At 42.0% G+C, this 72,089-nt stretch overlaps 8 non-coding genes and 1 pseudogene across 8 annotated transcripts; 3 read left to right on the top strand and 6 right to left on the bottom strand.

Moving 5' to 3' along the window:
* Nucleotides 1–13,383: 13,383 nt before the first annotated feature.
* Nucleotides 13,384–13,503, bottom strand: LOC140285295 (U5 spliceosomal RNA). Its single transcript, XR_011910390.1, has one exon. It is a non-coding gene; the product is annotated as a U5 spliceosomal RNA (small nuclear RNA).
* Nucleotides 13,504–17,449: 3,946 nt separating this feature from the next.
* On the bottom strand, nucleotides 17,450–17,569 carry LOC140285293 (U5 spliceosomal RNA). The gene has a single exon (XR_011910387.1). It is a non-coding gene; the product is annotated as a U5 spliceosomal RNA (small nuclear RNA).
* A 3,937-nt stretch (nucleotides 17,570–21,506) lies between these two features.
* LOC140285292 (U5 spliceosomal RNA) lies at nucleotides 21,507–21,626 on the bottom strand. Its single transcript, XR_011910386.1, has one exon. It is a non-coding gene; the product is annotated as a U5 spliceosomal RNA (small nuclear RNA).
* Nucleotides 21,627–38,739: 17,113 nt separating this feature from the next.
* Nucleotides 38,740–38,927, bottom strand: LOC140285327 (U2 spliceosomal RNA). Its single transcript, XR_011910419.1, has one exon. It is a non-coding gene; the product is annotated as a U2 spliceosomal RNA (small nuclear RNA).
* Nucleotides 38,928–39,225: 298 nt separating this feature from the next.
* On the bottom strand, nucleotides 39,226–39,339 carry LOC140285280 (U5 spliceosomal RNA). The gene has a single exon (XR_011910375.1). It is a non-coding gene; the product is annotated as a U5 spliceosomal RNA (small nuclear RNA).
* Nucleotides 39,340–49,664: 10,325 nt separating this feature from the next.
* On the top strand, nucleotides 49,665–49,854 carry LOC140285314 (U2 spliceosomal RNA). The gene has a single exon (XR_011910407.1). It is a non-coding gene; the product is annotated as a U2 spliceosomal RNA (small nuclear RNA).
* Nucleotides 49,855–50,251: 397 nt separating this feature from the next.
* On the top strand, nucleotides 50,252–50,365 carry LOC140285286 (U5 spliceosomal RNA). The gene has a single exon (XR_011910381.1). It is a non-coding gene; the product is annotated as a U5 spliceosomal RNA (small nuclear RNA).
* Nucleotides 50,366–50,640: 275 nt separating this feature from the next.
* LOC140285214 (U2 spliceosomal RNA) lies at nucleotides 50,641–50,808 on the top strand (annotated as a pseudogene).
* A 1,978-nt stretch (nucleotides 50,809–52,786) lies between these two features.
* Nucleotides 52,787–52,977, bottom strand: LOC140285203 (U2 spliceosomal RNA). The gene has a single exon (XR_011910340.1). It is a non-coding gene; the product is annotated as a U2 spliceosomal RNA (small nuclear RNA).
* Between the last annotated feature and the right edge of the window lie 19,112 nt (nucleotides 52,978–72,089).

Here is a 72,089-nt window from a genome sequence, read left to right as displayed (position 1 = left end):
ACAAGAAGGTTTTAATGTCCGACCATAGTTTGTAAAAAGCGGGTAAGAAAAGGTTCGAGTGCCCGAATATACACCATCAAAAGAGGGAGCGGAGGTGTTCCGCTGTAAGACGGTGTGAATGTCCAACAATAGTTGGTAAAAAGCGGGTAAGAAAAGGTTAAAATACCCGACTGTACACAATCAATAGCGGGAGCGGAGTTGTTCGGCTACAAGAAGGTGTGAAAGTCCGACCATGGTTTGTAAAAAGCGGGTAAGAAAAGGTGCGAATGCCCGACAATGTATGATCAAAAGAGGGAGTGGAGGTTTTCGGCTGCAAGAAGGTCTGAATGTCCAACCATAATTTGTAAAAACCGGGGAAGAAAAGGCTCGAAAGCCCGACTATACACCATCAAAAGTGGGAGCGGAGGTGTTCAGCTTCAAGACGGTCTGAATGTCCATCAATAATTGCTAGAAAACATGAAAGAAAATTTTCGAATATCAAACCACACATCATCATAAGCGGGAGAGGAGGTGTTCAGCTGCAAGAAGGTGTGAATGTCTACCCATAATTACTGAAAAATGGGTAAGAAAAGGTGCGAATGCCTAACCATACATCATCAAAAGAGGGAGCGGAGGTGTTCCGCTGTAAGACGGTGTGAATGTCCGAACATAGATCGTAAAAAGCGGGTAAGAAAAGGTTAAATTACCCGACTGTACACAATCAAAAGAGGGAGCGGAGTTGTTCAGCTAAGAGAAGGTGTGAAAGTCCGACCTTGGTTTGTAAAAAGCGGGTAAGAAAAGGTTCGTATGCCCGAATATACACCATCAAAAGCGGAAGCGGAGGTGTTCGGCTGCAAGATATTGTGAACGTCCGACCAAAGTTTGTAAAAAGCAGTTAAGAAAAGGTTCGAATATCTAACCAAACATAAGAATGAGTCTTTTCCGCTGTAGAATGCCCGACTATAGACCATCAAATGCGGGAGCGGAGGTGTTCGGCTCTGAGTAGGTGTGAATGTCCGACCATAATTGCTGAAGAATGTGTTAGAAAAGGTAAGAATGCTGGACCATACATCATCAAAAGCGGTAGAGGTGGTGTTCGGCTTCAAAAAGGTGTGACTGTTCGACTAAAGTTTGTAAAAAGTGGGTAAGACAAGGTTGCTAATGCCTGACAATGTATGATCAAAAGCGGGAGCGGAGGTGTTCAGCTGCAAGAAGGTCTACATGTCCATCAATAATTGCTAGAAAACATGAAAATCATGAACATCGAAAATCATACCGCACATGATCATAAGTGGGATAGGAGGTGTTCAGCTGCAAGGTGTGAATGTCCACCCATAATTCCTGAAAAATGGGCAAAAAAAAGGTGTGAATGCCCAACCATACATCATCAAAAGCAGGAGTGGAAGTGTTCAGCTACAAGAAGGTGTGAACGTCCAACCAAAATATGTAAAAAGAAGTTAAGAAAAGGTTCGAATATCCAACCAAACATAATCAAAAGCGGGAGCAGAGCTGTTCGACTGCAAGTAGGTGTGAATGTCAGAACATAATTTGCAAAAAGCTGATGAGAAAGGGTGAGAATGCCCGACTATACATCATCAAATGCGGGAGCGGAGTTGTTCGGCTGTGAGTAGGTGTGAATCTCCGACCATAATTGCTGAAAAATGTGTTAGAAAAGGTAAAAATGCCGGTCCATACATCATCAAAAGCGAGAGAGGTTGTGTTCGGCTGCAAGTAGGTGTGAATGTCCAGCCATAATTACTCACAAACGGGTAAGAAAAGGTAGTATTGCCAGACCATATATGATCAAAACAGGGAGCGGAGGTGGTTCAGCTGCAAGAAGGTTTGAATGTCAAACTAAAGTTAAAATATATTAACAAAAGCGGGAGGAGAGGTCTTCGGATGAAAGTGGTTGAAAATTTCCAACCATAATGTATAAAATGCGGTGAAAAAAAAGGTGTGATAGAACACTAAAAGGTGGAGCGGAAGTGTTCGGCTGCAAGAAGGTGTGAATGTCCGACTATATTTGGTGAAAAGCAGGTGAAGCAAGGTCTGAATGCCCAACCTTACATCATCAAAAGCGAGATCAGAGTTGTTTGGCTGCAAGAAGGCCATAGTTTGCCAAAAGCGGGTAAGGTGCGAATGTCCGACCAAATATCAACAAAATTTGGGGCGGAGGTTTTCGGATGCAAGTGGGTGTGAATATCCCACCATACAAGTATGGTGGAGAGGAAGCTGTGAATAGCCGACCATAGTTTGGAAAAAGCGGGTAAGAAAAGGTTTGAATGCCCGAACATACACCATCAAAAGAGGGAGCGGAGGTGTTCCGCTGTACGAAAGTGTGAATGTCCGACCATACTTGGTAAAAAGCGGGTAAGAAAAGGTTAAAATACCCGACTGTACACAATCAATAGCGGGAGCGGATGTGTTCGACTACAAGAAGGTGTGACAGTCTGAAAATGGTTTGTAAAAAGCGGGTAAGAAAAGGTGCGAATGTCCGACAATGTATGATCAAAAGAGAGAGCGGAGGTTTTCGGATACACGAAGGTTTGAATGTCCTACCATAGTTTGTAAATAGCGGGTAAGAAAAGGTTTGAATGCCCGACTATACACCATCAAAAGAGGGAACGGAGGTGTTCCGCTGTACGAAGGTGTGAATGTCCGATCATACTTGGTAAAAAGCGGGTAAGAAAAGGTTAAAATACCCGACTGTACACAATCAATAGCGGGAGCGGAGTTGTTCGGCTACAAGAAGGTGTGAAAGTCCGACCATGGTTTGTAAAAAGCAGTTAAGAAAAGGTTCGAATATCCAACCAAACATAATCAAAAGCGGGAGCAGAGCTGTTCGACTGCAAGTAGGTGTGAATGTCCAGCCATAATTACTCACAAACGGGGGAAGAAAAGGTAGTATTGCCAGACCATACATGATCAAAACAGGGAGCGGAGGTTCAGCTGCAAGGTGTGAATGTCTGACTATAGTTTGTAAAAAGCGGGTAAGACAAGGTGCGAATGCCCAACAATGTATGATCAAAAGAGAGAGCGGAGGTGTTCGGCTGCAAGGTCTGAATGTCCAACCATAATTTGTAAAAACCGGGTAAGAAAAGGCTCGAAAGCCCGACTATACATCATCAAAAGCGGGAGCGGAGGTCTTCAGCTGCAAGAAGGTGTGAATGTTCGACTAAAATTTGTAAAAAGCTGGTAAGACAAGGAGCGATGTCCTGACATTGTATGATCAAAAGCGGGAGCGGAGGTGTCCAGCTGTGAGTAGGTGTGAATGTCCGACCATAATTGCTGAAAAATGTGTTAGAAAAGGTAAGAATACTGGACCATACATCATCAAAATTGGGAGAGGTGGTGTTCGGCTGCAAGAAGGTGTGAAAGTCTGACAATGGTTTGTAAAAAGCGGGTAAAAAAAGGTTCAAATGCCCGAATATACATCATCAAAAGCGGAAGCGGAGGTGTTCGGATGCAAGAAGGTGTGAACGTCCGACCAAAGTTTGTAAAAAGCAGTGAAAAGCGAGAAAAAGCATTTCGTGAGTTCTGCATGATTTGGGATTTTGCTTATAAAATGCATTACTTCACTCAAACTATGTTAAAACTGATTTGTCCTTCATATTTACCATGTCTAGAAATATTTAAACAAAGCACAGACAGAAAGGGCTTCATTCGCAAAGGTAAAGCCTGCAAAAAATAGAAACAACTCATTAGTGCTGCTCAACGTTGTACTTTGCAGTAAAAGAAAGAGCAAATCTAAAGTTTCAGGAATCCGAGAATAAGCTTGCTTTCATGAGTTCTGCACGATTTCGAATTTTGCTATAAAATGAATTGCTTTGCTCAAACCAAGTTAAAACTGCTTTGTCCTTCCATATTCATCAATGTCTAGATCGACTTCAACAAAGAAAAACATTGGACTTTGCAGTAGAAGAAGTTTACACATTGATAAATATGAAGGACAAAGCAGTTCCCACTTGCCCATAAGAAAATAAGCTTATTCTCGGATTCCTGATCCTTCAGTGTTGCTCTTTCTTCTACTGCAAAATACAATGTTGTTCTTTGTTGAAGTCGATCTAGACATTGATAAATATGAAGGAAAAAGCAGTTTTAACTTGGTTTGAGTGAATGAATTCATTTTATACATAAAATCCGAAATCGTGCAGAACTCATGAAAATAAGCTTATTCTCGGATTCCTAAAACTTTTGATTGGCTCTTTCTTTTACTGCAAAGTACAACGTTGTTTTTTTGTTTAAATCTATCGAGACATTGATAAATATGAAGGTAAAAGCCGTTTTAACATAGTTTGAGTGAAGGAATTGATTTTATAGATAAAATCCCAAATCATGCAGAACTCCTCAAAAGGGGCGTATGGCTTAATCACAAGTGTGGTTCTTTCTCATTCAGGGTAGTATGAGGAAGTTTATGCTTGAAATATATGTAGAAATGGGTACATATGAAGGACAAAGCAGTGTTAACTTAGTTTGAGTGAAGGAATTCATTTTATACATAAAATCCCAAATCATGCAGAACGTATGAAAAGAAGCTTATTCTCGGATTCCTGATCCTTCAGTTTTGCTCTTTCTTCTACTGCAAAATACAATGTTGTTCTTTGTTGAAGTCGATCTAGACATTGATAAATATGAAGGAAAAAGCAGTTTTAACTTGGTTTGAGTGAATGAATTCATTTTATACATAAAATCCGAAATCGTGCAGAACTCATGAAAATAAGCTTATTCTCGGATTCCTAAAACGTTTGATTTGCTCTTTCTTTTATTGCAAAGTACAACGTTGTTTTTTTGTTTAAATCTATCGAGACATTGATAAATATGAAGGTAAAAGCCGTTTTAACATAGTTTGAGTGAAGGAATTAATTTTATAGATAAAATCCCAAATCATGCAGAACTCCTCAAAAGGGAGGTATGGCTTAATCACAAGTGTGGCTCTTTCTCATTCAGGGTAATATGAGGAAGTTTATGCTTGAAATATATGTAGAAATGGGTACATATGAAGGACAAAGCAATGTTAACTTAGTTTGCGTGAAGAAATTCATTTTATACATAAAATCCGAAATCGTGCAGAACTCATGAAAATAAGCTTATTCTCGGATTCCTAAAACTTTTGACTTGCACTTTCTTTTACTGCAAAGTACAACGTTGTTTTTTGTTGAAATCTATCTAGACATTGATAAATACCAGCCGAAACTCTGCTGCCGCTTATGATAATTTATGGTTGGGCATTCTTACCTTTTCTTACCCGCTTTTTACAAATTATGATCTTACATTCACACCTACTTGCAGTCGAACACCTTCTCATCCACTTATGATCATGTGCGGTTGGGCTTTCGCACCTTTTCTTACCCATTTTTCAGTAATTATGGGTGGACATTCAGACCTTCTTGCAGCCGAAAACCTCCGCTCCTCTTTTGATCATACATTGTCGGGCATTCACACCTTGTCTTACCCGCTTTTTACAAACTTTAGTCGGACTTTCAAACCTTCTTGCAGCTGAACCACCTCCGCTCCCTGTTTTGATCATATATGGTCTGGCAATAGTACCTTTTCTTACCCGTTTGTGAGTAATTATGGCTGGACATTCACACCTTCTTGCAGCCGAACACAACCTCTCCCGCTTTTGATGAGATATGGTCCGGCATTCTTACCTTTTCTAACACATTTTTCAGCAATTATGGTCGGACATTCACACCTACTCACAGACGGACACCTCCGCTCCTACATTTGATAGTGTATAGTCGGGCATTCTCACCCTTTCTCATCAGCTTTTTGCAAATTATGATCTGATATTCACACCTACTTGCAGTCGAAAAGCTCTGCTCCCGCTTTTGATTATGTTTGGTTGGATATTCGAACCTTTTCTTAACTGCTTTTTACATATTTTGGTTGGACGTTCACACCTTCTTGTAGCCGAACACTTCCACTCCTGCTTTTGATGATGTATGGTTGGGCATTCACACCTTTTTTTTGCCCATTTTTCAGGAATTATGGGTGGACATTCACACCTTGCAGCTGAACACCTCCTATCCCACTTATGATCATGTGCGGTTTGATTTTCGAAAAGTTTCTTTCATGTTTTCTAGCAATTATTGATGGACATTTAGACCTTCTTGCAGCTGAACACCACCTCTCCCGATTTTGATGGTGTATAGTCGGGCTTTCGAGCCTTTTCTTTCCCGGTTTTTACAAATTATGGTTGGACATTCAGACCTTCTTGCAGCCGAAAACCTCCACTCCCTCTTTTGATCATACATTGTCGGACATTCGCACCTTTTCTTACCCGCTTTTTACAAACCATGGTCGGACTTTCACACCTTCTTGTAGCCGAACACATCCGCTCCCGCTATTGATTGTGTACAGTCGGGTATTTTAACCTTTTCTTACCCGCTTTTTACCAACTATGGTCGGACATTCACACCTTCGTACAGCGGAACACCTCTGCTCCCTCTTTTGATGGTGTATGTTCGGGTATTCAAACCTTTTCTTACCCGCTTTTTCCAAACTATGGTCGGCTATTCACAGCTTCCTCTCCACCATACTTGTATGGTTGGATATTCACACCCACTTGCATCCGAAGACCTCTGCCCCAAATTTTGTTGATATTTAGTCGGACATTCGCACCTTACCCGCTTTTGGCAAACTATGGCCTTCTTGCAGCCAAACACCTCTGATCTCGCTTTTGATGATGTAAGGTTGGGCATTCAGACCTTGCTTCACCTGCTTTTCACCAAATATAGTCGGACATTCACACCTTCTTGCAGCCGAACACTTCCGCTCCACCTTTTAGTGTTCTATCACACCTTTTTTTCACCGCATTTTATACATTATGGTCGGAAATTTTCAACCACTCTCATCCGAAGACCTCTCCTCCCGCTTTCTTTAATATATTTGAACTTTAGTCGGACATTCAAACCTTCTTGCAGCTGAACCACCTCCGCTCCCTGTTTTGATCATATATGGTCTGGCAATACTACCTTTTCTTACCCGTTTGTGAGTAATTATGGCTGGACATTCACACCTACTTGCAGCCGAACACAACCTCTCTCGCTTTTGATGATGTATGGACCGGCATTTTTACCTTTTCTAACACATTTTTCAGCAATTATGGTCGGAGATTCACACCTACTCACAGCCGAACAACTCCGCTCCCGCATTTGATGATGTATAGTCGGGCATTCTCACCCTTTCTCATCAGCTTTTTGCAAATTATGATCTGACATTCACACCTACTTGCAGTCGAAAAGCTCTGCTCCCGCTTTTGATTATGTTTGGTTGGATATTCGAACCTTTTCTTAACTGCTTTTTACATATTTTGGTTGGACGTTCACACCTTCTTGTAGCCGAACACTTCCACTCCTGCTTTTGATGATGTATGGTTGGGCATTCACACCTTTTTTTTGCCCATTTTTCAGGAATTATGGGTGGACATTCACACCTTGCAGCTGAACACCTCCTATCCCACTTATGATCATGTGCGGTTTGATTTTCGAAAAGTTTCTTTCATGTTTTCTAGCAATTATTGATGGACATTTAGACCTTCTTGCAGCTGAACACCACCTCTCCCGATTTTGATTATGTATGGACCGGCATTTTTACCTTTTCTAACACATTTTTCAGCAATTATGGTTGGAGATTCACACCTACTCACAGCCGAACAACTCCGCTCCCGCATTTGATGGTGTATAGTCGGGCATTCTCACCCTTTCTCATCAGCTTTTTGCAAATTATGATCTGACATTCACACCTACTTGCAGTCGAACAGCTCTGCTCCCGCTTTTGATTATGTTTAGTTAGATATTCGAACCTTTTCTTAACTGCTTTTTACAAACTTTGGTCGGACGTTCACAATATCTTGCAGCCGAACACCTCCGCTTCCGCTTTTGATGGTGTATATTCGGGCATACGAACCTTTTCTTACCCGCTTTTTACAAACCAAGGTCGGACTTTCACACCTTCTCTTCGCTGAACAACTCCGCTCCCTCTTTTGATTGTGTACAGTCGTGTAATTTAACCTTTTCTTACCCGCTTTTTACCATCTATGTTCGGACATTCACACCGTCTTACAGCGGAACACCTCCGCTCCCTCTTTTGATGATGTATGGTTAGGCATTCGCACCTTTTCTTACCCATTTTTCAGTAATTATGGGTAGACATTCACACCTTCTTGCAGCTGAACACCTCCTCTCCCGCTTATGATCATGTGCAGTTTGATATTCGAAAATTTTCTTTCATGTTTTCTAGCAATTATTGATGGACATTCAGACCGTCTTGCAGCTGAACACCTCCGCTCCCACTTTTGATGGTGTATAGTCGGGCTTTCGAGCCTTTTCTTCCCCGGTTTTTACAAATTATGGTTGGACATTCAGACCTTCTTGCAGCCGAAAACCTCCACTCCCTCTTTTGATCATACATTGTCGGGCATTCGCACCTTTTCTTACCCGCTTTTTACAAACCATGGTCGGACTTTCACACCTTTTAGTAGCCGAACAACTCCGCTCCCGCTATTGATTGTGTACAGTCGGGTATTTTAACCTTTTCTTACCCGCTTTTTACCAACTATGGTTGGAAATTCACACCTTCTTACAGCAGAACACCTCCGCTCCCTGTTTTGATTATGTATGGTTTGACATTCGCACCTTCTCTCACCCGCCTTTTACTATGGTCGGCCATTCACAGCTTCCTCTCCACCATACTTGTATGGTGGGATATTCACACCCACCTGCATCCGAAGACCTCCGCCCCCACTTTTGTTGATATTTAGTCGGTCATTCGCACCTTACCCGCTTTTGGCAAACTATGGCCTTCTTGCAGCCCAACACCTCTGATCTCGCTTTTGATGATGTAAGGTTGGGCATTCAGACCTTGCTTCACCTGCTTTTCACCAAATATAGTCGGACATTCACACCCACTTGCATCCGAAGACCTCCGCCCCAAATTTTGTTGATATTTAGTCGGACATTCGCACCTTACCCGCTTTTGGCAAACTATGGCCTTCTTGCAGCCAAACACCTCTGATCTCGCTTTTGATGATGTAAGGTTGGGCATTCAGACCTTGCTTCACCTGCTTTTCACCAAATATAGTCGGACATTCACACCTTCTTGCAGCCGAACACTTCCGCTCCACCTTTTAGTGTTCTATCACACCTTTTTTTCACCGCATTTTATACATTATGGTTGGAAATTTTCAACCACTCTCATCCGAAGACCTCTCCTCCCGCTTTTGTTAATATATTTGAACTTTAGTCGGACATTCAAACCTTCTTGCAGCTGAACCACCTCCGCTCCCTGTTTTGATCATATATGGTCTGGCAATACTACCTTTTCTTACCCGTTTGTGAGTAATTATGGCTGGACATTCACACCTACTTGCAGCCGAACACAACCTCTCTCGCTTTTGATGATGTATGGACCGGCATTCTTACCTTTTCTAACACATTTTTCAGCAATTATGGTCGGAGATTCACACCTACTCACAGCCGAACAACTCCGCTCCCGCATTTGATGGTGTATAGTCGGGCATTCTCACCCTTTCTCATCAGCTTTTTGCAAATTATGATCTGACATTCACACCTACTTGCAGTCGAACAGCTCTGCTCCCGCTTTTGATTATGTATGGTTGGATATTCGAACCTTTTCTTAACTGCTTTTTACAAACTTTGGTTGGACGTTCACACCTTCTTGTAGCCGAACACATGCACTCCTGCTTTTGATGATGTATGGTTGGGCATTCGCACCTTTTTTTTACCCATTTTTCAGGTATTATGGGTGGACATTCACACCTTCTTGCAGCTGAACACCTCCTCTCCCACTTATGATCTTGTGTGGTTTGATTTTCGAAAATTTTCTTTCATGTTTTCTAGCAATTATTGATGGACATTTAGACCTTCTTGCAGCTGAACACCACCTCTCCCGATTTTGATTATGTATGGACCGGCATTTTTACCTTTTCTAACACATTTTTCAGCAATTATGGTTGGAGATTCACACCTACTAACAGCCGAACAACTCCGCTACCGCATTTGATGGTGTATAGTCGGGCATTCTCACCCTTTCTCATCAGCTTTTTGCAAATTATGATCTGACATTCACACCTACTTGCAGTCGAACAGCTCTGCTCCCGCTTTTGATTATGTATGGTTGGATATTCGAACCTTTTCTTAACTGCTTTTTACAAACTTTGGTCGGACGTTCACACCTTCTTGTAGCCGCACACATGCACTCCTGCTTTTGATGATGTATGGTTGGGCATTCGCACCTTTTTTTTACCCATTTGTCAGGTATTATGGGTGGACATTCACACCTTCTTGCAGCTGAACACCTCCTCTCCCACTTATGATCATGTGTGGTTTGATTTTCGAAAATTTTCTTTCATGTTTTCTAGCAATTATTGATGGACATTTAGACCTTCTTGCAGCTGAACACCACCTCTCCCGATTTTGATTATGTATGGACCGGCATTTTTACCTTTTCTAACACATTTTTCAGCAATTATGGTTGGAGATTCACACCTACTCACAGCCGAACAACTCCGCTACCGCATTTGATGGTGTATAGTCGGGCATTCTCACCCTTTCTCATCAGCTTTTTGCAAATTATGATCTGACATTCACACCTACTTCCAGTCGAACAGCTCTGCTCCCGCTTTTGATTATGTTTAGTTAGATATTCGAACCTTTTCTTAACTGCTTTTTACAAACTTTGGTCGGACGTTCACAATATCTTGCAGCCGAACACCTCCGCTTCCGCTTTTGATGGTGTATATTCGGGCATACGAACCTTTTCTTACCCGCTTTTTACAAACCAAGGTCGGACTTTCACACCTTCTCTTAGCTGAACAACTCCGCTCCCTCTTTTGATTGTGTACAGTCGTGTAATTTAACCTTTTCTTACCCGCTTTTTACCATCTATGTTCGGACATTCACACCGTCTTACAGCGGAACACCTCCGCTCCCTCTTTTGATGATGTATGGTTAGGCATTCGCACCTTTTCTTACCCATTTTTCAGTAATTATGGGTAGACATTCACACCTTCTTGCAGCTGAACACCTCCTCTCCCGCTTATGATCATGTGCAGTTTGATATTCGAAAATTTTCTTTAATGTTTTCTAGCAATTATTGATGGACATTCAGACCATCTTGCAGCTGAACACCTCCGCTCCCACTTTTGATGGTGTATAGTCGGGCTTTCGAGCCTTTTCTTCCCCGGTTTTTACAAATTATAGTTGGACATTCAGACCTTCTTGCAGCCGAAAACCTCCACTCCCTCTTTTGATCATACATTGTCGGGCATTCGCACCTTTTCTTACCCGCTTTTACAAACCATGGTCGGAATTTCACACCTTTTAGTAGCCGAACAACTCCGCTCCCGCTATTGATTGTGTACAGTCGGGTATTTTAACCTTTTCTTACCCGCTTTTTACCAACTATGGTTGGACATTCACACCTTCTTACAGCAGAACACCTCCGCTCCCTGTTTTGATTATGTATGGTTTGACTTTCGCACCTTCTCTCACCCGCCTTTTACTATGGTCGGCCATTCACAGCTTCCTCTCCACCATACTTGTATGGTGGGATATTCACACCCACCTGCATCCGAAGACCTCCGCCCCCACTTTTGTTGATATTTAGTCGGTCATTCACACCTTACCCGCTTTTGGCAAACTATGGCCTTCTTGCAGCCCAACACCTCTGATCTCGCTTTTGATGATGTAAGGTTGGGCATTCAGACCTTGCTTCACCTGCTTTTCACCAAATATAGTCGGACATTCACACCCACTTGCATCCGAAGACCTCCGCCCCAAATTTTGTTGATATTTAGTCGGACATTCGCACCTTACCCGCTTTTGGCAAACTATGGCCTTCTTGCAGCCAAACACCTCTGATCTCGCTTTTGATGATGTAAGGTTGGGCATTCAGACCTTGCTTCACCTGCTTTTCACCAAATATAGTCGGACATTCACACCTTCTTGCAGCCGAACACTTCCGCTTTTAGTGTTCTATGAGGCATTCACATATTTTCTTTCACCGTATTTTATAGATTATGGTTGGAAATTCTCACCCACTCTCATCCGAAGACCTCTCCTCCCGCTTTTGTTAATATATAGTCGGGCATTCGAACCTTTTCTTACCCGCTTTTTACAAATTATGGTCGAACATTCACACCTACTTGCAGCTGAATACTTCCGCTCCACCTTTTAGGTATGTATGGTTGGCATTTGCACCTCTTTTTATACTGATTGCTGAAGATTAAGTTGTTCTTTCTCAAACTACAAATTTTTTTTAATTGTTGAAACTTGATTTGAAGTGGATAAATAAGGAGGACAAACAGTTTTAAGTCAGGCTGATAGAAGGAATTAATTTTATAGCAAAATCTGTACTTCGTCATATGTCGAGAGATGCTTATTGCTGAAGAAGTTCTTTCTCATTCTACAAAGTACAACGTTGTTTATCGTTGAAACTTGATTAGACATGAATAAATATGAAGGACAAAGCAGTCTTAACTTGGTTTGAGTTAAGGAATTCGTTTTATAGGAGAATCCGAATTCGTGCATAACTCATAAAATAGAGCTTATTTTCGGATTCCTGTAGAATGATTCTGGTTCTTTCTCATAATACAAAGTTTGTTGTTTATTGTTGAAACTTCATCAGAAGTGAAGAAATAAATGAATGCCTATCAACAAATTGACCTTCTGTTGACCTTCGGGGAGGTGAGTATCTTCACTAGACTCACCTGTCTGCTCTTCCTCCTCATTTAGCGTAGCTCCACCCTCTGCCTTTGAATTCTCACAGACTTCAACACTGAGTGGTGAGGCCTCTACAGGCCCCTCCCCTTTTTGCTCCTCACTTCCAATCCAAGCTTTTGGCGGGAAGTTTGAATTTATTGGGTCAACCTCTTCACTTTGTTCACCAACTGCCACCTTTGGTCCTTCTCTTTGTTGGCTTGACTGTGGCTTTACCATCTTTAATTTGTTGGCAAAAGATTTAGGGCAATCTCTGAAGAGGTGATTTAATTCTCCACAGAGATTACATTTCCTGCCATTTGGACACTCTCCAAAAGTTTGCCCAATTTCTCTGCTCTTCCCACATAACACCTTGGTACAAGCCTCAACCAGGTGTCCATGCTCACCACACTTGCGGCAGAACTTGGGCTGACCCTGGTAGTGGATGTAACCTCGGTTTTCAAGGTGGCCAAAGTGTCGCCCACCCGCTGCACTGAGCACTCTTCAGCCCTTTTAAATGGTATAACTTTGCACTCCCGCACGCTCCAGCAAGCACCATTCAAGCAACAACTTTGCACTCCAGCTTCAAACATCGGCACAGTCGCAACAAGTAAGGCGACTCTACTCAGAGAAGTCACTCTGCACAGTAAGAAGATTTCTTTTGCACAGACAGAAAGGGCTTCACCCGCAAAGGTAAAGCCTGCCAAAAATAGAAACAACTCATTAGTGCTGCTCTCCACAGAAATCTTTAGTAAAAGGCGAAAGACTTATGAGAAAGAGTTATGAAGAGAAACCAGAGTACGATTATCCGTCACTGCGGGAGCAGGGCATCAGGCTAGTTGGCATAGCCACCTTCCCCATGGTGAGCTTTGCTTGGTTGAGACGCTTGCCCCCCCCCCCCCCCCCCCCCCCCCCCCTTGCTCCTCGGCTGACCAAGTAGGAACAATCGGGCCCTATTCGATGGCTGCCTTGTCTTTTACTCTGTGCAAAAGACAAGGCAGCAACAAAAACACCACGAAAATCCCGTATTGAGGCTTTGTTCTGATCGCTCATTCGGTGTCGCGTTTCTTTCAAGCAATTCTCCCGGTTAGCCCACACTCGGCTCGCTCCCATAGCCGTGTTAAAGTCTACTTCGCATTCACTCTCTTTTCTCAGCAGACTCTTGGGATTTTATCTATAAAATTAATTCCTTCACTCAAACTATGTGAAAACTGCTTTGTCCTTAATATTTACCATGTCTAGAAAGATTTAAACAAAAAAAACAACGTTGTACTTTGCAGTAAAAGAAAGAGCAAATCTAAAGTTTCAGGAATCCGAGAATAAGCTTACTTTCATGAGTTCTTCACGATTTCGGATTTTGCTATAAAATGAATTCCTTCACTCAAACTAAATTAAAACTGCTAAACCGCTAATCTGTTATATGTAAGGCAGATGTCAAATTCACCGAAATAGGATCAAAGGGTATTCGGCCAATCGAGCTGTAGCAGCTTCGGTAAAAGAGTATAAGTTGAAGAGTTTGTGAATAAAGGTGTGCGCACACATAGTGTGCTGTACGAAAATAGGCAGGGAGCAATGCCGGCTGGGGTATATGTTCTTGTATGTTGTCTGACTGTTTGATTTGAATGTGTTGTGTAAGTGTCCTGTTGAATGTTACATGTTTGGGCTTTGACACGCTTCACTGTGGTTGTTAACTGTGTGGTGTGTCCTGAAATGTTATATGTTTGGGCTGTGTGACATGCTTAATGCTTGTCAGTAGCTACCCACTTATTCATATATAGCAACTGACAACATAAGAAGTCCGGACATACTTTGATAGTAGTTGTAGAAGTATCCTTATTGATAATAGATCACTAATTCATAGTGATAGAACAGTAGATGAACAGGTGCTTGCACATGTCTCACGAAAATAAAATGGGTGTATGATTGCTGACGGCAGAGCAATACTGCCAAACTTATGAGTTCTTGTGGCAAACTTGATTCAGTGTCTTGACGTGTATACGCTGTTTCGCTGACTTGATTGTCACAAGAAACAAAGTGTGTTTGATAAGATCCGACCATTTTATTACGGGAGGATCAGTATGTATGGATTCTGATGTGACTGATAAACCCATTCGTATCTTAAGCATAATCTAATACGTGAGACAACGCCCTGGCACACGATAAAAAAAAAAAAGAGAGAGAGCGGTTTTGTGTCCCACTCTAAAACTATCAGGCAGTCGGTCGAGTTTTTCAAAATCTTTAAAAACATCTAAAATGTCTGATGATAAAAGGTCCCAATAGGTCAGATAGAATTCTGCAGGAAGCCCGTCTAAACCCGGAGCTCGACTTCTCTTAAAACCTGTTAGGCATTTTTTTTACTCTAAAGCAGTAAAATTCTGTTTCAAGTGTGCATTCTCTTTTACGGTTTTGTCAACGAATTTTAAGATTTCTGCCGATGTTTCCAAGTGCACTGGTTTCTCTTTGTACATGTTACTATAAAAGGTATGTACAGTTTCAATCATCTCTTGTGTGGATTTTGTTAAAAACCCATCTTCTCTTTTTAGATTTTGAATACACTCCTTTTTATTTATAACTTTCTTTCTTTTTCACCTTCCTCAATTTCCTGCTCCCTGCTTCTTACAAAAATTCCTTTACTCTTTATTTCTGCTAAAACTGACATTTCCTTTTTGACATCTTTGATTTCTTCTTTAAAGTCTATGCCACACTGATTTAGTTTAAAGTAGCGCTGTAAGCGTTTATGTAGTCCCATCATATATCTATTCTCTTTCCTTTTTTTACGTTTACCTTGCTGTTTAAAAAAAGTCTGGGTCGTTTCCTTCACCATTTCCCACCATTGTGCATGTGTTTCGTAGAGGTCTTGAAGGGTCTGCCACTCTTTATAACATTCCCTGTACTGACTGACTATGATTTCATCCTCCAACAGGGAACAGTTGAGTTTCCACAGACCACTTCCTACCGTCACACCAGAAGGGGGTGAAAGGGTGCAGGAGAGCATAAGGTGGTCTGAAAAGAAAACAGGGGTTAATCTAACATCAGTGGGTGGGCAATCTCTAGTAAAGAAATAATCAATGCGAGAGGCTCTGGTGCCATCATGACTAAACCAGGTGAAGCCCTCCTCTCTGGGATGCATGGTTTTAAAACAGTCAGTAAGCTTAAAATCCCTGCATATGCCCTGAAATAAAATCGAAGTCTTATCCACTTTAAAATCTACCCCTGCTCTTTTTCTATCTTTCCTGCTCAAGATACAGTTAAAATCCCCTCCTACAACTAAAGGTACTTGCCCTAGCATGTAAAGCTGTATATCTTCTATAAGGTCATACCTTTCATTTTTTCCATTGAAACCATAAATATTTAAGAGGTTAAAGTCTTGCCCCATAAAATTCAAGTGTGCTAAAAGTGCCCGTCCGTCTCTCACCACTGTGCTACCTTTCACCAGAACATGCGGATTTTTAATTAGAATGGCCACACCATCATTTTTATTTTGATTTGAGCCACTCCATATCGATAAATGGGGCCACATTTCCTCCCATTGTCTATGGTTTTTTAAAAAAGGTAGTCCACATTCTTGTATTAAAAACACATCTGATTTTATGGAGTCTAAGAAGGATAAAATACTCTGGGCTCTTGTCTTTGATTTCACACTTCTCACATTTAGTGTTGAGAAGGTGAGAACCATTAAAAGCATAAAGGAAAGTAGGTATGTCATTTTCGTTTTTCTAAGTTATCAAAACAAATTACACACAGGTTATTTCTTGGGAAACTAGCTCTTCCTTCATTTCTTTAGGTGAAAAGTGAGTAGGGTGATCTATATTTCCTTTTCGGACTCTCGGTGTTGGCCTCTGACGCAATGTTGCATTTAACTTTGAGTCCCTGGGGGTTGATTGCAGAGCTGAAGTTAAAAAGGAGACCTCATTTGGTGAGTCGGAGGGGAAGACTCTAGGTTCTTCCACTGAAGAACTGTCTGAAAGGGACCTAACCCTTCCCCTCTTCTCTGATACCACTGGGGAATCAGAGGCTCAGATGCCGTCCTCTTCGGCTGTTGACCTTCGGGGAGGTGAGTATCTTCACTAGACTCACCTGTCTGCTCTTCCTCCTCATTTAGCGTAGCTCCACCCTCTGCCTGTGAATTCTCACAGACTTCAACACTGAGTGGTGAGGCCTCTACAGGCCCCTCCCCTTTTTGCTCCTCACTTCCAATCCAAGCTTTTGGCGGGAAGTTTGAATTTATTGGGTCAACCTCTTCACTTTGTTCACCAACTGCCACCTTTGGTCCTTCTCTTTGTTGGCTTGACTGTGGCTTTACCGTCTTTAATTTGTTGGCAAAAGATTTAGGGCAATCTCTGAAGAGGTGATTTAATTCTCCACAGAGATTACATTTCCTGCCATTTGGACACTCTCCAAAAGTTTGCCCAATTTCTCTGCTCTTCCCACATAACACCTTGGTACAAGCCTCAACCAGGTGTCCATGCTCACCACACTTGCGGCAGAACTTGGGCTGCCCCTGGTAGTGGATGTAACCTCGGTTTTCAAGGTGGCCAAAGTGTCGCCCACCCGCTGCACTGAGCACTCTTCAGCCCTTTTAAATGGTATAACTTTGCACTCCCGCACGCTCCAGCAAGCACCATTCAAGCAACAACTTTGCACTCCAGCTTCGAACATCGGCACAGTCGCAACAAGTAAGGCGACTCTACTCAGAGAAGTCACTCTGCACAGTAAGAAGATTTCTTTTGCACAGACAGAAAGGGCTTCACCCGCAAAGGTAAAGCCTGCCAAAAATAGAAACAACTCATTAGTGCTGCTCTCCACAGAAATCTTTAGTAAAAGGCGAAAGACTTATGAGAAAGAGTTATGAAGAGAAACCAGAGTACGATTATCCGTCACTGCGGGAGCAGGGCATCAGGCTAGTTGGCATAGCCACCTTCCCCATGGTGAGCTTTGCTTGGTGGAGACGCTTGCCCCCCCCCCCCCCCCCCTTGCTCCTCGGCTGACCAAGTAGGAACAATCGGGCCCTATTCGATGGCTGCCTTGTCTTTTACTCTGTGCAAAAGACAAGGCAGCAACAAAAACACCACGAGAATCCCGTATTGAGGCTTTGTTCTGATCGCTCATTCGGTGTCGCGTTTCTTTCAAGCAATTCTCCCGGTTAGCCCACACTCGGCTCGCTCCCATAGCCGTGTTAAAGTCTACTTCGCATTCACTCTCTTTTCTCAGCAGACTCTTGGGATTTTATCTATAAAATTAATTCCTTCACTCAAACTATGTGAAAACTGCTTTGTCCTTAATATTTACCATGTCTAGAAAGATTTAAACAAAAAAAACAACGTTGTACTTTGCAGTAAAAGAAAGAGCAAATCTAAAGTTTCAGGAATCCGAGAATAAGCTTACTTTCATGAGTTCTTCACGATTTCGGATTTTGCTATAAAATGAATTCCTTCACTCAAACTAAATTAAAACTGCTAAACCGCTAATCTGTTATATGTAAGGCAGATGTCAAATTCACCGAAATAGGATCAAAGGGTATTCGGCCAATCGAGCTGTAGCAGCTTCGGTAAAAGAGTATAAGTTGAAGAGTTTGTGAATAAAGGTGTGCGCACACATAGTGTGCTGTACGAAAATAGGCAGGGAGCAATGCCGGCTGGGGTATATGTTCTTGTATGTTGTCTGACTGTTTGATTTGAATGTGTTGTGTAAGTGTCCTGTTGAATGTTACATGTTTGGGCTTTGACACGCTTCACTGTGGTTGTTAACTGTGTGGTGTGTCCTGAAATGTTATATGTTTGGGCTGTGTGACATGCTTAATGCTTGTCAGTAGCTACCCACTTATTCATATATAGCAACTGACAACATAAGAAGTCCGGACATACTTTGATAGTAGTTGTAGAAGTATCCTTATTGATAATAGATCACTAATTCATAGTGATAGAACAGTAGATGAACAGGTGCTTGCACATGTCTCACGAAAATAAAATGGGTGTATGATTGCTGACGGCAGAGCAATACTGCCAAACTTATGAGTTCTTGTGGCAAACTTGATTCAGTGTCTTGACGTGTATACGCTGTTTCGCTGACTTGATTGTCACAAGAAACAAAGTGTGTTTGATAAGATCCGACCATTTTATTACGGGAGGATCAGTATGTATGGATTCTGATGTGACTGATAAACCCATTCGTATCTTAAGCATAATCTAATACGTGAGACAACGCCCTGGCACACGATAAAAAAAAAAAAGAGAGAGAGCGGTTTTGTGTCCCACTCTAAAACTATCAGGCAGTCGGTCGAGTTTTTCAAAATCTTTAAAAACATCTAAAATGTCTGATGATAAAAGGTCCCAATAGGTCAGATAGAATTCTGCAGGAAGCCCGTCTAAACCCGGAGCTCGACTTCTCTTAAAACCTGTTAGGCATTTTTTTTACTCTAAAGCAGTAAAATTCTGTTTCAAGTGTGCATTCTCTTTTACGGTTTTGTCAACGAATTTTAAGATTTCTGCCGATGTTTCCAAGTGCACTGGTTTCTCTTTGTACATGTTACTATAAAAGGTATGTACAGTTTCAATCATCTCTTGTGTGGATTTTGTTAAAAACCCATCTTCTCTTTTTAGATTTTGAATACACTCCTTTTTATTTATAACTTTCTTTCTTTTTCACCTTCCTCAATTTCCTGCTCCCTGCTTCTTACAAAAATTCCTTTACTCTTTATTTCTGCTAAAACTGACATTTCCTTTTTGACATCTTTGATTTCTTCTTTAAAGTCTATGCCACACTGATTTAGTTTAAAGTAGCGCTGTAAGCGTTTATGTAGTCCCATCATACATCTATTCTCTTTCCTTTTTTTACGTTTACCTTGCTGTTTAAAAAAAGTCTGGGTCGTTTCCTTCACCATTTCCCACCATTGTGCATGTGTTTCGTAGAGGTCTTGAAGGGTCTGCCACTCTTTATAACATTCCCTGTACTGACTGACTATGATTTCATCCTCCAACAGGGAACAGTTGAGTTTCCACAGACCACTTCCTACCGTCACACCAGAAGGGGGTGAAAGGGTGCAGGAGAGCATAAGGTGGTCTGAAAAGAAAACAGGGGTTAATCTAACATCAGTGGGTGGGCAATCTCTAGTAAAGAAATAATCAATGCGAGAGGCTCTGGTGCCATCATGACTAAACCAGGTGAAGCCCTCCTCTCTGGGATGCATGGTTTTAAAACAGTCAGTAAGCTTAAAATCCCTGCATATGCCCTGAAATAAAATCGAAGTCTTATCCACTTTAAAATCTACCCCTGCTCTTTTTCTATCTTTCCTGCTCAAGATACAGTTAAAATCCCCTCCTACAACTAAAGGTACTTGCCCTAGCATGTAAAGCTGTATATCTTCTAAAAGGTCATACCTTTCATTTTTTCCATTGAAACCATAAATATTTAAGAGGTTAAAGTCTTGCCCCATAAAATTCAAGTGTGCTAAAAGTGCCCGTCCGTCTCTCACCACTGTGCTACCTTTCACCAGAACATGCGGATTTTTAATTAGAATGGCCACACCATCATTTTTATTTTGATTTGAGCCACTCCATATCGATAAATGGGGCCACATTTCCTCCCATTGTCTATGGTTTTTTAAAAAAGGTAGTCCACATTCTTGTATTAAAAACACATCTGATTTTATGGAGTCTAAGAAGGATAAAATACTCTGGGCTCTTGTCTTTGATTTCACACTTCTCACATTTAGTGTTGAGAAGGTGAGAACCATTAAAAGCATAAAGGAAAGTAGGTATGTCATTTTCGTTTTTCTAAGTTATCAAAACAAATTACACACAGGTTATTTCTTGGGAAACTAGCTCTTCCTTCATTTCTTTAGGTGAAAAGTGAGTAGGGTGATCTATATTTCCTTTTCGGACTCTCGGTGTTGGCCTCTGACGCAATGTTGCATTTAACTTTGAGTCCCTGGGGGTTGATTGCAGAGCTGAAGTTAAAAAAGGAGACCTCATTTGGTGAGTCGGAGGGGAAGACTCTAGGTTCTTCCACTGAAGAACTGTCTGAAAGGGACCTAACCCTTCCCCTCTTCTCTGATACCACTGGGGAATCAGAGGCTCAGATGCCGTCCTCTTCGGCTGTTGACCTTCGGGGAGGTGAGTATCTTCACTAGACTCACCTGTCTGCTCTTCCTCCTCATTTAGCGTAGCTCCACCCTCTGCCTGTGAATTCTCACAGACTTCAACACTGAGTGGTGAGGCCTCTACAGGCCCCTCCCCTTTTTGCTCCTCACTTCCAATCCAAGCTTTTGGCGGGAAGTTTGAATTTATTGGGTCAACCTCTTCACTTTGTTCACCAACTGCCACCTTTGGTCCTTCTCTTTGTTGGCTTGACTGTGGCTTTACCGTCTTTAATTTGTTGGCAAAAGATTTAGGGCAATCTCTGAAGAGGTGATTTAATTCTCCACAGAGATTACATTTCCTGCCATTTGGACACTCTCCAAAAGTTTGCCCAATTTCTCTTCTCTTCCCACATAACACCTTGGTACAAGCCTCAACCAGGTGTCCATGCTCACCACACTTGCGGCAGAACTTGGGCTGCCCCTGGTAGTGGATGTAACCTCGGTTTTCAAGGTGGCCAAAGTGTCGCCCACCCGCTGCACTGAGCACTCTTCAGCCCTTTTAAATGGTATAACTTTGCACTCCCGCACGCTCCAGCAAGCACCATTCAAGCAACAACTTTGCACTCCAGCTTCGAACATCGGCACAGTCGCAACAAGTAAGGCGACTCTACTCAGAGAAGTCACTCTGCACAGTAAGAAGATTTCTTTTGCACAGACAGAAAGGGCTTCACCCGCAAAGGTAAAGCCTGCCAAAAATAGAAACAACTCATTAGTGCTGCTCTCCACAGAAATCTTTAGTAAAAGGCGAAAGACTTATGAGAAAGAGTTATGAAGAGAAACCAGAGTACGATTATCCGTCACTGCGGGAGCAGGGCATCAGGCTAGTTGGCATAGCCACCTTCCCCATGGTGAGCTTTGCTTGGTTGAGACGCTTGCCCCCCCCCCCCCCCCCCCCCCCCCTTGCTCCTCGGCTGACCAAGTAGGAACAATCGGGCCCTATTCGATGGCTGCCTTGTCTTTTACTCTGTGCAAAAGACAAGGCAGCAACAAAAACACCACGAGAATCCCGTATTGAGGCTTTGTTCTGATCGCTCATTCGGTGTCGCGTTTCTTTCAAGCAATTCTCCCGGTTAGCCCACACTCGGCTCGCTCCCATAGCCGTGTTAAAGTCTACTTCGCATTCACTCTCTTTTCTCAGCAGACTCTTGGGATTTTATCTATAAAATTAATTCCTTCACTCAAACTATGTGAAAACTGCTTTGTCCTTAATATTTACCATGTCTAGAAAGATTTAAACAAAAAAAACAACGTTGTACTTTGCAGTAAAAGAAAGAGCAAATCTAAAGTTTCAGGAATCCGAGAATAAGCTTACTTTCATGAGTTCTTCACGATTTCGGATTTTGCTATAAAATGAATTCCTTCACTCAAACTAAATTAAAACTGCTAAACCGCTAATCTGTTATATGTAAGGCAGATGTCAAATTCACCGAAATAGGATCAAAGGGTATTCGGCCAATCGAGCTGTGGCAGCTTCGGTAAAAGAGTATAAGTTGAAGAGTTTGTGAATAAAGGTGTGCGCACACATAGTGTGCTGTACGAAAATAGGCAGGGAGCAATGCCGGCTGGGGTATATGTTCTTGTATGTTGTCTGACTGTTTGATTTGAATGTGTTGTGTAAGTGTCCTGTTGAATGTTACATGTTTGGGCTTTGACACGCTTCACTGTGGTTGTTAACTGTGTGGTGTGTCCTGAAATGTTATATGTTTGGGCTGTGTGACATGCTTAATGCTTGTCAGTAGCTACCCACTTATTCATATATAGCAACTGACAACATAAGAAGTCCGGACATACTTTGATAGTAGTTGTAGAAGTATCCTTATTGATAATAGATCACTAATTCATAGTGATAGAACAGTAGATGAACAGGTGCTTGCACATGTCTCACGAAAATAAAATGGGTGTATGATTGCTGACGGCAGAGCAATACTGCCAAACTTATGAGTTCTTGTGGCAAACTTGATTCAGTGTCTTGACGTGTATACGCTGTTTCGCTGACTTGATTGTCACAAGAAACAAAGTGTGTTTGATAAGATCCGACCATTTTATTACGGGAGGATCAGTATGTATGGATTCTGATGTGACTGAGAAACCCATTCGTATCTTAAGCATAATCTAATACGTGAGACAACGCCCTGGCACACGATAAAAAAAAAAAAAGAGAGAGAGCGGTTTTGTGTCCCCACAGTCCATAATGTAGAAAAGAGAGAAAAAAGCCTTTCTGATTTGGTGTGTGTGCTCATAGTGCAGAGTGTAGAGAAAAGAAAGCCGTTTTGGTGTCACGGGTGTTGTGACTTACACACACACATTTCTAAATTGAGAAAGGAAATTATTTTAGAGGAAGCAGTAGAGTTTAGATCCCACATTTGTTGATAGGCATTCATTTATTTCTTCACTTCTGATGAAGTTTCAACAATAAACAACAAACTTTGTATTATGAGAAAGAACCAGACTCATTCTTCAGGAATCCGAAAATAAGCTCTATTTTATGAGTTATGCACGAATTCGGATTCTCCTATAAAACGAATTCATTAACTCAAACCAAGTTAAGACTGCTTTGTCCTTCATATTTATTCATGTCTAATCAAGTTTCAACGATAAACAACGTTGTACTTTGTAGAATGAGAAAGAACTTCTTCAGCAATAAGCATCTCTCGACATATGACGAAATACAGATTTTGCTATAAAATTAATTCCTTCTATCAGCCTGACTTAAAACTGTTTGTCCTCCTTATCTATCCACTTCAAATCAAGTTTCAACAATTAAAAAAAAATTGTAGTTTGAGAAAGAACAACTTAATCTTCAGCAATCAGTATAAAAAGAAGTGCAAATGCCAACCATACATACCTAAAAGGTGGAGCGGAAGTATTCAGCTGCAAGTAGGTGTGAATGTTCGACCATAATTTGTAAAAAGCGGGTAAGAAAAGGTTCGAATGCCCGACTATATATTAACAAAAGCGGGAGGAGAGGTCTTCGGATGAGAGTGGGTGAGAATTTCCAACCATAATCTATAAAATACGGTGAAAGAAAATATGTGAATGCCTCATAGAACACTAAAAGCGGAAGTGTTCGGCTGCAAGAAGGTGTGAATGTCCGACTATATTTGGTGAAAAGCAGGTGAAGCAAGGTCTGAATGCCCAACCTTACATCATCAAAAGCGAGATCAGAGGTGTTTGGCTGCAAGAAGGCCATAGTTTGCCAAAAGCGGGTAAGGTGCGAATGTCCGACTAAATATCAACAAAATTTGGGGCGGAGGTCTTCGGATGCAAGTGGGTGTGACTGTCCGACTATATTTGGTGAAAAGCAGGTGAAGCAAGGTCTGAATGCCCAACCTTACATCATCAAAAGCGAGATCAGAGGTGTTTGGCTGCAAGAAGGCCATAGTTTGCCAAAAGCGGGTAAGGTGCGAATGACCGACTAAATATCAACAAAAGTGGGGGCGGAGGTCTTCGGATGCAGGTGGGTGTGAATATCCCACCATACAAGTATGGTGGAGAGGAAGCTGTGAATGGCCGACCATAGTAAAAGGCGGGTGAGAGAAGGTGCGAATGTCAAACCATACATAATCAAAACAGGGAGCGGAGGTGTTCTGCTGTAAGAAGGTGTGAATGTCCAACCATAGTTGGTAAAAAGCGGGTAAGAAAAGGTTAAAATACCCGACTGTACACAATCAATAGCGGGAGTGGAGTTGTTCGGCTACTAAAAGGTGTGAAAGTCCGACCATGGTTTGTAAAAAGCGGGTAAGAAAAGGTGCGAATGCCCGACAATGTATGATCAAAAGAGGGAGTGGAGGTTTTCGGCTGCAAGAAGGTCTGAATGTCCAACCATAATTTGTAAAAACCGGGGAAGAAAAGGCTCGAAAGCCCGACTATACACCATCAAAAGTGGGAGCGGAGGTGTTCAGCTGCAAGACGGTCTGAATGTCCATCAATAATTGCTAGAAAACATGAAAGAAAATTTTCGAATATCAAACTGCACATGATCATAAGCGGGAGAGGAGGTGTTCAGCTGCAAGAAGGTGTGAATGTCTACCCATAATTACTGAAAAATGGGTAAGAAAAGGTGCGAATGCCTAACCATACATCATCAAAAGAGGGAGCGGAGGTGTTCCGCTGTAAGACGGTGTGAATGTCCGACCATAGATGGTAAAAAGCGGGTAAGAAAAGGTTAAATTACCCGACTGTACACAATCAAAAGAGGGAGCGGAGTTGTTCAGCTAAGAGAAGGTGTGAAAGTCCGACCTTGGTTTGTAAAAAAGCGGGTAAGAAAAGGTTCGTATGCCCGAATATACACCATCAAAAGCGGGAGCGGAGGTGTTCGGCTGCAAGATATTGTGAACGTCCGACCAAAGTTTGTAAAAAGCAGTTAAGAAAAGGTTCGAATATCTAACCAAACATAATCAAAAGCGGGAGCAGAGCTGTTCGACTGGAAGTAGGTGTGAATGTCAGATCATAATTTGCAAAAAGCTGATGAGAAAGGGTGAGAATGCCCGACTATACACCATCAAATGCGGTAGCGGAGTTGTTCGGCTGTGAGTAGGTGTGAATCTCCAACCATAATTGCTGAAAAATGTGTTAGAAAAGGTAAAAATGCCGGTCCATACATCATCAAAATCGGGAGAGGTGGTGTTCAGCTGCAAGAAGGTCTAAATGTCCATCAATAATTGCTAGAAAACACGAAAGAAAATTTTCGAAAATCAAACCACACATGATCATAAGTGGGAGGGGAGGTGTTCAGCTGCAAGAAGGTGTGAATGTCCACCCATAATACCTGAAAAATGGGTAAAAAAAAGGTGCGAATGCCCAACCATACATCATCAAAAGCAGGAGTGCATGTGTTCGGCTACAAGAAGGTGTGAACGTCCAACCAAAGTTTGTAAAAAGCAGTTAAGAAAAGGTTCGAATATCCAACAAAACATAATCAAAAGCGGGAGCAGAGCTGTTCGACTGCAAGTAGGTGTGAATGTCAGATCATAATTTGCAAAAAGCTGATGAGAAAGGGTGAAAATGCCCGACTATACACCATCAAATGCGGGAGCGGAGTTGTTCGGCTGTGAGTAGGTGTGAATCTCCGACCATAATTGCTGAAAAATGTGTTAGAAAAGGTAAGAATGCCGGTCCATACATCATCAAAAGCGAGAGAGGTTGTGTTCGGCTGCAAGTAGGTGTGACTGTTCGACTAAAGTTTGTAAAAAGTGGGTAAGACAAGGTGCGAATGCCTGACAATGTATGATCAAAAGCGGGAGCGGAGGTGTTCAGCTGCAAGAAGGTCTACATGTCCATCAATAATTGCTAGAAAACATGAAAGAAAATTTTCGAAAATCAAACCACACATGATCATAAGTGGGATAGGAGGTGTTCAGCTGCAAGGTGTGAATGTCCACCAATAATTCCTGAAAAATGGGCAAAAAAAAGGTGTGAATGCCCAACCATACATCATCAAAAGCAGGAGTGGAAGTGTTCGGCTACAAAAAGGTGTGAACGTCCAACCAAAATATGTAAAAAGCAGTTAAGAAAAGGTTCGAATATCCAACCAAACATAATCAAAAGCGGGAGCAGAGCTTTTCGACTGCAAGTAGGTGTGAATGTCAGATCATAATTTGCAAAAAGCTGATGAGAAAGGGTGAGAATGCCCGACTTTACATCATCAAATGCGGGAGCGGAGTTGTTCGGCTGTGAGTAGGTGTGAATCTCCAACCATAATTGCTGAAAAATGTGTTAGAAAAGGTAAAAATGCCGGTCCATACATCATCAAAATCGGGAGAGGTGGTGTTCAGCTGCAAGAAGGTCTAAATGTCCATCAATAATTGCTAGAAAACATGAAAGAAAATTTTCGAAAATCAAACCACACATGATCATAAGTGGGAGAGGAGGTGTTCAGCTGCAAGAAGGTGTGAATGTCCACCCATAATACCTGAAAAATGGGTAAAAAAAAGGTGCGAATGCCCAACCATACATCATCAAAAGCAGGAGTGCATGTGTTCGGCTACAAGAAGGTGTGAACGTCCAACCAAAGTTTGTAAAAAGCAGTTAAGAAAAGGTTCAAATATCCAACCATACATAATCAAAAGCGGGAGCAGAGCTGTTCGACTGCAAGTAGGTGTGAATGTCAGATCATAATTTGCAAAAAGCTGATGAGAAAGGGTGAGAATGCCCGACTATACACCATCAAATGCGGGAGCGGAGTTGTTCGGCTGTGAGTAGGTGTGAATCTCCGACCATAATTGCTGAAAAATGTGTTAGAAAAGGTAAGAATGCCGGTCCATACATCATCAAAAGCGAGAGAGGTTGTGTTCGGCTGCAAGTAGGTGTGAATGTCCAGCCATAATTACTCACAAACGGGTAAGAAAAGGTAGTATTGCCAGACCATATATGATCAAAACAGGGAGCGGAGGTGGTTCAGCTGCAAGAAGGTTTGAATGTCCGACTAAAGTTCAAATATATTAACAAAAGCGGGAGGAGAGGTCTTCGGATGAGAGTGGTTGAAAATTTCCAACCATAATGTATAAAATGCGGTGAAAAAAAGGTGTGATAGAACACTAAAAGGTGGAGCGGAAGTGTTCGGCTGCAAGAAGGTGTGAATGTCCGACTATATTTGGTGAAAAGCAGGTGAAGCAAGGTCTGAATGCCCAACCTTACATCATCAAAAGCGAGATCAGAGGTGTTTGGCTGCAAGAAGGCCATAGTTTGCCAAAAGCGGGTAAGGTGCGAATGTCCGACTAAATATCAACAAAATTTGGGGCGGAGGTCTTCGGATGCAAGTGGGTGTGAATGTCCGACTATATTTGGTGAAAAGCAGGTGAAGCAAGGTCTGAATGCCCAACCTTACATCATCAAAAGCGAGATCAGAGGTGTTTGGCTGCAAGAAGGCCATAGTTTGCCAAAAGCGGGTAAGGTGCGAATGACCGACTAAATATCAACAAAAGTGGGGGCGGAGGTCTTCGGATGCAAGTGGGTGTGAATATCCCACCATACAAGTATGGTGGAGAGGAAGCTGTGAATGGCCGACCATAGTAAAAGGCGGGTGAGAGAAGGTGCGAATGTCAAACCATACATAATCAAAACAGGGAGCGGAGGTGTTCTGCTGTAAGAAGGTGTGAATGTCCAACCATAGTTGGTAAAAAGCGGGTAAGAAAAGGTTAAAATACCCGACTGTACATAATCAATAGCGGGAGCGGAGTTGTTCGGCTACTAAAAGGTGTGAAAGTCCGACCATGGTTTGTAAAAACCGGGTAAGAAAAGGTGCGAATGCCCGACAATGTATGATCAAAAGAGGGAGTGGAAGTTTTCGGCTGCAAGAAGGTCTGAATGTCCAACCATAATTTGTAAAAACCGGGGAAGAAAAGGCTCGAAAGCCCGACTATACACCATCAAAAGTGGAAGCGGAGGTGTTCAGCTGCAAGACGGTCTGAATGTCCATCAATAATTGCTAGAAAACATGAAAGAAAATTTTCAAATATCAAACTGCACATGATCATAAGCGGGAGAGGAGGTGTTCAGCTGCAAGAAGGTGTGAATGTCTACCCATAATTACTGAAAAATGGATAAGAAAAGGTGCGAATGCCTAACCATACATCATCAAAAGAGGGAGCGGAGGTGTTCCGCTGTAAGACGGTGTGAATGTCCGACCATAGATGGTAAAAAGCGGGTAAGAAAAGGTTAAATTACCCGACTGTACACAATCAAAAGAGGGAGCGGAGTTGTTCAGCTAAGAGAAGGTGTGAAAGACCTTGGTTTGTAAAAAGCGGGTAAGAAAAGGTTCGTATGCCCGAATATACACCATCAAAAGCGGAAGCGGAGGTGTTCGGCTGCAAGATATTGTGAACGTCCAACCAAAGTTTGTAAAAAGCAGTTAAGAAAAGGTTCGAATATCTAACCAAACATAATCAAAAGCGGGAGCAGAGCTGTTCGACTGAAAGTAGGTGTGAATGTCAGATCATAATTAGCAAAAAGCTGATGAGAAAGGGTGAGAATGCCCGACTATACACCATCAAATGCGGTAGCGGAGTTGTTCGGCTGTGAGTAGGTGTGAATCTCCAACCATAATTGCTGAAAAATGTGTTAGAAAAGGTAAAAATGCCGGTCCATACATAATCAAAATCGGGAGAGGTGGTGTTCAGCTGAAAGAAGGTCTAAATGTCCATCAATAATTGCTAGAAAACATGAAAGAAAATTTTCGAAAATCAAACCACACATGATCATAAGTGGGAGAGGAGGTGTTCAGCTGCAAGAAGGTGTGAATGTCCACCCATAATACCTGAAAAATGGGTAAAAAAAAGGTGCGAATGCCCAACCATACATCATCAAAAGCAGGAGTGCATGTGTTCAGCTACAAGAAGGTGTGAACGTACAACCAAAGTTTGTAAAAAGCAGTTAAGAAAAGGTTCGAATATCCAACCATACATAATCAAAAGCGGGAGCAGAGCTGTTCGACTGCAAGTAGGTGTGAATGTCAGATCATAATTTGCAAAAAGCTGATGAGAAAGGGTGAGAATGCCCGACTATACACCATCAAATTCCGTAGCGGAGTTGTTCGGCTGTGAGTAAGTGTGAATCTCCGACCATAATTGCTGAAAAATGTGTTAGAAAAGGTAAGAATGCCGGTCCATACATCATCAAAAGCGGGAGAGGTGGTGTTCGGCTGCAAGTAGGTTTGAATGTCCATTAATAATTGCTTTAAAACATGAAAGAAAATTTTCGAATATCAAACCTTACATGATCATTAGCGGGAGAGGAGGTGTTCAGCTGCAAGAAGATGTGAATATCCACCCATAATTACTGAAAAATGGATAGGAAAAGATGCGAATGTCCAACTATAAATCATCAAAATTAGGAGTGGAGTTGTTCAGCTACAAGAAGGTATGAAAGTCCAACCATGGTTTGTAAAAAGCGGGTAAGAGAAGGTTCGAATACCCGAATATATACCATCAAAAGCGGAAGCGGGGGTGTTCGGCTGCAAGAAGGTGTGAACGTCCGACCAAAGTTTGTAAAAAGCAGTTAAGAAAAGGTTTGAATATCCAACCGAACATAATCAAAACCGGGAGCAGAGCTGTTCGACTGCAAGTAGGTGTGAATATCAGATCATAATTGCTGAAAAATGTGATAGAAAAGACTAGAATGCCGGACCATATATCATCAAAAGCGGGAGAGGTTGTGTTCGGCTGCAAGAAGGTGTGAATGTCCAGCCATAATTACTCACAAACGGGTAAGAAAAGGTACTATTACCAGACCATATATGATCAAAACAGGGAGCGGAGGCGGTTCAGCTGCAAGAAGGTTTGAATGTCCGACTAAAGTTTGTAAAAAGCGGGTAAGACAAGGTGTCAATGCCCGACAATGTATGATCAAAAGAGGAGCGGAGGTTTTCGGCTGCAAGAAGGTCTGAATGTCCACCCATAATTACTGAAAAATGGGTAAGAAAAGGTGCGAAAGCCCAACCGCACATGATCATAAGTGGATGAGAAGTTGTTCGACTGCAAGTAGGTGTGAATGTAAGATCATAATTTGTAAAAAGCGGGTAAGAAAAGGTAAGAATGCCCAACCATAAATTATCAAAAGCGGCAGCAGAGTTTCGGCTGGTATTTATCAATGTCTAGATAGATTTCAACAAAAAACATCGTTGTACTTTGCAGTAAAAGAAAGTGCAAATCAAAAGTTTTAGGAATCCGAGAATAAGCTTATTTTCATGAGTTCTGCACGATTTCGGATTTTATGTATAAAATGAATTTCTTCACGCAAACTAAGTTAACACTGCTTTGTCCTTCATATGTACCCATTTCTACATATATTTCAAGCATAAACTTCCTCATATTACCCTGAATGAGAAAGAGCCACACTTGTGATTAAGCCATACCTCCCTTTTGAGGAGTTCTGCATGATTTGGGATTTTATCTATAAAATTAATTCCTTCACTCAAACTATGTTAAAACGGCTTTTACCTTCATATATATCAATGTCTCGATAGATTTAAACAAAAAAACAACGTTGTACTTTGCAATAAAAGAAAGAGCAAATCAAAAGTTTTAGGAATCCGAGAATAAGCTTATTTTCATGAGTTCTGCACGATTTCGGATTTTATGTATAAAATGAATTCATTCACTCAAACCAAGTTAAAACTGCTTTTTCCTTCATATTTATCAATGTCTAGATCGACTTCAACAAAGAACAACATTGTATTTTGCAGTAGAAGAAAGAGCAAAACTGAAGGATCAGGAATCCGAGAATAAGCTTCTTTTCATAAGTTCTGCATGATTTGGGATTTTATCTATAAAATCAATTCCTTCACTCAAACTATGTTAAAACGGCTTTTACCTTCATATTTATCAATGTCTCGATAGATTTAAACAAAAAAACAACGTTGTACTTTGCAGTAAAAGAAAGAGCCAATCAAAAGTTTTAGGAATCCGAGAATAAGCTTATTTTCATGAGTTCTGCACGATTTCGGATTTTATGTATAAAATGAATTCATTCACTCAAACCAAGTTAAAACTGCTTTTTCCTTCATATTTATCAATGTCTAGATCGACTTCAACAAAGAACAACATTGTATTTTGCAGTAGAAGAAAGAGCAACACTGAAGGATCAGGAATCCGAGAATAAGCTTATTTTCTTATGGGCAAGTGGGAACTGCTTTGTCCTTCATATTTATCAATGTGTAGATGGATTTCAACTTCTTCTACTGCAAAGTCCAATGTTTTTCTTTGTTGAAGTCGATCTAGACATTGATGAATATGGAAGGACAAAGCAGTTTTAACATAGTTTGAGTGAAGTAATGCATTTTATAAGCAAAATCCCAAATCATGCAGAACTCACGAAATGCTTTTTCTCGCTTTTCACTGCTTTTTACAAACTTTGGTCGGACGTTCACACCTTCTTGCATCCGAACACCTCCACTTCCGCTTTTGATGATGTATATTCGGGCATTCGAACCTTTTTTTACCCGCTTTTTACAAACCATTGTCGGACTTTCACACCTTCTTGCAGCCGAACACCACCTCTCCCGCTTTTGATGATGTATGGTCCAGTATTCTTACCTTTTCTAACACATTTTTCAGCAATTATGGTCGGACATTCACACCTACTCACAGCTGGACACCTCCGCTCCCGCTTTTGATCATACAATGTCGGGACATCGCTCCTTGTCTTACCAGCTTTTTACAAACTTTAGTCGAACATTCACACCTTCTTGCAGCTGAACACCTCCGCTCCCGCTTTTGATGATGTATAGTCGGGCTTTCGAGCCTTTTCTTACCCGGTTTTTACAAATTATGGTTGGACATTCAGACCTTGCAGCCGAACACCTCCGCTCTCTCTTTTGATCATACATTGTTGGGCATTCGCACCTTGTCTTACCCGCTTTTTACAAACTATAGTCAGACATTCACACCTTGCAGCTGAACCTCCGCTCCCTGTTTTGATCATGTATGGTCTGGCAATACTACCTTTTCTTCCCCCGTTTGTGAGTAATTATGGCTGGACATTCACACCTACTTGCAGTCGAACAGCTCTGCTCCCGCTTTTGATTATGTTTGGTTGGATATTCGAACCTTTTCTTAACTGCTTTTTACAAACCATGGTCGGACTTTCACACCTTCTTGTAGCCGAACAACTCCGCTCCCGCTATTGATTGTGTACAGTCGGGTATTTTAACCTTTTCTTACCCGCTTTTTACCAACTATGGTCGGACATTCACACGTCTTACAGCGGAACACCTCTGCTCCAGCTTTTGATGGTGTATAGTCGGGCATTCGAAGCTTTTCTTACCCGCTTTTTACAAACTATGGTCGGACATTCAAACCTTCTTGTATCCGAAAACCTCCGCTCTCTCTTTTGATCATACATTGTCGGACATTCGCACCTTTTCTTACCCGCTTTTTACAAACCATGGTCGGACTTTCACACCTTCTTGTAGCCGAACACATCCGCTCCCGCTATTGATTGTGTACAGTTGGGTATTTTAACCTTTTCTTACCCGCTTTTTACCAACTATGGTCGGACATTCACACCTTCGTACAGCGGAACACCTCCGCTCCCTCTTTTGATGGTGTATGTTCGGGCATTCAAACCTTTTCTTACCCGCTTTTTCCAAACTATGGTCGGCTATTCACAGCTTCCTCTCCACCATACTTGTATGGTGGGATATTCACACCCACTTGCATCCGAAGACCTCCGCCCCAAATTTTGTTGATATTTAGTCGGACATTCGCACCTTACCCGCTTTTGGCAAACTATGGCCTTCTTGCAGCCAAACACCTCTGATCTCGCTTTTGATGATGTAAGGTTGGGCATTCAGACCTTGCTTCACCTGCTTTTCACCAAATATAGTCGGACATTCACACCTTCTTGCAGCCGAACACTTCCGCTCCACCTTTTAGTGTTCTATCACACCTTTTTTTCACCGCATTTTATACATTATGGTTGGAAATTTTCAACCACTCTCATCCGAAGACCTCTCCTCCCGCTTTTGTTAATATATTTGAACTTTAGTCGGACATTCAAACCTTCTTGCAGCTGAACCACCTCCGCTCCCTGTTTTGATCATATATGGTCTGGCAATACTACCTTTTCTTACCCGTTTGTGAGTAATTATGGCTGGACATTCACACCTACTTGCAGCCGAACACAACCTCTCTCGCTTTTGATGATGTATGGACCGGCATTCTTACCTTTTCTAACACATTTTTCAGCAATTATGGTCGGAGATTCACACCTACTCACAGCCGAACAACTCCGCTCCCGCATTTGATGGTGTATAGTCGGGCATTCTCACCCTTTCTCATCAGCTTTTTGCAAATTATGATCTGACATTCACACCTACTTGCAGTCGAACAGCTCTGCTCCCGCTTTTGATTATGTATGGTTGGATATTTGAACCTTTTCTTAACTGCTTTTTACAAACTTTGGTTGGACGTTCACACCTTCTTGTAGCCGAACACATGCACTCCTGCTTTTGATGATGTATGGTTGGGCATTCGCACCTTTTTTTTACCCATTTTTCAGGTATTATGGGTGGACATTCACACCTTCTTGCAGCTGAACACCTCCTCTCCCACTTATGATCATGTGTGGTTTGATTTTCGAAAATTTTCTTTCATGTTTTCTAGCAATTATTGATGGACATTTAGACCTTCTTGCAGCTGAACACCACCTCTCCCGATTTTGATGATGTATGGACCGGCATTTTTACCTTTTCTAACACATTTTTCAGCAATTATGGTTGGAGATTCACACCTACTTGCAGCCGAACAACTCCGCTACCGCATTTGATGGTGTATAGTCGGGCATTCTCACCCTTTCTCATCAGCTTTTTGCAAATTATGATCTGACATTCACACCTACTTCCAGTCGAACAGCTCTGCTCCCGCTTTTGATTATGTTTGGTTAGATATTCGAACCTTTTCTTAACTGCTTTTTACAAACTTTGATCGGACGTTCACAATATCTTGCAGCCGAACACCTCCGCTTCCGCTTTTGATGGTGTATATTCGGGCATACGAACTTTTTCTTACCCGCTTTTTACAAACCAAGGTTGGACTTTCACACCTTCTCTTAGCTGAACAACTCCGCTCCCTCTTTTGATTGTGTACAGTCGGGTAATTTAACCTTTTCTTACCCGCTTTTTACCATCTATGGTCGGACATTCACACCGTCTTACAGCGGAACACCTCCGCTCCCTCTTTTGATGATGTATGGTTAGGCATTCGCACCTTTTCTTACCCTTTTTTCAGTAATTATGGGTAGACATTCACACCTTCTTGCAGCTGAACACCTCCTCTCCCGCTTATGATCATGTGCAGTTTGATATTCGAAAATTTTCTTTCATGTTTTCTAGCAATTATTGATGGACATTCAGACCGTCTTGCAGCTGAACACCTCCGCTCCCACTTTTGATGGTGTATAGTCGGGCTTTCGAGCCTTTTCTTCCCCGGTTTTTACAAATTATGGTTGGACATTCAGACCTTCTTGCAGCCGAAAACTTCCACTCCCTCTTTTGATCATACATTGTCGGACATTCGCACCTTTTCTTACCCGCTTTTTACAAACCATGGTCGGACTTTAACACCTTTTAGTAGCCAAACAACTCCGCTCCCGCTATTGATTGTGTACAGTCGGGTATTTTAACCTTTTCTTACCCGCTTTTTACCAACTATGGTTGGACATTCACACCTTCTTACAGCAGAACACCTCCGCTCCCTGTTTTGATTATGTATGGTTTGACATTCGCACCTTCTCTCACCCGCCTTTTACTATGGTCGGCCATTCACAGCTTCCTCTCCACCATACTTGTATGGTGGGATATTCACACCCACTTGCATCCGAAGACCTCCGCCCCCACTTTTGTTGATATTTAGTCGGTCATTCACACCTTACCCGTTTTCTTGCCGCCAAACACCTCTGATCTCGCTTTTGATTATGTAAGATTGGGCATTCAGACCTTGCTTTTCCTGCTTTTCACCAACTATATATATAACATTCACACCTTCTTGCAGCCGAACACTTCCGCTCCACCTTTTAGGTATCTATCACACCTTTTTTTTTCACCGCATTTTATAGATTATGGTTGGAAATTCTCGACCACTCATCCGAAGACCTCTCCTCCCGCTTTTGTTAATATATTTGAACTTTAGTCAGACATTCACACCTACTTGCAGCCGAACACCACCTCTTTAGCTTTTGATGATGTATGGTCCGGCATTCTTACCGTTTCTAACACATTTTTCAGCAATTATGGTAGGACATTCACACCTTCTTGCAGCTGAACACCTCCTCTCCCACTTATGATCATGTGCGGATTGATTTTCGAAAATTTTCTTTCATGTTTTCTATTAATTAAAAATGGACATTTAGACCTTCTTGCAGCTGAACACCTCCGCTCCCGCTTTTGATCATACATTGTCAGGCATTCGCACCTTGTCTTACCCGCTTTTTACAAAATTTAGTCGAACATTCACACCTTTTTGCAGCCGAACACAGTTTTTTGCAGCCGAATTTGGGCATTCGAACCTTTTCATACCCACTTTTTACCAACTATGGTCGGACATTCACACCGTCTTACAGCGGAACACCTCCGCTCCCTCTTTTGATGGTGTATGTTCGGGCATTCGAACCTTTTCTTACCCGCTTTTTACAAACTATGCTCGGACATACAAACCTTCTTGTAGCCGAACACATCCACTCCTACTTTTGATGATGTATGGTTGGGCATTCGAACCTACTTGTTGCCCGCTTTTCATTAATTATGGGTGGACATTCACACCTTCTTGCAGCGAAACACCTCCGCTCCCTCTTTTGATTGTGTATGTACAGGCATTCGAACCTTTTCTTACCTGCCTTTTACAAACTATGCTCGGACATTCAAACGTTCTTGTGGCCGAACACATCCACTTCTGCTTTTGATGATGTATAGTTGGGCATTCACACCTTTTCTTACCCATTTTTCAGTAATTATTGGTGGACTTTCACACCTTCTTGTAGCCGAACAACTCCGCTTCCGCTATTGATTGTGTACAGTCGGGTTTTTTAACCTTTTCTTACCCGCTTTTTACCAACTATGGTCGGACATTCGCAGCATCTTACAGCGGAACACCTCCGCTCCCTCTTTTGATGGTGTATGTTCGGGCATTCGAACTTTTTCTTACCGACTTTTTACAAACTATGGTCGGACATTCAAACCTTCTTGTAGCAGAACACATCCACTTCTTCTTTTGATGATGTATGGTTGGGCATTCGCACCTTTTCTTACCCATTTTTCAGGAATTATGGGTGGACATTCACACCTACTTGCAGTCGAACAGCTCTGCTCCCACTTTTGATTATGTTTGGTTGGATATTCGAACCTTTTCTTAACTGCTTTTTACAAACTTTGGTTGGACGTTCACAACTTCTTACAGCCGAACACCTCCGCTTCCGCTTTTGATGGTATATATTCGGGCATTCGAACCTTTTCTTACCCGCTTTTTACCAACTATGTTCGGACATTCACACCGTCTTTCAGCGGAACACCTCCGCTCCCTCTTTTGATGGTGTATGTTCAGGCATTCGCACCTTTTCTTACCCGCTTTTTACAAACTATGCTCGGACATTCAAACCTTCTTGTAGCCAAACACATCCACTCCTGCTTTTGTTGATGTATGGTTGGGCATTCGAACCTACTTGTTGCCCGCTTTTCATTAATTATGGGTGGATATTCACACCTTGTCGCAGCCAAACACCTCCGCTCCCTGTTTTGATCATGTATGGTTGGACATTCGCACCTTTTCTCACCCGCTTTTTGCAAACTATGGTCGGCCATTCACAGCTTCCTCTCCACCATACTTGTATGGTGGGATATTCACACCCACTTGCATCCGAAGACCTCCGCCCCCACTTTTGTTGATATTTAGTCGGTCATTCACACCTTACCCGTTTTCTTGCCGCCAAACACCTCTGATCTCGCTTTTGATTATGTAAGATTGGGCATTCAGACCTTGCTTTTCCTGCTTTTCACCAACTATATATATAACATTCACACCTTCTTGCAGCCGAACACTTCCGCTCCACCTTTTAGGTATCTATCACACCTTTTTTTTTCACCGCATTTTATAGATTATGGTTGGAAATTCTCGACCACTCATCCGAAGACCTCTCCTCCCGCTTTTGTTAATATATTTGAACTTTAGTCAGACATTCACACCTACTTGCAGCCGAACACCACCTCTTTAGCTTTTGATGATGTATGGTCCGGCATTCTTACCGTTTCTAACACATTTTTCAGCAATTATGGTAGGACATTCACACCTTCTTGCAGCTGAACACCTCCTCTCCCACTTATGATCATGTGCGGATTGATTTTCGAAAATTTTCTTTCATGTTTTCTATTAATTAAAAATGGACATTTAGACCTTCTTGCAGCTGAACACCTCCGCTCCCGCTTTTGATCATACATTGTCAGGCATTCGCACCTTGTCTTACCCGCTTTTTACAAAATTTAGTCGAACATTCACACCTTTTTGCAGCCGAACACAGTTTTTTGCAGCCGAATTTGGGCATTCGAACCTTTTCATACCCACTTTTTACCAACTATGGTCGGACATTCACACCGTCTTACAGCGGAACACCTCCGCTCCCTCTTTTGATGGTGTATGTTCGGGCATTCGAACCTTTTCTTACCCGCTTTTTACAAACTATGCTCGGACATACAAACCTTCTTGTAGCCGAACACATCCACTCCTGCTTTTGATGATGTATGGTTGGGCATTCGAACCTACTTGTTGCCCGCTTTTCATTAATTATGGGTGGACATTCACACCTTGTCGCAGCCAAACACCTCCGCTCCCTGTTTTGATCATGTATGGTTGGACATTCGCACCTTTTCTCACCCGCTTTTTGCAAACTATGGTCGGCCATTCACAGCTTCCTCTCCACCATACTTGTATGGTGGGATATTCACACCCACTTGCATCCGAAGACCTCCGCCCCCACTTTTGTTGATATTTAGCCGATCATTCACACCTTACCCGCTTTTGGCAAACTATGGCCTTCTTGCAGCCAAAAACCTCTGATCTCGCTTTTGATGATGTAAGGTTGGGCATTCAGACCTTGCTTCACCTGCTTTTCACCAAATATAGTCGGACATTCACACCTTCTTGCAGCCGAACACTTCCGCTCCACCTTTTAGTTTTCTATGGGGCATTCACACCTTTTTTTACACCGCATTTTATAAAAACACCACAGGAACACCGTATTGAGGCTTTGTTCTGACCGCTCATTCGGTGTCGCGTTTCTTTCAAGCAATTCTCCTGGTTAGCCCGCACTCGGCTCGCTCCCAGAGCCGTGTTAAAGTCTGCTTTGCATTCACTCTCTTTTCTCAGCAGATTAAAAGAAACTTCCATCCTGCACCGCTGTTTGCTTTTTCACAAGAGCAGAGGAGAGCGCACCGTTCCCAGCGGCACTGCAGTACCGGGTCGATGCTTGGAGTGAACGGAGCAAGCTCCTTTTTCAACTCCTATTGATAAAAATCCATTTAATATGTAGTCCTTGCATAGACATATCACATATTAAACTGATAAGAACAGATACTACACTTGATCTTAGCCAAAAGGCCGAGAAGCGATATCTGTCCACTGGTTCACGTCCGAGGGCCCTTCCTGGCACAATGCGCACTTGTAGCGGTGTTCTTTTTATGGCCATAGTGTCACTTTGCACCTCCGCCCACCCGCTGCACTGAGCACTCTTCAGCCCTTTTAAATGGTATAACTTTACACTACCACACGCTCCAGCGAGCACCATTCAAGCAACAACTTTGCACTCCAGCTTCAAACATCGGCACAGTCGCAACAAGTAAGGCGACTCTACTCAGAGAAGTCACTCTGCACAGTAACAAGATTTCTTTTGCACAGACAGAAAGGGCTTCACCCGCAAAGTTAAAGCCTGCCAAAAATAGAAACAACTCATTAGTGCTGCTCTCCACGGAAGTCTTTAGCAAAAGGCGAAAGACTTGTACATTATGAAGAGAAACCAGTGTATGATTATCCATCACTGCAGGAGCAGGGCATCAGCCTAGTTGGCATAGCCACCTTCCCCATGGTGAGCTTTGCTTGGTTGAGACGCTTGCCCCCCCCCCTTGCTCCTCGGCTGACCAAGTAGGAACAATCAGGCCCTATTCGATGGCTGCCTTGTCTTTTAATCTGTGCAAAAGACAAGGCAGCCACAAACAACACGGGAACACCGTATTGAGGCTTTGTTCTGACTGCTCATTCGTATCTTAAGCATAATCTAATACGTGAGACAACGCCCTGGCACACAATCAAAAAAAAAAAGAGAGAGAGCGGTTTTGTGTCCCCACAGTCCATAATGTAGAAAAGAGAGAAAAAAGCCTTTCTGATTTGGTGTGTGTGCTCACAGTGCAGAGTGTAGAGAAAAGAGAGAAAAGAAAGCCGTTTTGGTGTCACGGATGTTGTGACTTACACACACACATTTCTGAATTGAGAAAGGAAATTATTTTAGAGAAAGCACTAGAGTTTAGATCCCACATTTGTTGATAGGCATTCATTTAATTTATCTTTTAATCAGTTTTAAAGTGAATACTAACTGAGAAATGAAAAAGGTGAAGAGTTTAGAAGCTTGGTTCAAGAGCAAAACTTGGTTTATGATCAGCTGAGTCTCTAAACAGAACAGCAAAGGGCTTCATCGAACATTTAAAAAAGATTCAGATTGTTAGAATATCCAGAATTTATAGGAATGGTGGTGATTACTCTTATTTTCTAGAATGGAAATAACTGCACCATGTCTGTTTTATGAATTTAAGGGGCTAAAAAGTTTTGTTCTCGTTTTTCTATGATTAACCGAATGTATGTGAGAGTCCAAACAGACAGAAGGGTTACGGCCGAGCGCTGGACCTTCCAAAAAAGATGAGACAGGCTGGACCTGTGCCATACTAGTTAAGACCTGCCTGTGGATAACAGGTTCATTAAACTCTCACATACACAAACTCACACACGTTCGCACACATACACCCATTCACACACACATTCTTGAACTTGCTGCAAGATTAAACATTTGCATTAACTGACTCCAGCAACTCTGAGTCTCATTGAGAGACTTTTCTCAACAATTGGGTTCTCAAACCAGATCTCAACGTTTTTTCCGCTTTCCAGGGTCGGAGCTGAAACCGTGCACGGGGGAGTCCAGTACTCCTAATGAAAGACCCCCTGCTGAATTGCGGTAATTAGGGGCCAGTGTCCACTGAAAGGGGGAAAAAGGGACGAGATCGTACTTTTGAATCAATGGCCAGAAGCCATTGGCAGTGCAGGCATCAACAATAATGGTGTTATTTCACCCATTAACACTTAAGGTACCTCATGCAGTGGCTGTGATATGGTTACTTAACAAAATATCTTTACCAGACATCTCTCCTACATAACAGTTCTTCTTTCACAGCCACACCTTGTTGTCGAGAGATGTGCTACACTTAATCCATCCACACTGCTACCTACCCCACAGATGGAAAGCCTCATGATTGCATGTCAGAAATAACCATCAGTGTTTTACCCAGGCCAGACTTAACTGATATACGTTATGAAAATGCAGAAATAACTATATTTATTCAACAGGTCAAGCAAAAAACCCTGATGGCACAAATGCTACAGGATTTGCAGTAGTAACAGAAACTGAAGTTTTCTTAAAACAACCACTACCAAAAAATTACTCGAATTGGTAGCTTTAACTGAAGCTTGTAAATTAAATAACAAAAAGGTTGTTAACCTTTACACTGACAGTCAGTATGCCTTCTCAACTGTACATGTGTTAACACAGCATTGGAAAAACAGGTATGTAGACATCCACAGCTAAATGTATAAACTACAAATATTTTAGCATTATTAGATGTTATTCAATTGCCATCTACAATAGACTCGTATGAATGACCGGAAGGAAAACCATACTGCCAAAGAATTTGTTTAAATATGCTGCAGTATTGAGCCACGGACCATGTCATGTCTCAACAGGAGGGATGGAAGCAATAATGAACCAGGTTTTTACAGCATATGGTTTTACTAATTATTGAATTTTTTTTTTAGAATAAATAAATTAATAAAGTTTTGTCTAGCAGGTCAAATATGTGCAAAATACATTCCACAGGGCAATCTAAGACCAAAACGAAGATAATTCCCTAAGCCAGTGTATCTTTTTCAACATATTTGTTTGGATTTCATTATTTCATTATTGTGTAGATTTCATTGAACTAAATAAATGTTAAGGGAAACGATTCTGCTCAGTGACAACAGAGGTTTTTACCAAATGGTCTGAAATATTTCCATGTGCACAAGCAGATGCACTCTCAGTAGCAAAATCACGCGTAAAATAACTCATTTCTAGATTTGAAATTCCTGAAAAGATCTTCAGTGATAATTTGACACACTTTGTAAACAATGTCATCTCACTGATGGCAAAGAACTTAAAATAGACCTTAGAAACCACTGTGATATAGAAGGTTTCGCTAACACATTGGAAATGTTTTACTATTTACATATGCATGTGCAGTGAAGAATTGCTTGCTGCTGATAAATGCAAAGAAGAACAGCTTACACATAGATGCTCACATATAGGCTGCTGAATGCAATGAAGACCTGCTTATCCAGTAAAGTTCAATGTCAATGTGTAATATTCAATTAGGATTTGCAAAACAGTGAAGTTAAACAATGAATGGGTCCATAGTCGGTATGAGAAGACTACAGGAATATTTACCTGGGTGTACGTTCAAACAGAGATGAGAAAATTGCGATAAATTATTGTTTGTTTGTTTGTTAGTATGTATATGAATGTTATGTGTATAAACTGTGTTGAGTTATAGTTACTCAGTAGTGTCTCAGTGAAACAACCGACGGGGGAAGCCTTGCGGTGACAACAAAAGCAGTGTTTTACTGATCAGTCAAGTTGCTCCAGTGTACTCCATACAAACTGGTTGGCTACTGAAGGGATAGAAAATGGGGAATACTTGTTTTAAAGCAAACAAGGAATTAGATGGGAAAAATACATGTTTTAACGGGACCCAGACAATATTATATAGATGTCGCCACTGAAGTAAAGAACATTTACGTGGGATGGTGTGAGGGTCCTCGTTTGGCTGACGTTCGCCGATATGCTCGCCATGCTCAGAACCAAGTTGAGACGCGTAAGACAACCAAAAGGGACAAGTGTGAAAAGGAGCTGCATTTGGCAACCATGACCATGTATTACGCAGTTGGTGTAAACAGAGGACGAGGCCGAAGTCGAAGACGTGGACGTGTGGGAGAGGAGGTCAAAATGGGCCACGCCAGAGCTATGATCCGAATATTTGTTTTTACTGTGGCCAGACTGGACACTGGAAGAAGGACTGTCCACAGCTAAAAAGTGATGAAATTGGGCAAAAGGCTGACTGAGGGTGGGAGGCAGGTTCTGGACGTCACACGGCAGCGGAGCTTCCACTAATGGGTGATAGCACAAACACACTCACACATTTTTCCTGCTCTGTGTAGTGAAGCAACGCTTGCCGACTGTGATTCACGTAGTAAAGTTTTGCATGCTATTTCCGTCCTAGAGCAAAGATATTTCTCTCAGAATATAGGAACTTATGTTCATCAGTAGTGACGTCAGGGGAGTTTGATTGTCCTCCAAAGTTAAGTGGAAACCACGTTTACTGTATGTCTGCATCAGGCCAGGTTGTGAAGGAGAAAATGACAATGCCCATTGCGTGTTGTCACTCCCGATGAGCTCTCCTTCAAACACTCATTTTTGTTATCAGAGTTGTGTCCCATTAACCTGATGGGCTGTGATCTCATGTGTAAATTAGGCATTATTTTAACTTCTACACCAGAGGGTGTTAAGGTTATGTTACAGCCTGACAAAGTTTTCACAGCAGTGCAGTTTGATTCATCGGCACTTACATATGCTTATGAGTGGAAACTTCCCAGCTCTCCTTTTTCACAACAACTAGTGGAAGAAGCAAAAGCGTTAGTTTCACCCCTTTCTGATTTCATGCAACCTACTGATTTGCACTGCACATCACACATTTCTTTGGGGCCTGACAATGAAGAAGAATGAGAAGAAGTGAAAAAATATGTGCGCCTACTTTATTGGCTGTGTCGCTCACTCCAGAGCACTTCGATTTTTTTAATGTTTGTGGTACTCGCCCTCACATTTCCTTGGCCAAACGTACACACTGGCAGTGACAAGGTGTGGGAGAGTTTGTTGCTACATGTCAGAAAGAAATGGAGTGGACTGTTTCACCTGCTGATCCAAATTTGATGTTTTCTGAACGATTGTCAGCATACAAAAAAATATTTTTGAGTACAATGCATTGTCAAAGAACTGTGGACTTAATTCCTACCACAGAATCACATTTTGAAGCATGTTTTTTATCTGAAACAGATTTGTCTTCGATACCCATGTTGGCTGAAGTGCCCAATGATCTTTGGGCTAAGAGCAAATATGATGTGGGGTTGATAAAAGGCTGTGAACCAGTAATTGTCACCCCTAAATCAGACTTTTGTCCATGTAAAAAACAATACCCTTTTAAGCCTGAAGCAATTAAAGGGATTAAACCTGTTTTTCAATCTTTTCAGAAAACAGGCGTTATTGTTCCTTTTGAAAATTCACCTGTGCTTACTCCATTGTTTCCTGTTAAAAAGATTAAAGATGCTGGCCAGCCAGATGAATGGCGTTTTGTACAGGACCTCCAAGCGGTGAATGCTGCAGTTCAGCCACATGCTCCTACTGTGCCCAACCCACACACTATTTTGTCTCAAATTACATCAGATGCACAGTTTTTCTCAGTGGTTGACTTGTCGCCAGTGCACCCTGATAGCCCATTTTGGTTTGCTTTTTAGTTTGAAGGGAGATCTTGGACTTTTACCCGGTTATGCCAGGGGTACTGTGAAAGTCCCACTATTTACAATGCTGCCCTCAAAGCTAGTCTGGATTAACTTCAATCAACCACAGGCTCTGCTCTTTTGCAGTATGTGGATGACATCCTTTTATGTAGTCCATCTAAACAACAGTGTGAAAAAGACCAAATGACTCAAATAACTTTCTTGCTTTCAAAATTTTTCCTCTAGTGACGCTGACTTAGAGAGGGATGAAGATAATCATGTTTAATTGTTCATGTTTTGATTGTTTATCATTGGACCCTTTATTACTATGATGCCTGCATTTTAAACTCACGTTGTGTGCAAATGCAGGCTGATGTTTTACAGATAAAGTTATTATTTTCCTTGTTTCTTTTGGGTTGATTAATATAATGGTATTATTATAATCAAAAGGGAGGAATGTAATGGAAAATAATTCTTATATGCATTGTATTGAGTGTTACTGTGTATAACCTGCAAATGACCGAGCTGCAAGGTACCACCCTGCCCTGTTTTCTTAAATTCCTCTTTACAATGGTGGGCTTGTTATAATGAGATAGGTGCACTTTAGGGGGGACAGGGTTAGGCTGGTATTTACGAGTGTGTCTGGGTAACCTCAACTGATGGTTGGGGAGGAAAGTTAGAAGAACAATCAATTATACCCAAAAACAGATGACGTGATGAGCGGGCAATATAACTGTGTGTTTTTGCTTCAGTGGTCAGAGCAACTCTGTATTCTGTACTGTGTTGTTCTCTCTTGCAAGATATTATTATTAAAGCCTCTTATCTCCTCACAAGAAAATAACTGACTCCCCAAATGCAAGTGTCAGGACAAATGATCAAACTTCTCCAAGCTTCAGTCTGCAGAGAAGTACAAGACAGGGTTGCTCACTTTCTCCCTCACTTTTTGCTATTTTCATCAAACCTTTAGCAGCTGCTATCAGACAAGATAGAAATATTAAAGACATCCAACCCCAAAATATTGAGCATAAAATAAGTCTTTATGCTGATGATGTATTACTTTTCCTTCAGAACTCACAGACGTCTCTCACTCACACGATCACACTCATAAATAAATTCTCAGCACTTTCTGACTACTCTATCAATTGGTCTAAGACCACAGTTCTGCCCATTAACTGTAGGGTCCAGAATATACCTGCGATCACTTTACAGTCAGGAAATATTAGATATTTAGGCATAAACATTTCCTCCAGGCTCTCAGAGCTAACAAAGCTAATTTATGTGCAATTATTAAAGACAGTAGAGGACAATCTCTCTCGTTGGAAGTCCTTACCTATATCACTTATGGGGAGAGTTACAACCATTAAAATGATGATACTACCAAAAGTTAACTATTTGTTCTCAATGATCCCCATAAAACCAACCTGCTACTTGGTTTAAGTCACTAGATTCATGCATCTCCAAATTTCTGTGGAAAAACAAACCACCGCGTATTAGTTTAAAAACCCTACAGAAGACCAAGGACAGTGGTGGATTAGATTTACCTCATTTTCAGCACTATTCCTTAGCCAATAGGTTACGGTATATATCAAAATGGTTTAAACCTAGCCCAATAGATGAACATGGATAAATATAGAACAAGCATTGTGTGATAATCTGTAAATCTCTGACCTGCCACTTATTAGTCAAAACGTAAAAAATCACAAATGTTTCAAAAGCATTAACATCAGCACCTCTCTGACAGCCTGGTGGGAATTTCTTAAAATAACAAAGTCTTCACTTGTCCCGTGTAAGCTTACACCCATCTGGAACAATCCTGACATCCTGCAAAACAAAAAAATGCTAAACTTTACTCTATGGAAGATCAAAGGAATCAAACATCTGGAACATATAATCCAAAATGGACATTTTATTTCATTTGATGAGCTCATATCACAACATGAGATAGGCAGCAATAAATTCCTAGAATATCAACAACTTAAGTCTATAATAACAAAGAAATATATCCTCCACCAACCAGACTTACAACTCCCAATTAGGGTAGCAGAATTTCTAAGCATCTGCACCCCAAAACTACTATCAAAAATATATAAATTATTGTCTAAGATAGATGACACAATGTCTCTACCGTCCTCAAAATGGGAGGCAGATTTATCCATCAGTTCTAGTCATAGCTTCTGGCCACAAATATGTTTGAACACCTTCAGAATGACTCAAAATCCTAATTTACAGCTCATACAATACAAAATTCTTCATAGAACACACTATACAGGACAAAGGATGTTCAGGATGGGTCTAACACACTCAAACATCTGCTCACATTGCACAGATAACACACCTGATGATTATGCACACGCTTTGTGGTTTTGTGCGCCTGTCCAGAAGTTCTGGCTTGAAGTCTGTGCGGACCTGTCAACATGGCTAAAGTGTAGCATTCCTGCATGCCCCACACTGTGCATACTGGGTGACTTAGACAACATCAACGTGGAATTTAGCTTAGCACACATGATCCTCACAGTGTTATGTATAGCAAAGAAAACTATTCTCATGAACTGGAAAGCGAAGAACAATCTGTGTATTAACCAGTTTAGAAATCGCTCTGGGCGGTTGGGTGTGTGCTGGGGGGGGCTGTGTGGCTTCGGGCGTCTGGTGGTCTCTCGGGTCGTGGGGACCGGGTTGGTCATTGTTGGGGGGGACTGTGTGTCGGGCTTGGAGGGCAGTTTTGGGGGCTTGCGGGTGGGGCTGTCTTGCGGTGTGGGGCGGGGTCCCTTAGGGGCCTTGGGGTGGTGGCTGCTGGCTCTGTACCGGGTGACCGGGCCGCTCTGGCGTGGGTGGTGGAGCTGGGCCTGGACCTGGTGGCTTGCCGCTGCCTTGCGCCCGGGGCGGGGCCCTGCCTGTGCCTGGGGGGTCTGGGTTGCCCTGGACATGCCACAGTATGCGTGGGTTGGTGCAGGTCCTGGTGCCGGCCTTGTTGCTCTGGGAACTCCAAGGTGTCCGCAGGTGGTTGTTTTTTTTAGGGTGTTGGGGCGTGCGGTGAGGAGGAGGGGGTCTGTATGGGGGTGTGCTTTTCCCCAGTTGGGGGGGGCCTGGGGGGGCCTGGGTGATGGTGGGTCTCAGGCCCGGGCTGCTGCGACTGGTGTAACCGGGTGATTTGTTTGTTTGTTTGTTTGATTTTTGTTGTTGTTTGTTTGTTTTTGTAGAGGTCCTCCGGGATGGGGTTGGGTTGAGTGGGGTGGGGCGGGATGGGTTCCTTCTGGGGGTACAGTAGCTCCCGGAATATGGTGACTGCAGGCCCCGAGCCTGGTGGACATCAGGCCCTCCTGCCCTGTGTTGGGTCCCAGGTAGCGGGGATGCCTATTGCAGCCAGTCTCTGGCTGCCCTCTCTGGGGTGGGAGGGACAAGGAGGATGAATTAATTATTCTGCTAGTTTATATATTGTAAACATAAACAATAAACATTTATAAAACTTCCCTTGGCAAAGCAAATCTGTTTGGCATAAAGGTATTCAGACTACAATTCTAGTGCAGCAAGTTCAAGAATGTGTGTGTGTATGGGTGTATGTGTGCGAACGTGTGTGAGTTTGTGTGTGTGAGAGTTTAAAGAACCTGTTATCCACAGGCAGGTCTTAACTAGTATGGCACGGGTCCAGCCTGTCTCATCTTTTTTGGAAGGTTCAGCGCTCGGCCGTAACCCTTCTGTCTGTTTGGACTCTCACATACATTCGGTTAATCATAGAAAAACGAGAACAAAACTTTTTAGCCCCTTAAATTCATAAAACAGATATGGTGCAGTTATTTCCATTCTAGAAAATAAGAGTAATCACCACCATTCCTATAAATTCTGGATATTCTAACAATCTGAATCTTTTTTAAATGTTCGATGAAGCCCTTTGCTGTTCTGTTTAGAGACTCAGCTGATCATAAACCAAGTTTTGCTCTTGAACCAAGCTTCTAAACTCTTCACCTTTTTCATTTCTCAGTTAGTATTCACTTTAAAACTGATTAAAAGAAAAATTAAATGAATGCCTATCAACAAATGTGGGATCTAAACTCTAGTGCTTCCTCTAAAATAATTTCCTTTCTCAATTCAGAAATGTGTGTGTGTAAGTCACAACACCCGTGACACCAAAACGGCTTTCTTTTCTCTCTTTTCTCTACACTCTGCACTGTGAGCACACACAACAAATCAGAAAGGCTTTTTTCTCTCTTTTCTACATTATGGACTGTGGGGACACAAAACCGCTCTCTCTTTTTTTTTTTTTGATTGTGTGCCAGGGCGTTGTCTCACGTATTAGATTATGCTTAAGATACGAATGGGTTTATCAGTCACATCAGAATCCATACATACTGATCCTACCGTAATAAAATGGTCGGATCTTATCAAACACACTTTGTTTCTTGTGAAAAGTCAGCCAAACAGCGTATACACGTCAAGACACTGAATCAAGTTTGCCACAAGAACTCATAAGTTTGGCAGTATTGCTCTGCCGTCAGCAATCATACACCCATTTTATTTTCATGAGACATGTGCAGGCACCTGTTCATCTACTGTTCTATCACTATGAATTAGTTTATCTATTATCAATAAGGATACTTCTACAACTACTATCAAAGTATGTCCGGACTTCTTATGTTGTCAGTTGCTATATATGAATAAGTGGGTTGCTACTGAAAAGCATTAAGCATGTCACACAGCCCAAACATATAACATTTCAGGACACACCACACAGTTAACAACCACAGTGAAGCATGTCAAAGCCCAAACATGTAACATTCAACAGGACACTTACACAACACATTCAAATCAAACAGTCAGACAACATACAAGAACCTATACCCCAGCCGGCATTGCTCCCTGCCTATTTTCCTACAACTCACTATGTGTGCGCACACCTTTATTCACAAACTCTTCAACTTATACTCTTTTACCGAAGCTGCTACAGCTCGATTGGCCAAATACCCTTAGATCCTATTTCGGTGAATTTGACATCTGCCTTGTATGTAACAGATTAGCGGTTTAGCAGTTTTAATTTAGTTTGAGTGAAGGAATTCATTTTATAGCAAAATCCGAAATCGTGAAGAACTCATGAAAGTAAGCTTATTCTCGGATTCCTGAAACTTTAGATTTGTTCTTTCTTTTACTGCAAAGTACAACGTTGAGCAGCACTAATGAGTTGTTTCTATTTTTGGCAGGCTTTACCTTTGCGAATGAAGCCCTTTCTGTCTGTGCAAAAGAAATCTTGTTACTGTGCAGAGTGACTTCTCTGAGTAGAGTCGCCTTACTTGTTGCGACTGTGCCGACGTTCGAAGCTGGAGTGCAAAGTTGTTGCTTGAATGGTGCTCGCTGGAGCGTGTGGTAGTGTAAAGTTATACCATTTAAAAGGGCTGAAGAGTGCTCAGTGCAGCGGGTGGGCGGAGGTGCAAAGTGACACTATGGCCATAAAAAGAACACCGCTACAAGTGCGCATTGTGCCAGGAAGGGCCCTCGGACGTGAACCAGTGGACAGTTATCGCTTCTCGGCCTTTTGGCTAAGATCAAGTGTAGTATCTGTTCTTATCAGTTTAATGTCTGATATGTCCTCTATGCGAGACTACATATTAAATGGATTTGTATCAATAGGAGTTGAAAAAGGAGCTTGCTCCGTTCACTCCAAGCATCGACCCGGTACTGCAGTGCCGCTGGGAACGGTGCGCTCTCCGCTGCTCTTGTGAAAAAGCAAACAGCGGTGCAGGATGGAAGTTTCAGGGAGCCTAAGATGAAACTTTCTTTTAATCTGCTGATAAAAGAGAGTGAATGCGAAGCAGACTTTAACGCGGCTCTGGGAGCGAGCCGAGTGCGGGCTAACCGGGAGAATTGCTTGAAAGAAACGCGACACCGAATGAGCAGTCAGATCAAAGCCTCAATACGGTGTTCCCGTGTTGTTTGTGGCTGCCTTGTCTTTTGCACAGAGTAAAAGACAAGGCAGCCATCGAATAGGGCCCGATTGTTCCTACTTGGTCAGCCGAGGAGCAAGGGGGGGGAGCAAGCGTCTCAACCAAGCAAAGCCCACCATGGGGAAGGTGGCTATGCCAACTAGCCTGATGCCCTGCCCCGCAGTACACTGGTTTCTCTTCATAATGTACAAGTCTTTCGCCTTTTACTAAAGACTTCCGTGGAGAGCAGCACTAATGAATTGTTTCTATTTTTGGCAGGCTTTACCTTTGCGGGTGAAGCCCTTTCTGTCTGTGCAAAAGAAATCTTGTTACTGTGCAGAGTGACTTCTCTGAGTAGAGTCACCTTACTTGTTGCGACTGTGCCGATGTTGCTTGAATGGTGCTCGCTGGAGCGTGCGGTAGTGTAAAGTTATACCATTTAAAAGGGTTGAAGAGTGCTCAGTGCAGCGGGTGGGCGGAGGTGCAAAGTGACACTATGGCCATAAAAAGAACACCGCTACAAGTGCGCATTGTGCCAGGAAGGGCCCTCGGACGTGAACCAGTGGACAGTTATCGCTTCTCGGCCTTTTGGCTAAGATCAAGTGTAGTATCTGTACTTATCAGTTTAATATGTGATATGTCTATGCAAGGACTACATATTAAATGGATTTTTATCAATAGGAGTTGAAAAAGGAGCTTGCTCCGTTCACTCCAAGCATCTACAAGAAGGTGTGAATGGCCGACCATTTTTTGTAAATAGCGGGTAAGAAAAGGTGCGAATGCCCGACAATACACCATCAAAAGCGGGAGCAGAGGGGTTCAGCTGCAAGAAGGTCTGAATTTCCAACCATAATTTGTAAAAACCGGGGAAGAAAAGGCTCGAAAGCCCGACTATACACCATCAAAAGCGGGAGCAGAGGGGTTCAGCTGCAAGAAGGTCTGAATTTCCATCAATAATTGCTAGAAAACATGAAAGAAAATTTTCGAATATCCAACCGCACATGATCATAAGTGGGAGAGGAGGTGTTCAGCTGCAAGAAGGTGTGAATGTCCACCCATAATTCCTGAAAAATGGGTAAAAAAAGGTGCGAATGCCCAACCATACATCATCAAAAGCATGTGTGAATGTCAGATCATAATTTGCAAAAACCTGATTGTGTGCAGCTGAACACCTCTGCTCCCGCTTTTGATGGTGTATAGTCGGGCTTTCGAGGCTTTTCTTCAACGGTGTTTACAAATTATGGTTGGAAATTCAGACCTTGCAGCCGAACACCTACGCTCCCTCTTTTGATCATACATTGTCGGGCATTCGCACCTTGTCTTACCCGCGTTTTACAAACCATGGTCGGACTTTCACACCTTCTTGTAGCTGAACAACTCCGCTCCCGCTATTGATTGTGTACAGTCGGGTATTTTAACCTTTTCTTACCCGCTTTTTACCAATTATGGTCGGACATTCACACCGTCTTACAGCGGAACACCTCCGCTCCCTCTTTTGATGATGTATGGTCCGGCATTCTTACCGTTTCTAACACATTTTTCAGCAATTATGGTAGGACATTCACACCTTCTTGCAGCTGAACACCTCCTCTCCCACTTATGATCATGTGCGAATTGATTTTCGAAAATTTTCTTTCATGTTTTCTATTAATTAAAAATGGACATTTAGACCTTCTTGCAGCTGAACACCTCCGCTCCCGCTTTTGATCATACATTGTCAGGCATTCGCACCTTGTCTTACCCGCTTTTTACAAAATTTAGTCGAACATTCACACCTTTTTGCAGCCGAACACAGTTTTTTGCAGCCGAATTTGGGCATTCGAACCTTTTCATACCCACTTTTTACCAACTATGGTCGGACATTCACACCGTCTTACAGCGGAACACCTCCGCTCCCTCTTTTGATGGTGTATGTTCGGGCATTCGAACCTTTTCTTACCCGCTTTTTACAAACTATGCTCGGACATTCAAACCTTCTTGTAGCCGAACACATCCACTCCTGCTTTTGATGATGTATGGTTGGGCATTCGAACCTACTTGTTGCCCGCTTTTCATTAATTATGGGTGGACATTCACACCTTGTCGCAGCCAAACACCTCCGCTCCCTGTTTTGATCATGTATGGTTGGACATTCGCACCTTTTCTCACCCGCTTTTTGCAAACTATGGTCGGCCATTCACAGCTTCCTCTCCACCATACTTGTATGGTGGGATATTCACACCCACTTGCATCTGAAGACCTCCGCCCCCACTTTTGTTGATATTTAGCCGATCATTCGCACCTTACCCGCTTTTGGCAAACTATGGCCTTCTTGCAGCCAAAAACCTCTGATCTCGCTTTTGATGATGTAAGGTTGGGCATTCAGACCTTGCTTCACCTGCTTTTCACCAAATATAGTCGGACATTCACACCTTCTTGCAGCCGAACACTTCCGCTCCACCTTTTAGTTTTCTATGGGGCATTCACACCTTTTTTTACACCGCATTTTATAAAAACACCACAGGAACACCGTATTGAGGCTTTGTTCTGACCGCTCATTCGGTGTCGCGTTTCTTTCAAGCAATTCTCCTGGTTAGCCCGCACTCGGCTCGCTCCCAGAGCCGTGTTAAAGTCTGCTTTGCATTCACTCTCTTTTCTCAGCAGATTAAAAGAAAGTTTCATCTTAGGCTCCCTGAAACTTCCATCCTGCACCGCTGTTTGCTTTTTCACAAGAGCAGAGGAGAGCGCACCGTTCCCAGCGGCACTGCAGTACCGGGTCGATGCTTGGAGTGAATGGAGCAAGCTCCTTTTTCAACTCCTATTGATAAAAATCCATTTAATATGTAGTCCTCGCATAGAGGACATATCAGACATTAAACTGATAAGAACAGATACTACACTTGATCTTAGCCAAAAGGCCGAGAAGCGATAACTGTCCACTGGTTCACGTCCGAGGGCCCTTCCTGGCACAATGCGCACTTGTAGCGGTGTTCTTTTATGGCCATAGTGTCACTTTGCACCTCCGCCCACCCGCTGCACTGAGCACTCTTCAGCCCTTTTAAATGGTATAACTTTACACTACCACACGCTCCAGCGAGCACCATTCAAGCAACAACTTTGCACTCCAGCTTCGAACATCGGCACAGTCGCAACAAGTAAGGCGACTCTACTCAGAGAAGTCACTCTGCACAGTAACAAGATTTCTTTTGCACAGACAGAAAGGGCTTCACCCGCAAAGGTAAAGCCTGCCAAAAATAGAAACAACTCATTAGTGCTGCTCAACGTTGTACTTTGCAGTAAAAGAAAGAGCAAATCTAAAGTTTCAAGAATCCGAGAATAAGCTTACTTTCATGAGTTCTTCACGATTTTGGATTTTGCTATAAAATGATTTCCTTCACTCAAACTAAATTAGAACTGCTAAACCGCTAATCTGTTACATACAAGGCAGATGTCAAATTCACCGAAATAGGATCTAAGGGTATTTGGCCAATCGAGCTGTAGCAGCTTCGGTAAAAGAGTATAAGTTGAAGAGTTTGTGAATAAAGGTGTGCGCACACATAGTGAGTTGTAGGAAAATAGGCAGGGAGCAATGCCGGCTGGGGTATATGTTCTTGTATGTTGTCTGACTGTTTGATTTGAATGTGTTGTGTAAGTGTCCTGTTGAATGTTACATGTTTGGGCTTTGACATGCTTCACTGTGGTTGTTAACTGTGTGGTGTGTCCTGAAATGTTATATGTTTGGGCTGTGTGACATGCTTAATGCTTTTCAGTAGCAACCCACTTATTCATATATAGCAACTGACAACATAAGAAGTCCGGACATACTTTGATAGTAGTTGTAGAAGTATCCTTATTGATAATAGATAAACTAATTCATAGTGATAGAACAGTAGATGAACAGGTGCCTGCACATGTCTCATGAAAATAAAATGGGTGTATGATTGCTGACGGCAGAGCAATACTGCCAAACTTATGAGTTCTTGTGGCAAACTTGATTCAGTGTCTTGACGTGTATACGCTGTTTCGCTGACTTGTCACAAGAAACAAAGTGTGTTTGATAAGATCCGACCATTTTCTTACGGGAGGATCAGTATGTATTGATTCTGATGTGACTGATAAACCCATTCGTATCTTAAGCATAATCTAATACGTGAGACAACGCCCTGGCACACAATCAAAAAAAAAAAGAGAGAGAGCGGTTTTGTGTCCCCACAGTCCATAATGTAGAAAAGAGAGAAAAAAGCCTTTCTGATTTGGTGTGTGTGCTCACAGTGCAGAGTGTAGAGAAAAGAGAGAAAAGAAAGCCGTTTTGGTGTCACGGGTGTTGTGACTTACACACACACATTTCTGAATTGAGAAAGGAAATTATTTTAGAGAAAGCACTAGAGTTTAGATCCCACATTTGTTGATAGGCATTCATTTAATTTTTCTTTTAATCAGTTTTAAAGTGAATACTAACTGAGAAATGAAAAAGGTGAAGAGTTTAGAAGCTTGGTTCAAGAGCAAAACTTGGTTTATGATCAGCTGAGTCTCTAAACAGAACAGCAAAGGGCTTCATCGAACATTTAAAAAAGATTCAGATTGTTAGAATATCCAGAATTTATAGGAATGGTGGTGATTACTCTTATTTTCTAGAATGGAAATAACTGCACCATGTCTGTTTTATGAATTTAAGGGGCTAAAAAGTTTTGTTCTCGTTTTTCTATGATTAACCGAATGTATGTGAGAGTCCAAACAGACAGAAGGGTTACGGCCGAGCGCTGGACCTTCCAAAAAAGATGAGACAGGCTGGACCTGTGCCATACTAGTTAAGACCTGCCTGTGGATAACAGGTTCATTAAACTCTCACATACACAAACTCACACACGTTCGCACACATACACCCATTCACACACACATTCTTGAACTTGCTGCAAGATTAAACATTTGCATTAACTGACTCCAGCAACTCTGAGTCTCATTGAGAGACTTTTCTCAACAATTGGGTCCTCAAACCAGATCTCAACGTTTTTTCCGCTTTCCAGGGTCGGAGCTGAAACCGTGCACGGGGGAGTCCAGTACTCCTAAAGAAAGACCCCCTGCTGAATTGCGGTAATTAGGGGGCAGTGTCCACTGAAAGGGGGAAAAAGGGACGAGATCGTACTTTTGAATCAATGGCCAGAAGCCATTGGCAGTGCAGGCATCAACAATAATGGTGTTATTTCACCCATTAACACTTAAGGTACCTCATGCAGTGGCTGTGATATGGTTACTTAACAAAATATCTTTACCAGACATCTCTCCTACATAACAGTTTTTCTTTCACAGCCACACCTTGTTGTCGAGAGATGTGCTACACTTAATCCATCCACACTGCTACCTACCCCACAGATGGAAAGCCTCATGATTGCATGTCAGAAATAACCATCAGTGTTTTACCCAGGCCAGACTTAACTGATATACGTTATGAAAATGCAGAAATAACTATATTTATTCAACAGGTCAAGTAAAAAACCCTGATGGCACAAATGCTACAGGATTTGCAGTAGTAACAGAAACTGAAGTTTTCTTAAAACAACCACTACCAAAAAATTACTCGAATTGGTAGCTTTAACTGAAGCTTGTAAATTAAATAACAAAAAGGTTGTTAACGTTTACACTGACAGTCAGTATGCCTTCTCAACTGTACATGTGTTAACACAGCATTGGAAAAACAGGTATGTAGACATCCACAGCTAAATGTATAAACTACAAATATTTTAGCATTATTAGATGTTATTCAATTGCCATCTACAATAGACTCGTATGAATGACCGGAAGGAAAACCATACTGCCAAAGAATTTGTTTAAATATGCTGCAGTAATGAGCCACGGACCATGTCATGTCTCAACAGGAGGGATTGAAGCAATAATGAACAAGGTTTTTACAGCATATGGTTTTACTAATTATTGAATTTTTTTTTTAGAATAAATAAATGAATAAAGTTTTGTCTAGCAGGTCAAATATGTGCAAAATACATTCCACAGGGCAATCTAAGACCAAAACGAAGATAATTCCCTAAGCCAGTGTATCTTTTTCAACATATTTGTTTGGATTTCATTATTTCATTATTGTGTAGATTTCATTGAACTAAATAAATGTTAAGGGAAACGATTCTGCTCAGTGACAACAGAGGTTTTTACCAAATGGTCTGAAATATTTCCATGTGCACAAGCAGATGCACTCTCTGTAGCAAAATCACGCGTAAAATAACTCATTTCTAGATTTGAAATTCCTGAAAAGATCTTCAGTGATAATTTGACACACTTTGTAAACAATGTCATCTCACTGATGGCAAAGAACTTAAAATAGACCTTAGAAACCACTGTGATATAGAAGGTTTCGCTAACACATTGGAATTGTTTTACTATTTACATATGCATGTGCAGTGAAGAATTGCTTGCTGCTGATAAATGCAAGGAAGAACAGCTTACACATAGATGCTCACATATAGGCTGCTGAATGCAATGAAGACCTGCTTATCCAGTAAAGTTCAATGTCAATGTGTAATATTCAATTAGGATTTGCAAAACAGTGAAGTTAAACAATGAATGGGTCCATAGTCGGTATGAGAAGACTACAGGAATATTTACCTGGGTGTACGTTCAAACAGAGATGAGAAAATTGCGATAAATTATTGTTTGTTTGTTAGTATGTATATGAATGTTATGTGTATAAACTGTGTTGAGTTATAGTTACTCAGTAGTGTCTCAGTGAAACAACCGACGGGGGAAGCCTTGCGGTGACAACAAAAGCAGTGTTTTACTGATCAGTCAAGTTGCTCCAGTGTACTCCATACAAACTGGTTGGCTACTGAAGGGATAGAAAATGGGGAATACTTGTTTTAAAGCAAACAAGGAATTAGATGGGAAAAATACATGTTTTAACGGGACCCAGACAATATTATATAGATGTCGCCACTGAAGTAAAGAACATTTACGTGGGATGGTGTGAGGGTCCTCGTTTGGCTGACGTTCGCCGATATGCTCGCCATGCTCAGAACCAAGTTGAGACGCGTAAGACAACCAAAAGGGACAAGTGTGAAAAGGAGCTGCATTTGGCAACCATGACCATGTATTACGCAGTTGGTGTAAACAGAGGACGAGGCCGAAGTCGAAGACGTGGACGTGTGGGAGAGGAGGTCAAAATGGGCCACGCCAGAGCTATGATCCGAATATTTGTTTTTACTGTGGCCAGACTGGACACTGGAAGAAGGACTGTCCACAGCTAAAAAGTGATGAAATTGGGCAAAAGGCTGACTGAGGGTGGGAGGCAGGTTCTGGACGTCACACGGCAGCGCAGCCTCCACTAATGGGTGATAGCACAAACACACTCACACATTTTTCCTGCTCTGTGTAGTGAAGCAACGCTTGCCGACTGTGATTCACGTAGTAAAGTTTTGCATGCTATTTCCGTCCTAGAGCAAAGATATTTCTCTCAGAATATAGGAACTTATGTTCATCAGTAGTGACGTCAGGGGAGTTTGATTGTCCTCCAAAATTAAGTGGAAACCACGTTTACTGTATGTCTGCATCAGGCCAGGTTGTGAAGGAGAAAATGACAATGCCCATTGCGTGTTGTCACTCCCGATGAGCTCTCCTTCAAACACTCATTTTTGTTATCAGAGTTGTGTCCCATTAACCTGATGGGCTGTGATCTCATGTGTAAATTAGGCATTATTTTAACTTCTACACCAGAGGGTGTTAAGGTTATGTTACAGCCTGACAAAGTTTTCACAGCAGTGCAGTTTGATTCATCGGCACTTACATATGCTTATGAGTGGAAACTTCCCAGCTCTCCTTTTTCACAACAACTAGTGGAAGAAGCAAAAGCGTTAGTTTCACCCCTTTCTGATTTCATGCAACCTGCTGATTTGCACTGCACATCACACATTTCTTTGGGGCCTGACAATGACTATGAGAAGAAGTGAAAAAATATGTGCGCCTACTTTATTGGCTGTGTCGCTCACTCCAGAGCACTTCGATTTTTTTAATGTTTGTGGTACTCGCCCTCACATTTCCTTGGCCAAACGTACACACTGGCAGTGACAAGGTGTGGGAGAGTTTGTTGCTACATGTCAGAAAGAAATGGAGTGGACTGTTTCACCTGCTGATCCAAATTTGATGTTTTCTGAACGATTGTCAGCATACAAAAAAATATTTTTGAGTACAATGCATTGTCAAAGAACTGTGGACTTAATTCCTACCACAGAATCACATTTTGAAGCATGTTTTTTATCTGAAACAGATTTGTCTTCGATACCCATGTTGGCTGAAGTGCCCAATGATCTTTGGGCTAAGAGCAAATATGATGTGGGGTTGATAAAAGGCTGTGAACCAGTAATTGTCACCCCTAAATCAGACTTTTGTCGATGTAAAAAACAATACCCTTTTAAGCCTGAAGCAATTAAAGGGATTAAACCTGTTTTTCAATCTTTTCAGAAAACAAGCGTTATTGTTCCTTTTGAAAATTCACCTGTGCTTACTCCATTGTTTCCTGTTAAAAAGATTAAAGATGCTGGCCAGCCAGATGAATGGCGTTTTGTACAGGACCTCCAAGCGGTGAATGCTGCAGTTCAGCCACATGCTCCTACTGTGCCCAACCCACACACTATTTTGTCTCAAATTACATCAGATGCACAGTTTTTCTCAGTGGTTGACTTGTCGCCAGTGCACCCTGATAGCCCATTTTGGTTTGCTTTTTAGTTTGAAGGGAGATCTTGGACTTTTACCCGGTTATGCCAGGGGTACTGTGAAAGTCCCACTATTTACAATGCTGCCCTCAAAGCTAGTCTGGATTAACTTCAATCAACCACAGGCTCTGCTCTTTTGCAGTATGTGGATGACATCCTTTTATGTAGTCCATCTAAACAACAGTGTGAAAAAGACCAAATGACTCAAATAACTTTCTTGCTTTCAAAATTTTTCCTCTAGTGACGCTGACTTAGAGAGGGATGAAGATAATCATGTTTAATTGTTCATGTTTTGATTGTTTATCATTGGACCCTTTATTACTATGATGCCTGCATTTTAAACTCACGTTGTGTGCAAATGCAGGCTGATGTTTTACAGATAAAGTTATTATTTTCCTTGTTTCTTTTGGGTTGATTAATATAATGGTATTATTATAATCAAAAGGGAGGAATGTAATGGAAAATAATTCTTATATGCATTGTATTGAGTGTTACTGTGTATAACCTGCAAATGACCGAGCTGCAAGGTACCACCCTGCCCTGTTTTCTTAAATTCCTCTTTACAATGGTGGGCTTGTTATAATGAGATAGGTGCACTTTAGGGGGGACAGGGTTAGGCTGGTATTTACGAGTGTGTCTGGGTAACCTCAACTGATGGTTGGGGAGGAAAGTTAGAAGAACAATCAATTATACCCAAAAACAGATGACGTGATGAGCGGGCAATATAACTGTGTGTTTTTGCTTCAGTGGTCAGAGCAACTCTGTATTCTGTACTGTGTTGTTCTCTCTTGCAAGATATTATTATTAAAGCCTCTTATCTCCTCACAAGAAAATAACTGACTCCCCAAATGCAAGTGTCAGGACAAATGATCAAACTTCTCCAAGCTTCAGTCTGCAGAGAAGTACAAGACAGGGTTGCTCACTTTCTCCCTCACTTTTTGCTATTTTCATCAAACCTTTAGCAGCTGCTATCAGACAAGATAGAAATATTAAAGACATCCAACCCCAAAATATTGAGCATAAAATAAGTCTTTATGCTGATGATGTATTACTTTTCCTTCAGAACTCACAGACGTCTCTCACTCACACGATCACACTCATAAATAAATTCTCAGCACTTTTTGACTACTCTATCAATTGGTCTAAGACCACAGTTCTGCCCATTAACTGTAGGGTCCAGAATATACCTGCGATCACTTTACAGTCAGGAAATATTAGATATTTAGGCATAAACATTTCCTCCAGGCTCTCAGAGCTAACAAAGCTAATTTATGTGCAATTATTAAAGACAGTAGAGGACAATCTCTCTCGTTGGAAGTCCTTACCTATATCACTTATGGGGAGTGTTACAACCATTAAAATGATGATACTACCAAAAGTTAACTATTTGTTCTCAATGATCCCCATAAAACCAACCTGCTACTTGGTTTAAGTCACTAGATTCATGCATCTCCAAATTTCTGTGGAAAAACAAACCACCACGTATTAGTTTAAAAACCCTACAGAAGACCAAGGACAGTGGTGGATTAGATTTACCTAATTTTCAGCACTATTCCTTAGCCAATAGGTTACGGTATATATCAAAATGGTTTAAACCTAGCCCAATAGATGAACATGGATAAATATAGAACAAGCATTGTGTGATAATCTGTAAATCTCTGACCTGCCACTTATTAGTCAAAACGTAAAAAATCACAAATGTTTCAAAAGCATTAACATCAGCACCTCTCTGACAGCCTGGTGGGAATTTCTTAAAATAACAAAGTCTTCACTTGTCCCGTGTAAGCTTACACCCATCTGGAACAATCCTGACATCCTGCAAAACAAAAAAATGCTAAACTTTACTCTATGGAAGATCAAAGGAATCAAACATCTGGAACATATAATCCAAAATGGACATTTTATTTCATTTGATGAGCTCATATCACAACATGAGATAGGCAGCAATAAATTCCTAGAATATCAACAACTTAAGTCTATAATAACAAAGAAATATATCCTCCACCAACCAGACTTACAACTCCCGATTAGGGTAGCAGAATTTCTAAGCATCTGCACCCCAAAACTACTATCAAAAATATATAAATTATTGTCTAAGATAGATGACACAATGTCTCTACCGTCCTCAAAATGGGAGGCAGATTTATCCATCAGTTCTAGTCATAGCTTCTGGCCACAAATATGTTTGAACACCTTCAGAATGACTCAAAATCCTAATTTACAGCTCATACAATACAAAATTCTTCATAGAACACACTATACAGGACAAAGGATGTTCAGGATGGGTCTAACACACTCAAACATCTGCTCACATTGCACAGATAACACACCTGATGATTATGCACACGCTTTGTGGTTTTGTGCGCCTGTCCAGAAGTTCTGGCTTGAAGTCTGTGCGGACCTATCAACATGGCTAAAGTGTAGCATTCCTGCATGCCCCACACTGTGCATACTGGGTGACTTAGACAACATCAACGTGGAATTTAGCTTAGCACACATGATCCTCACAGTGTTATGTATAGCAAAGAAAACTATTCTCATGAACTGGAAAGCGAAGAACAATCTGTTTATTAACCAGTTTAGAAATTTTCTTTTAGATTATATTAGCATGGAAACAATGTCTGCCTCCTCAAAACATCAATTGGCTGAATTTAATTCTCTCTGGTCCCCTCTGATTAGCTTGATCACATAGTGTTGGTGGTGGGTTGCTGTCCCGTCGCTCTGGGCGGTTGGGTGTGTGCTGGGGGGGGCTGTGTGGCTTCGGGCGTCTGGTGGTCTCTCGGGTCGTGGGGACCGGGTTGGTCATTGCTGGGGGGGACTGTGTGTCGGGCTTGGAGGGCAGTTTTGGGGGCTTGCGGGTGGGGCTGTCTTGCGGTGTGGGGCGGGGTCCCTTAGGGGCCTTGGGGTGGTGGCTGCTGGCTCTGTACCGGGTGACCGGGCCGCTCTGGCGTGGGTGGTGGAGCTGGGCCTGGACCTGGTGGCTTGCCGCTGCCTTGCGCCCGGGGCGGGGCCCTGCCTGCGCCTGGGGGGTCTGGGTTGCCCTGGACATGCCACAATATGCGTGGGTTGGTGCAGATCCTGGTGCCGGCCTTGTTGCTCTGGGAACTCCAAGGTGTCCGCAGGTGGTTATTTTTTTTAGGGTGTTGGGGCGTGCGGTGAGGGGGAGGGGGTCTGTGTGGGGGTGTGCTTTTCCCCTGTTGGGGGGGGCCTGGGTGATGGTGGGTCTCGCTGCTGCGACTGGTGTGACCGGGTGATTTGTTTGTTTGTTTGTTTGATTTTTGTTGTTGTTTGTTTGTTTTTGTAGAGGTCCTCCGGGGTGGGGTTGGGTTGAGTGGGGTGGGGCGGGATGGGTTCCTTCTGGGGGTACAGTAGCTCCCGGAATATGGTGACTGCAGGCCCCGAGCCTGGTGGACATCAGGCCCTCCTGCCCTGTGTTGGGTCCCAGGTAGCGGGGATGCCTATTGCAGCCAGTCTCTGGCTGCCCTCTCCGGGGTGGGAGGGACCAGGAGGATGAATTAATTATTCTGCTAGTTTATATATTGTAAACATAAACAATAAACATTTATAAAACTTCCCTTGGCAAAGCAAATCTGTTTGGCATAAAGGTATTCAGACTACAATTCTGCTGCCATAATGCACAATTCCGGATTTTGATATAAAATGAATTCCTTCACTCAAACCAAGTTAAAACTGCTTTGTCCTTCATATTTTTGCATGTCTAAATAGGTTTCAGGCATAACATTCTTCATATTACCCTGTATGTGAAAGAAGCATACTTGTGATGGAGCAATACACTCCTTTTGGGTAACCTAAACTGATGGTTGGGGAGGAAAGTTAGAAGAACAATCAACTATCAACCAAAGACAGATGACGTGATGAGCGGGCAATATAACTGTGTGTTTTTGCTTCAGTGGTCAGAGCAACTCTGTATTCTGTACTGTGTTGTTCTCTCTTTCAAGATATTATTATTAAAGCCTCTTATCTCCTCAGAAGAAAATAACTGACTCTGTGCGTTACTAAATTTCCACCACAATTTTGGCGTCACGAACAGGATCCCTCGACTGGTGTCTCTGGACCGGATCGCAGTGCATGGCCAGCCTGGACTGAAGTAGCTGTTCCAGCCTCATACCTCCAAGGCCTTTTCTGAGAGAGAGGACTGGCAGGTCCTTTTCTTGAATACCAGCGCTGGGATCATTTTTGAAATATGATAGTCTGAGACGATAGGACTGCTTTTTAGTTTTTATTTGAATAAAAGAGTGTTTCCCGGTTGTGTCATCAGTGAGACAGAGATTTCATGAGTAAGTGAAACTTTTGAAGCAGTCCGAAGAAGTGTGAAGTACTCCGAAGAAGTGTGAGTACAGATTAAGGTCCTCATTGGAGACGTCCTTTGAGTGAAGGAATATATTTCCCCATTCCAAGTCTGAGAATGGGAAACAGTAGGTCTCAGACTTTTGACCCTACCGGGGGACCTAAGCATGATGAAATGAAAAAGACATATGGTCCAGAGGTTTTCCACCTGAAGGTTCTTTTAGTATGTTAGAAATAAGAAAATTAGAAGAAAAGTTTTGCAAATATGAGAAAGAGATGAAGCAAAAAAAAGAAAATTAAGTTTAAATAAGAAGTAAGAAAGGTATAGAATTTTGGAAAAAATAAAGTGTATTAAGAGAAAGAAAGGAAAATGTTAAACAAATGCCATGACGGAATGATGATAATAATTTAGTATTAGCTGTGCCGGATCCAGACCTGGACTCCTGCCCTGCAACAACAACAGCCAGCCCTGCCACAAGCCTCTCGGGAAGAAGGGACTTCTTCCATCCTCCCTCTGGAAGAAATTCCATCATTCTCACAACATCAGTTACATAGGTCTGATGATGAGGAAAAGGAAGACGTTTGGTTCTCCAGCGTACCTGCCCAAGAACTTTTAACGCAAGTGACAAAAATCCTTTACCCACAATCTGGACTTCAGAGATCTAAACGTGAGAAAAAACAAAACCAGATTCAAACCATGCCTATGGTTAAAGTTGCAGTTCCCACTGGACCATTACTGGTTTATCGACCCTGGACTGAGACTGACATCATGGAAGCATAACAATGCTTACCAGATCCAGAGATTTCTGGACCCCATTTTGCTGACGAGTTGCGAGATTTCTGCGCACAATCTGCCCGACTGGGGTTGAATTGCGTCGCACATTGGCAAAAAAGTTCAAACCGACCGACCTCTGCAAAAGAGAGGCCAGTATGCTACAACTGGATTTGCGACCTACCAACAGTGAACGAGGACATAATGATAACGCTCAATATGAAGCAGCCATCCAAAGACTGTGTCAAGCCATCACCACTCAATTTCCAACCAAAATCAATATGTCCCACATTTACACCTGCAAACAGAAACCCGGTGAAGGGACTGATGATTTTGTACACCGCATCCTTGAGGAAGTCAGCAAGCACAGCGGTCATCAGAGACCAAGGGATTTGGGTAATGAATCAGGACCATGGGAGAGTATTGCATGCAATGCAATAATTAAAGGCCTCATGCCAGATGTCGCCACTGAAGTAAAGAACATTTACGTGGGATGGTGTGAGGGTCCTCGTTTGGCTGACGTTCGCCGATATGTTTGCCATGCTCATAACCAAGTTGAGACGCGTAAGACAACCAAAAGGGACAAGTGTGAAAAGGAGCTGCATTTGGCAGCCATGACCATGTATTACGCAGTTGGTGTAAACAGAGGACGAGGCCGAAGTTGAAGACGTGGACGTGTGGGAGAGGAGGTCGAAATGGGCCACGCCAGAGCTATGATCCGAATATTTGTTTTTACTGTGGCCAGACTGGACACTGGAAGAAGGACTGTCCACAGCTGAAAAGTGATGAAATTGGGCAAAAGGCTGACTGAGGGTGGGAGGCAGGTTCTGGACGTCACGCGGCAGCGGAGCCTCCACTGATGGGTGATAGCACAAACACACTCACACATTTTTCCTGCTCTGTGTAGTGAAGAAACGCTTGCCGACTGTGATTCACGTAGTAAAGTTTTGCATGCTATTTCCGTCCTAGAGCAAAGATATTTCTTTCAGAATATAGGAACTTATGTTCATCAGTAGTGACGTCAGGGGAGTTTGATTGTCCTCAAAAGTTAAGTGGAAACCACGTTTACTGTATGTCTGCCTCAGGCCAGGTTGTGAAGGAGAAAATGACAATGCCCATTGCGTGTTGTCACTCCCGATGAGCTCTCCTTCAAACACTCATTTTTGTTATCAGAGTTGTGTCCCATTAACCTGATGGGCTGTGATCTCATGTGTAAATTAGGCATTATTTTAACTTCTACACCAGAGGGTGTTAAGGTTATGTTACAGCCTGACAAAGTTTTCACAGCAGTGCAGTTTGATTCATCGGCACTTACATATGCTTATGAGTGGAAACTTCCCAGCTCTCCTTTTTCACAACAACTAGTGGAAGAAGCAAAAGCGTTAGTTTCACCCCTTTCTGATTTCATGCAACCTACTGATTTGCACTGCACATCACACATTTCTTCGGGGCCTGACAATGACTATGAGAAGAAGTGAAAAAATATGTGCGCCTACTTTATTGGCTGTGTCGCTCACTCCAGAGCACTTCGATTTTTTTAATGTTTGTGGTACTCGCCCTCACATTTCCTTGGCCAAATGTACACACTGGCAGTGACAAGGTGTGGGAGAGTTTGTTGCTACATGTCAGAAAGAAATGGAGTGGACCGTTTCACCTGCTGATCCAAATTTGATGTTTTCTGAACGATTGTCAGCATACAAAAAAACATTTTTGAGTACAATGCATTGTCAAAGAACTGTGGACTTAATTCCTACCACAGAATCACATTTTGAAGCATGTTTTTTATCTGAAACAGATTTGTCTTCGATACCCATGTTGGCTGAAGTGCCCAATGATCTTTGGGCTAAGAGCAAATATGATGTGGGGTTGATAAAAGGCTGTGAACCAGTAATTGTCACCCCTAAATCAGACTTTTGTCCATGTAAAAAACAATACCCTTTTAAGCCTGAAGCAATTAAAGGGATTAAACCTGTTTTTCAATCTTTTCAGAAAACAGGCGTTATTGTTCCTTTTGAAAATTCACCTGTGCTTACTCCATTGTTTCCTGTTAAAAAGATTAAAGATGCTGGCCAGCCAGATGAATGGCGTTTTGTACAGGACCTCCAAGCGGTGAATGCTGCAGTTCAGCCACATGCTCCTACTGTGCCCAACCCACACACTATTTTGTCTCAAATTACATCAGATGCACAGTTTTTCTCAGTGGTTGACTTGTCGCCAGTGCACCCTGATAGCCCATTTTGGTTTGCTTTTTAGTTTGAAGGGAGATCTTGGACTTTTACCCGGTTATGCCAGGGGTACTGTGAAAGTCCCACTATTTACAATGCTGCCCTCAAAGCTAGTCTGGATTAACTTCAATCAACCACAGGCTCTGCTCTTTTGCAGTATGTGGATGACATCCTTTTATGTGGTCCATCTAAACAACAGTGTGAAAAAGACAGTGAATCTGTTGAAACATCTTCCTTCTTATGGCCATAAAGCCAGCCTTTCTAAGTTACAGTTTGTACAGGACGAAGTCACCTTTTTGGGTCATGTGATTTCTAAGGATGGGCGCTCACTTTCTCCTAAACGTGTTGCTGCAGTTCAGATCATTCCTAAACCGGTTACTAAAAAACAGCTTATGTCATTCTTAGGTATAACATCTTACTGCAGGAACTTTATTCCTAACTACTCTTTTCTCGAAGCTCTCTTAGGTGCTCTTATCCATGGTAAAGGCAGCTGCAGTTCTGACATGCAGCTCCAGCCTTTAGTCAGCTTAAGCTGGCTCTTCAAACAGCACCAACACTTGGCATTCCAGATCCTCATAAACCTTTCATACAGGCAGTTGATGAGAAGCATGGTTGTATGACATCTGTTCTTATGCAGGAACATGGGGCAGGCAAAGGCCAGTGGCTCATTTCTCAGCAAAACTGGACTCTGTGGCTGCAGGCCTGCCTGGTTGTCTTCGTGCTGTTGCAGCTGCAGAGAAAGCTGTCCTGGCCTCCCAAGATATTGTGGGCTACGCTAATTTGACTGTTTTGGTTCCTCATGCTGTTGCCTTTATTCTTCTCGAGCAGAAAACTTCACATCTTTCAACTGCTCGTTGGCTCAGATACACCTCTGTGATATGCCAAATGTCACTGTTAAACGTTGTACTGTTCTGAATCCTGCTACTTTGCTTCCGACTCCTGAGGATGGGGAGCCTCATGACTGTGAAGCTGTTTTGGAACAAGTTTGTACACCCCGACCTGATCTTTTAGAGACTCCTCTTCCAAACTCTGACATGATTCTTTTTGTAGATGGATCAGCTTTGCGTGATCCAGCCACAGGTACTAACTGTGTTTGGTTTGCAGTATGTTCTTCACATGACACTTTGTTGTCTGGTTCTCTTCCTAAACATTTCTCTGCTCAAACTACTGAGCTTATTGCACTTACTGAAGCTTGTAAGTTGGCAGCTGGTAAGTCTGTCACTATTTACACAGATTCCAGATATGCTTTTGGTGTTGTTCATGACTTTGGTGCGCTGTGGAAACACAGGCATTTCCTTAAATCAGATGGTAAAACTATTCTGAACTCCAAGCAGGTTTCTGATCTTCTTGATGCGATCCTTTTGCCTACAGCAATCTCGGTCTGTAAGTGTGCGGCTCACACTAACTCAGACAATCCTGTTGCTTGTGGCAATGCCAGAGCTGATGCTGCAGCTAAGCAAGCAGCTAAATCTTTTCCTGTTTTCGCTTCCCTCTCTTTGCAGGCAGAAGACTCCCTCACAGATCTCCATGCTTTGCAAACTTTTGCCTCTGCAGATGAAATTTGGTCCTCTGGACGCATTTGGTCCTCTGTGGGTGCAACTTATATGGATGGTGTTTGGATGGGACCTGATGGTAAACCCTGTCTACCTAAACATTTTTTTCCTCATTTTTCAAAATTGACACATGGGTTGGACCATGTGTCAAAAGGGGGGATGCTGAATGCACTCACTGCTCAGTGGTTCACAAAAGGGTTCAGTTCATATGCGCAAAAATACTGTCAGTCATGTATGGTTTGTGCCACACATAATGTAGGAAAGGCATTACACACATCGCAAGTTGCACACCCTCCATCAGAGAAACCTTTTGAACATTTGATGATGGATTTTGTTGAACTCACACCAGCTGAAGGAAAGAAATATGCACTAGTAATAGTGGACGTGTTTAGTAAATGGGTTGAAGTTTTCCCTGCAAAACATGCAAACAGTAATGCAGTGACTAAAGCACTGCTAAACAGAAATCATTCCTAGATGGGGCATTCCAGAGAAGATCAGCAGTGATAATGGCACACATTTTGTAAACACTGCATTGACTGAGGTTGGTAAATTCCTGGGAATAACCTTGCGCACACATTGTGCTTATCATCCACAGAGTGGAGGTGCTGTGGAAAGAGAAAATGGTACATTAAAGTCCAAGTTAGCCAAATGTTGTGAAGAAACAGGTCTGCCATGGACAAAAACATTACCTATTGTGCTTACCTACATGAGAATGAGAATCAGAGCTCAAGTGAATCTCAGCCCATTTGAAATTTTATTTGGCAGACCTCCTAACCTGGGATTGGGACCTGTAACCAGACCCCTCCCTTCCACAACTGTTTGTGATGATGCTATGTTGTCTTACTGTCGAAACCTTTCCACTGTTCTATCTCAAGTTTCACAGACAGTAAAAGCAGCCCTTCCAGCCACAGAAAACACACCACTCCAACCAGATGACAGGTGGTGAAGGAACTTCGCAGGAAACATTGGAAGTCCAAACGTTGGCAAGGCCCGTTCCAGGTGCTACTGGTCACTCATACAGCTGTTAAAGTTGCAGAGAGAGCAACCTGGATTCATGCCAGTCACTGTAAGAAGGTACCAGAACCAGTAGATGACTTCCACCCTGACATACATCAGCCTAACCAACACGCCCGGAAGGACAAAGATAAGAGTCAGCAGTAAAAGCTGTACTCCACCGGTGTGTTAAGTGCTAGTAACCTCTGACACCGAAGATTGAAACATCCTTACTGAGACCTGTGATGAAGATGATCATACACATGCTGTGAACCATGGAAGAAACTGTTTGTTGTTTGTATTTTCTTATTTGTAACCAGCATGTGCACATTGTATCTTGATTTCACAGGAAGCAATAATACAGGGCTGCTGTATTTTTCCCTGTGTGAAAGGCCTCATTGTATGTATCTCACCAAATGATTCAAATGACTCAAAGAACTTTTTTGCTTTCAAAATTTTTCCTCTAGTGACGCTGACTTAGAGAGGGATGAAGATAATCATATTTAATTGTTCATGTTTTGATTGTTTATCATTGGACCCTTTATCACTATGATGCCTGCATTTTAAACTCACGTTGTGTGCAAATGCAGGCTGATGTTTTACAGATAAAGTTATTATTTTCCTTGTTTCTTTTGGGTTGATTAATATAATGGTATTATTATAATCAAAAGAGAGGAATGTAATGGAAAATAATTCTTATATGCATTGCATTGAGTGTTACTGTGTATAACCTGCAAAACACTGAGCTGCAAGGTACCACCCTGCCCTGTTTTCTTAAATTCCTCTTTACAATGGTGGGCTTGTTATTATGAGATAGCTGCACTTTAGGGGGGACAGGGTTAGGCTGGTATTTACGAGTGTGTCTGGGTAACCTCAACTAATGGTTGGGGAGGAAAGTTAGAAGAACAATCAACTATACCCAAAAACAGATGACGTGATGAGTGGGCAATATAACTGTGTGTTTTTGCTTCAGTGGTCAGAGCAACTCTGTATTCTGTACTGTGTTGTTCTCTCTTGCAAGATATTATTATTAAAGCCTCTTATCTCCTCAAAAGAAAATAACTGACTCCCCAAGTGCAAGTGTCAGGACAAATGATCAAACTTCTCCAAGCTTCAGTCTGCAGAGAGGTACAAGACAGGGTTGCCCACTTTCGCCCTCACTTTTTGCTATTTTCATCGAACCTTTAGCAGCTGCTATCAGACAAGATAGAAATATTAAAGGCATCCAACCCCAAAATATTGAGCATAAAATAAGTCTTTATGCTGATGATGTATTACTTTTCCTTCAGAACTCACAAACGTCTCTCACTCACACGATCACACTCATAAATAAATTCTCAGCACTTTCTGACTACTCTATCAATTGGTCTAAGACCACAGTTCTGCCCATTAACTATAGGGACCAGAATATACCTGCGATCACTTTACAGTCAGGAAATATTAGATATTTAGGAATAAACATTTCCTCCAGGCTCTCAGGGCTAACAAAGCTAAATTATGTGCAATTATTAAAGACAGTAGAGGACGATCTCTCTCGTTTGAAGTCCTTACCTATATCACTTATGGGGAGAGTTACAACCATTAAAATGATGATACTACCAAAAGTTAACTATTTGTTCTCAATGATCCCCATAAAACCATCTGCTACTTGGTTTAAGTCACTAGGTTCATGCATCTCCAAATTTCTGTGGAAAAACAAACCACCACGTATTAGTTTAAAAACCCTACAGAAGACCAAGGACAGGGTGGATTAGATTTACCTAATTTTCAGCACTATTCCTTAGCCAATAGGTTACAGTATATATCAAAATGGTTTAAACCTAGCCCAATAGATGAACCATGGATAAATATAGAACAAGCATTGTGTGATAATCTGGAAATCTCTGACCTGCCACTTATTAGTCAAAACGTAAAAAATCACAAATGTTTCAAAAGCATTAACATCAGCACCTCTCTGACAGCCTGGTGGGAATTTCTTAAAATAACATAGTCTTCACTTGTCCCGTGTAAGCTTACACCCATCTGGAACAATCCTGACATCCTGCAAAACAAAAAAATGCTAAACTTTACTCTCTGGAAGATCAAAGGAATCAAACATCTGGAACATATAATCCAAAATGGACATTTTATTTTATTTGATGAGCTCATATCACAACATGAGATAGGCAGCAATAAATTCCTAGAATATCAACAACTTAAGTCTATAATAAAAAAGAAATATATCCTCCACCAACCAGACTTACAACTCCCGATTAGGGTAGTAGAATTTCTAAGCATCTGCACCCCAAAACTACTATCAAAAATATATAAATTATTGTCTAAGATAGATGACACAATGTCTCTACCGTCCTCAAAATGGGAGGCAGATTTATCCATCAGTTCTAGTCATAGCTTCTGGCCACATATATGTTTGAACACCTTCAGAATGACTCGAAATCCTAATTTACAGCTCATACAATACAAAATTCTTCATAGAACACACTATACAGGACAAAGGATGTTCAGGATGGGTTTAACACACTCAAACATCTGCTCACATTGCACAGATAACACACCTCACACCTTCTTACAGCGGAACACCTCCGCTCCCTCCTTTGATGGTGTATGTTCGGGCATTCGAACCTTTTCTTACCCGTTTTTACAAACTATGGTCAGACATTCACACCTTCTTGCAGCCGAACACTTCCGCTCTACCTTTTCGTGTTCTATGGGGTATTCACACCTTTTTTTTCACCGCATTTTATAGATTATGGTTGTAAATTCTCACCCACTCTTATCCGAAGACCTCTCCTCCTGCTTTGGTTAATATATAGTCGGGCATTCGAACCTTTTCTTACCCGCTTTTTACAAATTATGGTCGAACATTCACACCTACTTGCAGCCGAACACCTCCGCTCCCGCTTTTGATGGTGTATAGTCGGGCTTTCGAGCCTTTTCTTCCCCGGTTTTTACAAATTATGGTTGGACATTCAGACCTTGCAGCCGAAAACCTCCGCTCCCTCTTTTGATCATACATTGTCAGGCATTCGCACCTACTTGCAGCCGAATACTTCCGCTCCACCTTTTAGTGATGTATGGTTGGCATTTGCACCTTTTCTTACCCTTTCTTACCCTACTGATTGCTAAAGATGAAGTTGTTTTTTCTCAAACTACAACATTTTTTTAATTGTTGAAACTTGATTTGAAGTGGATAAATAAGGAGGACAAACAGTTTTAAGTCAGGCTGATAGAAGGAATTAATTTTATAGCAAAATCTGTATTTCGTCATATGTCGAGAGATGCTTATTGCTGAAGAAGTTCTTTCTCATTCTAGAAAGTACAACGTTGTTTATCGTTGAAACTTGATTAGACATGAATAAATATGAAGTACAAAGCAGTCTTAACTTGGTTAGAGTTAAGGAATTCGTTTTATAGGAGAATCCGAATTCGTGCATAACTCGTAAAATAGAGCTTATTTTCGGATTCCTGAAGAATGAGTCT

The sequence above is a fragment of the Leuresthes tenuis genome, unplaced genomic scaffold (genome assembly GCF_036924035.1).
Source record: "Leuresthes tenuis unplaced genomic scaffold, fLeuTen1.0.hap1 SCAF_34, whole genome shotgun sequence".
NCBI lineage: Eukaryota > Metazoa > Chordata > Actinopteri > Atheriniformes > Atherinopsidae > Leuresthes > Leuresthes tenuis.
This window is presented reverse-complemented; position numbering and strand designations above follow the sequence as displayed.